We start from the raw sequence: 58704 nt of genomic DNA, 5'->3' as shown, positions 1-58704 counted from the left end.
TAAACACAAATTTACAATTCACCTCTTTTTTCTTTTTGAATTAAAAAAGAAAAAAGGAAAAAGAAAAAAGAAAAGAAGAAAAGAAAAGAAATGTAAGACCCCTTGGTTGTGACGTGGAGCTTACGCAATTAAAAGATAATTCCAAACAAACGGAAAACAAAATACGTTTAATTTTCTCTTATCCGAATAGAGTATTTAATTTATTATTGTTTTTGTTTTAAATAAAAAGCAATTAATTTTTAATTAAATGTGTCAAAAAGTCAGAACAAAGCAAAGTCCAAAAGTGGAGTATGAGAAAGAAAAAAGGTCTCTGTGGAGAAGGAAAACAAACTCATAGTCATACGGTTTCTTCTTCACCTAAAAACAAATTCCTCCATTTTTATCGATAACCAAAAAACCTCCATTGATATCACACAACTCCTGCTCTGCTTCTTCTTCTTCTTCTTCTTCCTTCTTCCCTCACTTTTCCCATTATTCCTCCCTTTCTTCTGTCCTCTTCTTTTTACAACTAATTGTATTCCAACCGTTTTTTATTGTTCCACTCAGAACATCTGAATGAGGATTGTGAAGGAGGCTGAGGAGGCTGTTTCAGCCTCTCGTAATCATCTGGTTTTTGCTTACTATGTCACTGGCCATGGCTTTGGCCACGCTACTCGTGTTATTGAGGTCACTTTTCTTCATCCGTTGATCACATTTTTAATCATCGTTTTCTTTTTTCTTATCTTGTTGAATTCTGATTGAATATGGTTTTTTTTTTTTTTATTATAGAAATTATAGTTTTTACTTTTCAGCATGGAACTTTTGGCCCTCGAGTTTTCAATTTTAGCTGAATCAGTGATCAATTTTTTTTGTTTATTTTCCATGTTTCCGTTGAATTTCGATTTTGGGGTTTTGGGTTTTACTTGTGTTAGGGAATGGTGGTATGGGTCTTTAGAATTTCCCCATTTTTGTGTTTGACACAATTGGTTTGTTTTCTTTTTCTTTTTTCTTCGGCGATCATATTCTGATTTTCGAAAACGTTTGATGTAATGTTTATGTGAAAAGGTTGTTCGGCATCTTATACTTGCTGGGCACGATGTTCATGTGGTCAGCGGTGCTCCTGAGTTCGTTTTCACTTCTGCAATTCAATCTCCTCGGCTATTCATACGAAAGGTAGTCTGATTTCCAATGCCAGTCCAACAGAGATTTTCAGTTTTATTCTTCCTCTTGATGTTTGATTAATTTTTGTGTTTTACATTTGCGATTGTATATTTTATTTCATTTTATGAATGACACCAATTTTAAGTTTATGCAGTTTTGAATGGACCGTGCCATTGCTTCTAACCGTCAGTACCATTAAAATTGCATATGCAAACCATACCAATCCTATGCAAAAATGTTTTTGAGATGCTTATAGAAGTCTCATTACTGATCAGGTATTGTTGGATTGTGGAGCCGTTCAAGCAGATGCACTGACAGTGGATCGCTTGGCATCACTGGAGAAGGTGAATGGAGAAATATTTCATTTTCTTCTCGCCAGTAATTTGTTTCCATTATTTTTCCCTGATTCCATAAGAAAATAAAGTTACATTGGCTACCAGCTACTTCACTTACTTTTGAAACGTTTCTACTGGATCCTTTTCTTTTCCCTTCTAACTGTGTTGACAATGTCTTCTTTGTTTTCTGACATATTAGTATCATGAGACAGCTGTGGTGCCTCGTGCTTCTATTTTGGCAACTGAAGTAGAGTGGCTCAACTCAATCAAAGCTGATTTAGTGGTAACTGCTTCTTGTAGTACGTATACTAAATAGTGAAATGTAAATTACCTAGTATCATTAAGATGATATGTTATAATTATTAAACCACCAATTCACCCAAAAGCTTAAGCTGGTTGTTGAAGGCAAATTTAATTATATACCACCAACACTCCCCCTCACTTGTGGGCTTGAAATATTTGAAAAGGCTCAACAAATGGAAATCAATTTTAATTGGGGAGGAAATGACAATGCAAGGCTTGAACATAGGACCTCCCTGGATCACCTGCTCTGATACCATATTAAACCACTAATTCACCCAAAAGCTTAAGCTGGTAGTTGAAAGCAAATTTAATTATATACCACCAACAATAATCTTTTGATTGGTTGATTTTCATCTATCTAGTATCAGACATTAAACGACCTTGGCAGGTTGTTCTTTTGCTTTAAACCACATATTTAATATAAAGAAGGTTTGACTGATTTAGTTCTGCTCCCATGGTAATCAGGTTTCAGATGTTGTACCAGTTGCTTGCCGTGCTGCAGCTGATGCTGGAATTCGCTCTGTTTGTGTCACGAACTTTAGGTATTTGTCTATTTCTTTTTATCAGAACTTCAAGCATCTCTTAAATTTAAATGCTCTTTTCACTTGGTAAGAATTTAAAGGTTTGGAAGTATCTTGAATTGCTTCAAAGCTTTCTTGTTTAGCTAATGATTGTATTAGTTGGTATTTGCAGCTGGGATTTTATCTATGCAGAGTATGTGATGGCCGCAGGGCATTATCACCGTTCTATAGTCTGGCAGGTGAATCAATCTCTTTCTGCATTAATATATACTGTAATATTGGTAATATTGTGAAAGAAAAGAAAGAAATAAAAAAGCCTATCCAATGAGGTCTAGATCATGATGATTATAGTTATATTAAAAGAAATGGCCTTGTTTTAACATTACCTTGTTAAATTCGTAGGGTCTAAATCACTCATTGAATGAACTTGCGCTCATCTTAAGAATTGTATTGATTAGAGATGTCTAAAATCATTTGTTTTTGGGATGTGATGTATTTTTCTCATTGGGAGTTTCACGGGGACAATATGTTCACAAAATGAGTTTAAGTCAAGAACGGGTTTTCCAGCCACCTGAGAGGATGTAATTTTCATAATTGCGGACTACTCTGTTCGTTGATGTGTTCTCATGTTATGGTGCATGAATCTAAACTAAAAAAAAAAATTCAAAATAAAATTTCAATGACAATCTTCTTTCGCCCACAGTCTCTGTATTAGGATAATCGAGATAATAATGTTTTATAATTTAACGTTCTGTAATCTCCTTGCACAGCCCGATTGGTCATTTCTTGTATTAACTCGTTATGTCTCTTTTTCAGATTGCAGAAGATTATTCACACTGCGAGTTCCTGATCCGCCTCCCAGGATACTGTCCAAGTACTAGTGTCCTTTCAATTTGTCTCATTTTCTTAATGATATTACAACCCAAATCATAAATTCTAGTTATGGGAGCTTGTTTATTTTAAATGTATAATTGTATAACAAACCTTTCTTTTGCAGTGCCCGCTTTTCGTGATGTTGTTGATGTACCTCTAGTTGTTAGAAGGCTTCACAAACAGCGCAAGGAGGTACTGTCTCGTGAAGTTTTGTTAAATCTCTTGATCATTTTAAGTCATTAACGGTTTCTTAATCATTATTCTAGGTGAGGAAGGAGCTTGAGATTGGAGAAGATACAAAGTTGGTTATTCTCAATTTCGGTGGGCAGGTCTGTGAAATTTATTTGTTTTCCACCTTTTATTTGATCGGTTCTGGTATATTTCTTATTGACTTCTAAATTATCCACAACGTTTACTTATTGAAGAAATTCAGTATCAATTTTTCATTGGTTTCTTTTCTGAATTGAGATGCCTGCAAAGACACTATAAATAGTTTACGCTGGTATGCTATATAAAATTTCAAATGTAGCCATATAAAATTTTCAATTGTTTCAGGATTTCGTTAAGATTCTAAACCTGAAACTCAGAAAAATCTCAACGATAGCACAAAACAGAGGCAGCACTCTTTGAAAATATATTGGAAGGAGAGACAAAGCGCACACACCGATTTACGTGAAAACCCAAGTACCGGAAGAAAAACCATGATTGTTTGTTGTTATTTTCTAATGAATAATACAACAGGTACAAGAGAGAATAAATAGAATATACAAGAGAATAAAAAAGGAAAAGATTTACGAATAAGGAAAAATATTTCCATAATCTTTCCATAAATATTCTAATAAATATTCTAAGATTCTAACACTCCCCCTCAAACACTTTGAGAAGGCTGGAAACTACTTTTAACACAATCAATACCTAAAAACCGAATCCCCAAAAATATTCTCTATTTATACTCCCTTCACAGTGGACCCTCTGGTGTTTTTCTCTTCTTGGCATTGGGTATTCCCCACTTTACCTCTTCTTTTATAGGGGGGTCTCACAGATTTCTTTTACGATTATCATTACATACTCTTATTAACTTTTCCGTTATTTTTGTCTCTCCCACTGGCAGCCTGCAGGCTGGAAGTTGAAGGAGGAATACCTGCCTCCTGGCTGGCTGTGTTTGGTACCTTTTGAACATCTTATTTATATCATTTGTATTAGATAATGAGGTGACTATATGATCACAAACACTTTTACTGTTGCATTTTGACTATTGCTTCAGGTTTGTGGTGCTTCTGAAACAGAGGAGCTTCCACCAAATTTCATCAAGCTTGCAAAAGATGCATATACACCTGACCTAATAGCTGCTTCTGATTGTATGCTTGGTGAGTTATAAATATTGTCATTTATTTGTCCCTGGGTTTAATCAGGTTAATAAGGGTAGATTAATATTCTTCCTGTTCTTTTAGGCAAAATTGGATATGGAACTGTCAGTGAAGCATTGGCATACAAATTACCTTTCGTCTTTGTTCGCCGTGATTATTTTAACGAAGAACCATTCCTGAGAAATATGCTCGAGGTGAATCAAGTTGTCTTCTAATATATTTTCCCTGCTGTAACCTTGTTGATAATTTAACTATTTCATCGTCTCATAAACAACAGTATTATCAAAGTGGAGTTGAGATGATAAGAAGGGACCTACTCACAGGTCATTGGAAACCATATCTCGAACGTGCAATTAGTTTGAAACCTTGCTATGAGGGTGGCACAAATGGTGGTGAGGTATAATCTTCTACACACTGTATCACCATTTTGTAGCAGTTCTTTAGGATTCTATTTGGTTTGTTTAATGTTTTTTTTTTCCATGGATAAAGATGATGCACTTCTCCTTTTACATCTATGTGGTTTGATTGTTCAATTTTCTGATTCTCTTTTTAAAAGTTTAGGTTGCAGCTCATATCTTGCAGGAGACAGCCAGTGGAAAAAACTACGCATCAGATAAGGTCAAAATTTCTCGTTTCATATCACTCATAATGATGATTATTTCCATAATGCAGTTAAATTTGTTGTTTGTATGTAGTTGGTGAATTAGACATCTTGTGTTTTTATTCTCATTTTCCCCTGTCAAACTATAGTTTAGTGGAGCTAGAAGATTGAGAGATGCTATAGTTCTTGGCTATCAACTCCAAAGGGCCCCAGGACGTGATCTATGCATACCAGATTGGTTTGCCAATGCTGAAAGCGAACTTGGTCTTCCTAACAAATCACCAACCTTACCTGTAGAGGGGAGAGGCGCTCATATGGAATCGTGAGAACTTTTTGCAGTTGAAAAGTAGTTTATCTTGAAAACTAGTAGCTTCTTGTTCTTGAATCTAATTTCTGTTGCTATGTTCATGACTTGTAATAGATATATGGAACACTTTGATGTGCTTCATGGAGATGTACAAGGTCTTCCTGATACGATGAGTTTCTTAAAGAGCCTTGCTGAATTGAACTCAGTATATGATTCGGGAATGGCTGAGAAACGCCAAATGCGGGAGCAAAAGGCTGCTGCTGGTCTTTTTAATTGGGAGGTTGCTATTTTGTTGTATTCATTGTTATTGTTACTTTATTATTATTATTATCTCTTCTTTTTTTATTTTTTGTGAGAATAAAATGGGAATACTTGTATGACATCTGTGCGTACAGGAAGAGATTTTTGTGACAAGAGCTCCAGGAAGATTGGATGTAATGGGAGGCATTGCTGACTACTCAGGAAGTCTTGTTCTTCAGGTAAAGTCGCACTTTTATATTTTGATGCCTTAAAAAATACAGAAGGCTCAAACTTCATTTTTGTGTAGTTTTTTTCTCAAATTCAACCGTCCAAAGAATATGTGATTTTATTGTAGTTTCAAATTTCCTATTAAAAGAAAACTGGGTGAATCCTGAACTGTCCCTATCTTTTGCAGTCCACCCAACTGTACAACTATGGTTTGTCATGTCATAAACACTTCTTCATTCCCACTCTTTTTTTTTTTGATAAGAGACAAGTATATTCATATAACAAAACAGAACAACCTAAGGGCGAGGGATGAGAGGGCCCTCCCCGGAAGAAGCTAAGGAACTAAGACATAATGGCCTTCCAATTGTTGAAAATCATAGAAAGGCTATAATTACAAAAGTGTTTGGTGTAATTCGTACTCCACCAAGAGGCTGTGTGTTGAACCACAGTCCAAAAAGAATCAAAAGAATTAAATCTATCGTCAAAGATTCTGCTATTCCTTTCTTTCCAAATGCTCCACAAAAGGGAACGCGTCGCGCATTTCCATAAGATGTTTCCTTTAGGGCTGTAACCTCTAAAGTTAAGACCTTCAATCATCCATCTATCAATCTTGCTAGGAAGGCAAATCTCCAAATCGAAAATACCAAACAGAGTGTACCAAGCTTTTCTTGTGAAGGGACAATGTAGAAATAAATGATCCAACGTTTCCTCATCTTTAGCGCATAGGCAACACATCGAGGGGCTAAGCAAAGTGTTCTGAATTTTTTTTTGTAGTTTCTCATGGGTGTTGAGGCTTCATTCCCACTCTTAAATATTTGTTTAAGGCTTTTTCTGTTTGTGTGGTTAGGGTATGTTTCAAAAAGATGCGTGTAGTCAAAGATGCACTCAAGTATTCTTGCTTTTTATTAAAAAATCGACTCACCCAAAAGCTTAAGCCGGTGGTTGAAGGCAAATTTAAATATATATCACTAACACTCCCCTTCACTTGTGGGCTTGAAATATTTGAAAGGCCCAACAAGTAGAAATCAATTTTAATTGGAGAGGAAACAACAATGCCAGGGCTTGAACACAAACCTCCCTGTACCACCTGCTCTGATACCATATTAAATTACCAATTCACCCAAAAGCTCAAGCTGGTGATCAAAGGCAAATTTAAATATATATCCAATTTAATAAAATTAGTATACGTTATTAGATATATTTTTTTTAATCTAGACTAATGTCTAGCTACTGAAATTTAACTTAAAAGAGGGCTATAAACATTTCAAGTTCTTTTTTTTCCTGACAAAACATGTTTATTATTGTAGTGAATTTCAATCACCAGTTCATTCGCTGTGAACTGTAGTAGTGATTCTAACATTTTCTTTCCGCTATCCTCTGTTGTAGTTACCTATAAGAGAAGCATGCCATGTAGCTCTGCAAAGAAACCATCCTACTAAACATCGCCTCTGGAAACACGCTCAGGCTCGCCAAAATGCCAAAGGAGAAGGATCCAAACCTGTTCTTCAAATTGTAAGTTGTAAACGTAATTACATGAATTTGTATTAGTATAGAAACTTCTTTTCTTTTCCTCACTAATCATTATTTTGTACTTGATTAGGTGTCGTATGGATCGGAGTTGAGTAACCGTGCCCCGACGTTTGACATGGACTTATCAGACTTCATGGACGGGGAGGGGCCTATGTCATACGAGAAGGCAAGGAAATATTTTGCTCAAGATCCTGCACAGAAGTGGGCAGCATATATTGCAGGCACCATATTGGTTTTAATGAGGGAGTTGGGTGTTCGTTTTGAAGATAGCATCAGCTTGTTGGTATGCAAAACAAACTGTTTCAACTTTTCACACAAAATATTTTCTAAAAGAAAACATGACAGGCGGGATAGTAATATGGTAGCTTATTATGCAAATAGTCTCCTTGTTTTGGTCGATAAGAATTGTTGTAGACAAGTTTTCTTTCAACTTTGGCGATCCCCCCATCATTCAGGATGTAATTTCCAATTGTTTTTGGTCATTGATTCTATTTAACGTGGGGCAGGTTTCTTCCACAGTACCAGAAGGGAAGGGTGTATCTTCATCAGCCTCAGTGGAGGTTGCTTCAATGTCTGCCATAGCTGCTGCTCATGGTAATATTTCAAAAACCATTCATTTTAATGAAACAATCATATAGCAACAAAAGAAACAAAATTAAACGGGAAAATATTGCAGGATTAAGCATCAGTCCAAGAGACCTGGCGCTGCTTTGTCAAAAGGTATGATTTTTTTTTTTACCGAGGTTGATGTTCAATTGTATTGCCTATTCATGAATCTTTATCATCTTCATAGTTAGTAGATAAAATATCATATATATATATATATTATATAGATGTTGTGTTATGTTTTTATTCAGTAATGAGAAGTGTTGAAAACAATGTAAATTAATTAGGTGGAGAATCACATAGTTGGAGCACCGTGTGGAGTGATGGACCAGATGACATCGGCGTGTGGGGAAGCTGATAAACTGCTAGCAATGGTTTGCCAGGTAAGGTATAATAATAATATCCGATCCAATCACTCAAGAAAAGCATCATCTTCTTTAAAAGAAAAAAGGTGGCTCAAGAATGATCAGCTTTTCTTATTTCAATTTGGGAGCATTTTTATGCCAACTGCACTACACTTGAGGCAGGCCAGATCACAATGACCCACTTCTTGAGGAAAAACCCTTTTACCATAAAAAAATGCGTCCCTGAACAGATAGGATTTTTCTCTTGTGAGGGAGAGAGAGTGTCGGGATAACCCCAAGGCCCTCTTTCATATATTTCATCATAAACAACCGCTCTCGTTGTCGGAGATGAGTGTACTTACGCATAAAAAGCCTTTTGAACAGTTCTGCATTAATACGAGGCAAAATCTCACAAACTATCTCGATAGTTTTACGAAGTAGTGACAAATTGGAATTGGATGTTGATTTTGCTTTGCAGCCAGCAGAGGTGATCGGGCTAGTTGATATACCAGGTCACATTCGATTTTGGGGAATTGATTCAGGAATTCGACACAGGTAATCTTTTCTTTTTGTTATCAATAATATTGTCTCTTTTTCCCTACTATTTTGTTTTTGTTTTCTTTTAAAAAGTTTTCTATATATATATATAGGTTTATGTCTTTCAAAATTTTATCTTTTCTCTCTTATCATCAACTTTTATTTTTGATAAAATCAAAATTTCTTGTCCATAATATTTTTAATATATTCTCTCCATCATTCCGTTTTGGCTCTAACTTTCCTTCCTTTCCTTACTCTAAATTTGTCTCTCATCTTTTCTCTCCATTCTTCTCCCCCTATTTTATTACTTTCTAAAATTTCTCTCTCTACCTCTCTTCCATATCTTCCTCTTACCAACCTTTTCCTACAAGTTTTCTTTCTTTGTCTAATAGACATCTTTTAAACTTTTTAACCTCTTTCACAACAACTTTTTCACTTCAAGTTTCTCCTCCCTATTTTAGTTTTCACCATGACCACTTTTTAGCTTCTAAGTTAATTTGTCTTTCTAAAGTTTAACTCTACCTCTATTGGCTATTGTATATATCTCTCTCCAATATGTATCTCTCGTAATAAGCAAATATTGGAGGGTGTGGATGTAAGAAAGAGAAACAAACAAATGTAATTCAAACAATTTGTCTTTGGTTAAATTGAAAGATCAGTCCTTTACTTTTAATTGTTAGGTCTATGAACTTTTAAAATGTTTAATTTTTTACATTTTAAAATATCAAATAGATTCATAAAATTTTCATTATGTATCTAATTGATATTTGACATATTCATCATTTTTTTATAATTGACATGGATTTATTCAACAGTGATTTTTGTGTCAATTTTCAAATTTATCTACTAATTTTTTAAAATTAAGACATGTTTAATGAATAAAAGATTTAGGAGTTATTAAGCACTTTTTAAATCGGGGAGAACTTATCAAACAAGTTTGAAATTTCATAAACCTCGAAATAGATACTCGTCCTCTTTAATTTCTGGCTCCTTATGAGTTGATACAAACTTGATAGTCTGAGAATGATATTTAATTAACTTCGATTTTTCTTTCCTAACTATTCACCACCTTCTCCAAATCTCTCTTAAAAGATTTTCTATTTTCGCCCCTTCTCAACGTTATTTTTTCTCATGAACTCACAATTTTCTTAATCCCCTCGCTTGATATTCCACAAATTTAAAATGTATCGAAACCAAACCTATAGCCGGCTGGAAGTTTGTAGCAAAAATCCCTCTTCTAAAGAAAGCCTAGCGTAATGGGGGTCTCTTGGCACCTGCATTAGCAGTCATTTTTCTTCTTTTATCTTAAAAAATGCACAACTAAACAGCCATATGACCAACAACCACCAAAACAGAAACAAAGAAACCAGAAAATCAGAAACAACAACCCAAACCACCAGAAATTCAGAAATTTTCTGGTTTCTTGGTTTCTGTTTTGGTGGTTGTTGGTCATATGGCTGTTTAGTTATGCACTTTTTTTTTTCAAAATACAGAAGACAAAGAATCCAAACAGGAAAACTTCATCAAACAGTCAGTAATCTCAATTGTTGTGTTGGTTCTGCAGCGTTGGTGGGGCAGATTATGGGTCAGTTAGAATCGGAGCCTTCATGGGACGGAGAATGATAAAGTCAAGAGCATCAGAGTTGTTATCAAACTCCTCATCACTGGCCAATGGCATAAGCCATGACGACTTGGAAGATGACGGCATTGAGCTACTGGAATCCGAATCCTCCTTATATTATCTATGTAATCTCCCCCCTCACCGCTATGAAGCCATATACGCAAAGCAGCTACCAGAGACAATAACAGGGGAGGCTTTTATGGAGAAATATTCAGATCACAATGACGCTGTAACGGTGATTGATCCAAAGAGAGTTTATGGAGTCAGAGCCTGTGCTCGTCATCCTATCTATGAGAATTTCCGTGTCAAGGTTTGAATTTGCATTGACATTTACATTTGCAAGGATATACAAATATATCTAGTTGAATTGATTTTGTTGTTGAATACTTTGGTTTAAAGGCCTTCAAAGCGCTGCTCACTTCAGCTACTTCTGATGACCAACTTACATCACTTGGAGAATTGTTATATCAGGTAGGGTACGATTTGGTTCTGTTTAGTTTGCCCTTCCTTTGGTTGTTTAGGTAAGTCATAATAAAAATGGCGAGTTTGTTATGGATGGAGCACAGTGCCATTATAGTTACAGTGCATGTGGGCTGGGGTCGGATGGCACAGACCGGCTAGTCCAGTTGGTTCAAGACATGCAACACTCCAAGTTATCCAAATCCGAAGATGGGACTTTGTATGGAGCAAAGATCACTGGTGGAGGCTCCGGTGGAACCGTCTGTGTTATGGGTCGAAACTCCTTGGGCAGCAGCCACCAAATCATAGAGGTCATCTCTAAATTCTTCTTCCTTTTCTCTCACTTCTCTTTCAAGTTGGTTTTTTTTTTTTTTCATTTCAAAATGCATTTTTGAAAATGATTTTCCAAACTCTTCACATATGGGGAATAACAAAAACCAACCTTTGGTAGGCCTCTATTTGATTTTGAAGGACCAAATCCACCCCCTCTTCTCCGTTTACCAACAATACTAATCTCAATTAATGTGTATATTGAAATAGTTATGGTTATATAATTTATGAAGTTTTAATGATCCAGATTCAACAAAGATACAAAGGAGCAACAGGGTTCTTGCCATACGTTTTTTACGGTTCTTCTCCTGGTGCTGGTAGATTTGGATACCTCAAAATTCGTAGACGCTTATCATCCCTCAAACCGAAAGAGCAATAGGAAGATCATGCACTTGCGAACCCCAATATCGGGTACAGTTATTAAATGTATAAAGCCTCTTAGGATATACTTTTTTTAATTAATAAACTATTACCTCACAAATAGGAGGTGATGATGAAGGTAGAGATGTCCTTGAGTTATTGACTAACTTGCATAAGCTATTATAATTGTTTGAACTTGCATAAGCTCTTCAAAAATCATATATGATTAAATTCATGAAATTAAATTCAAATTATTTCTTTATTTACGTTATATTCAATTTATTAGTTAAAGGATAACTTCTTTATTTATGATATTAATTAATGTATAACTTTATTGTGGAAGTAATTTGGATGTAGTTTATTAATTAAATATAAAATAAGATCTTTTCTAATATGGAATTATTTAATAATTAAATATAAATGTATTTCATTATTTTCATCACCACGTTAAGAATTTGAGAAGTTTCATCCGGTGTCAGCAACAACAACGTCATCCTTCAATTTCGGTACTTTTTTCCATCAATTCCGATGTAATTTGTTTTGGTTAGTTGAAGTAAGATGTCCAAATTTTTCACTTCGATAATTTTTTTATATAATAACACATAATGATATAAGTAAGACACTCGAATTCTTTCCTTTAGTTTTTTTTTTTTTTTTTTTGTTTATCATATAGTAATATAAAGATGTTAGTCATATCAACATTTATATTTTAAATATACGCTAAACAACAGGTAGGAAACTACATAATTCCAACAGAATTCATATTTAAAATATATGTTTATATAGTAAATATTATTAAAACAATAGTAAACTATACATTCTCAATGTATCTATACATGGAGAATATCATATGTACACATTTTCATTATATATATATATATATATATATATTAAATGAACAATATATACTTTAATATATCTGTAAAATATAATACTTTTCTTATGTGATTTAGTGTATATACCACATCTTATTTACAACATTAATATTTAGTGACATATAGTTCTAATTTTTTTTGGCAGGATGATTAGAATTGCATTCTATTTCGATGATTTTTTCAACAAATCTAACAATTACATTAGTTTGTGTGTCCGAAATAATAGTTGATGAACGTATGTGCTATAAAGAATTGTATGTCTTTAGATTCAAGTTAGGTAGTTTTATTGATATGAATAATTAATATTGATATATACCTTTGCCTAGGTTCTATAGAATGTCTTAAGATTGGCTATAAGGAATGGTAACGATGTTAAATGAGTTTACCATATAACAACATGGAACGTTGAACAACATATTGTTCATATTGTTCATTTTGTTGGTCTTTTAGCGATTTATTTGGGTTCTTCGTGCTCAAGTTCATTTCAAACTGAATTTCATTCAAGCGAGGGCTGTTTTTTTAAAAATGTTATGTCTAACATAGATTCCAACTTTGCACTAAAAATTCACGACATGTTTTCAATCAAATCTTTGTTGAAATAGATCGTTCAAGTCATTGCTATTAGCGACAATTTTCAATACGTTATAGTGAAATCAAACAAGTAAGTGTTGATTTTGCAGTGCGTGATTGAAGATTGCAAATGGTCATTGCGAGCTTCTTGTTGTTTGCATGTGGATAGGACATTATGGGTTCTCACTAGATTCGATTCTGAACATACATGTTCAATAGATGTTCCACTACCAGATCAACAGGTTATCTTTATCAAGGACTTGATAAAGAAAAAAAATAAGTTTAGCTGGTTCTGAATTGTCCACTCCCAAAGATATAGTTCATTACGTTTGTGCTGAACATGACTTAAGCATATCTTACCAAAAAGCATGGCATGCACGTGATCAGACTGCGTTGGATGAGATTAGAAGTTCTACGATGGAATCCTACAAGATGATGGTGAAATTTGCTTACATGTTGCAACTTAACAACCCAAGTATATTGGTAATATACGTCAGTATATATGTAATTTATTTTCATTAAAAATCCATACCATTAGCAAATTAAATTAAGCTAAAATGTTGTTTATAATAATTATTGTAATTAGCCCGTTTTATGACTTAATTTATTATTGCAAAGGGTTTGTATGGAGTCATTAGAGTTGAAAAAAATGGTGTAATTTCATCAATCGGGTAAGAGAAAAGTTTAAAATTGGAGAAAAATGGAGGACATACCCGAAAAGAAGGCTTCAGACCTGAAAACCTGGCCACCAACCCACTTTGCAACCCACCTGATGCCCTAACCCTGGCCCACCTCGCATCCGCCCAGCCCTCATCGAGTGTGCTTGGCTCTCTTTGCATGCATCCCAAGCCCACACACGCCTCGTTCGAGTTCCCTTACGCCTGCATGCTTAACTTCGACCCGGATCCAATCTGGTCTATGTCTGCCATTCACGCGTATGGCTTGCTTCATGCGTTCGCCAGACCCGGGTTTCACCTGATTGACTCCCACCAATGCCTGATGGTCTGGCTTGGTGGTTTTGGGTCGATTCAAGCCCAAATGTTGGGTCTTGGGTCGGTTCAAGGGTATTTGGGTCAGTTTAGTGTTTTTTTGGTGTTTTTCCAGCCAGTTTGAGTTTTTCGGGAGCTCTATTGTAGTTCACCAAATTATTAATGTAATAATTTAGTCCTTAGCTTAATTTAGGAGTCAAAGCCAATCCATTTGATGGTGTTTAATTAACTATGCATGTGATGTATGTTTTTAATTATTCTCTTAAATTGTATGTACGTAAAGCATGTCATATAGATTTAAAATCACACCATAGGTTAACATGTTTTTGCATTGAAAGTATGTTATAATTGTTATAATGTATAATATGAGTGTTGATTAATTAATTAAATTAATTTTAATTATATGTGATTTAATGAAATTAATTATCTATTGATTTGTTTAACTTAATTAAATATAATTTAATTAAAAGTTAAATAAATTAAGATATATATTAATTAATTTCTTTATATAATGATTATATATTGTTTGTTTGTTATAGTTTTTCATAGATCTTTTATAAGAGTTATAAAATGAATTAGACTTATAAAGTCTATAACAAAGATAACTTGCATGCTCACCTAGGTTAAACATATCTACCTCTTTTGTAGAATTAGATCGATGTCTTGTAAAAGTGGTTATAAGAGGGTCACCTGAATAGATCTTGTCAACAAGTCAAATAAAATGTTTAAGGTTAGAGGTTATTAAGTTGATGGTTTACGGAACACCTCCTACCTGGAGATTGTAATCAGTTCTTGAGCTTAGTTAACCTAGCTTTATGAGCATGTGTGAGAGATGTGAGGTAATAAAACTGATTTATGACCTAGACATCGTAGGTTAAAATTCGATATAATGGTTATGCTCGGATATTTTACCTATACTTAGGATTTGTTTAAGTTAGCCGAAATAAAATCCTAAAGTAGTTAAATACCTTTAAAACCATTACAGAACACTTCAACTAGAGAGAAGTAGTGCAATTTTAACTCTATTGTCCCTAAAAGTTCACACTGTGAGGACCATGCAGGGTTTGGACTGTACATAGGAGCAGACTCCCTTTGGAGAGTGTTTACATGGATCAATATCAAGGCGAATAGGGGAAGTAGTTCATAGTAAGTGAGTGAGGAATATGTGACAACACATCCCACGGTCTCTTCCATTGCGTCACACTGTGAGATTCCTATAATGCGCCTGCTTGTCTGCCCTAGAGCAATGTTCCCTTTGGAGGGTTGTGTTATATGATTTGGAACATCGTGCACTCTAAATGTTCATACGGTCCCATTGATTAGTTTTCACGTTGACTCTCCACTTTCGGGAGAATAATGATTCTAATGTTAGTATATTCTTGACCGAAATAACGACACCTAAATGCTATTGGAATATGAGATATTCATAAATTAGCATCTGGTCAAGATTGTCTTAGTTCAAAGGAGGAATAATCGACTACTCTTCGATGGTGGTTATTCTAAACCTTTGGAATATCGTTGTAAAACTTTATAATGATGAATACATTATTAGTATTTGCTAAACTAGATTGGCTTCTTTAGTGATTATAGTTTCTAAATGATTATTTTTATCTTTTCAGCATGAATACCTTTATAGTTCAACTTTTAACTTTCGTAAAACTTAATGGCAAAAATTCTACGGCATGGAAATCTCAATTGTATACAATACTTGTAATTGATTATTTAAGATTTTTCTTAACTGAGGAATATCCTTAAACCCCGCTCAAATTTTAACTGAACTATTCGGGAGGCATATAATCTATGGATCAAAGGTAACGAAAAGGTTAATGTCTACATTCTTGCCAGCATGTCTGTTGTTTTCACAAAGAAACATGAACCCTTAGCCACGACTAAAGAGATTATGGATTCATTAAGGAAAATGTTTGGGCAACCGTCATACTCCGTAAGACATGAAGCAATTGAACGTAATTACACCAAGCGAATAAAGGAAGGGACCTCTGTTAGCGAACATGTCCATGATGATGCACTTTAATATCGTTGAAGTAAATGGCGATCCCATTGATGAGGCACATCAAGTGAGCTTTATTTTACAATCTCTTCCAAAGAGTTTTGTACCATTTTAGACAAATACGTCTCTGAATAAAATAGAGTTCACTCTAACAACTCTTTTGAATGAGCTCCAACGATTCCAAAACCTTACCATGGGTAAAGGAAAGAAGTGGAAGCAAATGTTGCTACCAGTTACCACAGAGAAAGAGTTAGTGGGAGGATCGTCCTCTAAGACAAGAGTTGGACCTTCACAAATGAAGAAGAAGGAAAAGGGGAAGACTCCCAAGAATAGTAAGGGAAATAATGTTGTTAAACGTAAATGCTACCACTGCAACCATAACGGACATTGGCTGAGAAATTGTCCAAAGTACCTTGTTGAGAAGAAAGCTGAGAAGGAAGCACAAGGTAAATATGATTTACTAAATGTTGAAATGTGCTTAGTGGAATATGATACTTCAACCTGAATACAATATTCATAAGTCACTAATCATATTTACTTTTAAAGAAACTGGTTCTTATAAAGCTTTCAGAAGACGAAATCATCCTCAAAGTTTGGAACGAATGAGGTCGTCTTGATAGAAGTAGTGGGAGATTTGATGTTGTTTTAATAGATATATCATACTTAAAGATGTTTTGTATGCTTCTTAGTGAGTTGAGAAATTTAATATCTATTTCTCCTATTTTGGAACAAATGTGTTGAATATATTTTGAAATTATGAAATGTTCATCTTTCTAGATAATATATTGAGTTTTGTTCTACTTATAAACAACTCATATAAGTTAAGACTAACTAAAGCAAAAACTTGTCTTTAATACTCAATTATTTAGTATAAGAGACAATTAGTTTCTTCTAACACCTATTTATGGCACTTAAAACTTGGTCACATAAATCTCAATAGAATTGGGAGATTAGTTAAGAGTGTACTTCTAAATTAGTTAGAAGATAACTCTCTACCTCCATGTGAATCTTGTCTTGAAGGAAAAATTACCAAGAGAAGTTTTAGTGGAAAAGGTCTAAAGAGCTAAAATATCTTTAGAGCTTGAACATTCGAACCTCTGTGGACCAATGAATGTCAAAGCTCGAGGAGGGTACAAATATTTCATAAGTTTCATTGATGATTATTTAAGGTATGATCATGTTTACCTAATGCATCATAAGTCTGATTCTCTTGAAAAATTCAAAAAATATAAGACTGAAGTTGAGAATGAATTAGGTAAAACAATAAAAATATTTTGATTAGATCGAGAAGGAGAGTACATGAACTTGCTATTCCAAGACTATTTATTGGAACATGGAATCCAATAACAACTCTCTGCACCTAGTACACCTCAGTAGAATGGTGTATGAGAAAGAAGAAACTGAACCCTGTTGGACATGGTTCGCCCTATGATGAGCTTTACTCAAATGCCAGATTCCTTTTAGGGATATGCTTTAAAGACAACTATCTATATTTTGAATAATGTTCCCTCTAAAAGTGTTTCTGAAACACCTTATGAGCTTTGAAATAAGCGTAAAGGAAGTTTACGTCACTTTAGAATTGGGGATGCCTGACACATGTGTTGGTGCAAAATCTTAAGAAATTAGATCATCGTTCAAAATTATGCCTATTCATAGGTTATCCAAAGGAATCAAGAAATGGTTTCTTTTACGTTCTTCAAGATGATAAAATATCTGTGTTGACAAATGTGACATTCTTGAAGGAAGACCACATTAGGAATCTTCAACCACACAGTAAACAAGTATTAGATGAGATTTCTAAAACAACTACAGACATGCCTAGTTCATCAACTAAAGTAGTTGATAAAACTAAAGAATCTGGTTAGTCACATCCTTCTTAAGAGTTGAGATTACATCAAAGTAGTGGGAGGATTGTTCATCATCCTAAACATTACCTGATTTTTATTGAAAACCAAATCATGATACTTGATGATGGTTAAGAGGATCCATTGACTTGCAAAAAGGAGAAATTAATGATATGACGTCAAGAAATGGCTTGTTATGCAATGTGTTCTCAAAATCTAAATTGTTTGGATCTACAAGAACAGAACACTAGCCATGTCTCAAGATCTTATATATGTTGGAATTTATGTCCTAAAACTTGTAAATTGTAAATATAATCGATTGACCGTTATTAATAAAATGTTATTATTAAAATTATTGTTATTGATTATAATATTAGTTTTGTCTTGATAACTAAAATTCAATAAACTAACATCCTAAACTGTTTAATGAGTTTTGAGCAATGTGTAGAGACATATAATGATCAATGTTCAAGATCAGCTTAAAGGGTTTATAGTATAAGATATTTCATTTAGATATTAATTAGTTGGAGAATTAATTAATAATTTTATTCAATTAAATTAAATTTGATTTAATTAAATCTATAAGATATTGGTGAAATATTTTTTATGCTTCCTTAATTCACGTCTTAATCTCCTTAATTCACCTCTTGCTTTCTAACCCACCTCCATCTTAGCCACAAAATGCATGGAATTTTCTTAGGCCACTTGGATTTACTTTAAACTGTTTTACCTTAATTAGCCACGTAGCATGCTTTAACGCCTAAGTAAACTCCATGGCCTTCCTTGTGTGCTATTCTTAAACGCTTAGCCCTCTCAGTTGCCTGGCTAATGTTCATGGCTGCAAGCTTCCTTGTATACAAGCCTTCCTCGCATAGCCTTGGCTGCCTACTTCTTTGCTTGTTAACCTCTTAGTTCATCTCGCCTAGCACATGACTAACCCTCCACGGATAGCCAACAAACCTTGATAACCTCTTCATCAATCATCCTTAAACGCCATAACTTCTATTTTTGGAGGTTATTTCTCAATTGGCCACCCATCCTTATCTTTCTTGCTTAGGACCCATTTGTTACTTAGATATTTCCAACCAACTAAAACCCCAATTCTTAATGTTCCCAAGAATTCTTATTTTCTTTTTCTTTTACATCTCATTCTCTTAAGGCTTAACAAGTTTAAAAGTCTTAGAAATTTGGGGTTTTACACTAAATCTTCCAGTATTTTGCTTTTCCTTCCTTATTGCTAACGGTTGAACTTGTCCTTTTTCCCTTCAAACTTTTCTCCACCCATAAAGTTGCATCAACCATTTCTTCATAATCACATCGTGTAGCTATTCCCGTTACCAGTGTTCTTATTTTGGGTCTTAATCAATGCTCAAAACATTTGCACATTTTCTTCTCAGTTGCTACTAGTACTAACACATATTATGCCAACATAGTAAACTTATTTTCATATTTGCAACTGTAAGTTTGCTCTATTCTAATCCATGTGCAAAATTCATCTCATCTTTTCTCTTGGTATGTATTCGAAAAATAGTTACCGTTAAATATTTCCTTGAACTCCTCCCAACATACTTTCACTCGCCTATTTTCTTCCAAGATCCACGAGTCTTCTACTCCTTCTTGAAGTTAAAATACTGCCAAGTTTACCTTTCGCTCTTCTAGACATTACATGAACCAAAAATATTTTTCCAACGTTTTGATCCATTTTTTCAGCTTGTTCTGACTTTGTTGTTCCTGCAAACTTCCATCTTGGTTTGCTTCTTGCACATCTTCCTCTTCTTGGGCGTCATACTTTCTGTTGTTTCCTGCAAGGATAACTTAAACACACTTAACTTAACTTTTACCAAAAACATATTTACACATATTCCATAATACTCGTAACCCTCAGGTTTCCTAAACCATGCTTTGATACTTTCTTATCATCGTTTAGAGTTATTATCCTATCAATTAAATTTGAAACCTTTTTCCCCATCATTTAAATGAACTACACGATCATGTATCAAAGTCTAAACCACAGTTTAAATTGTAGTACATGATCGTTTAGAATAAGATTATATTATACGATCATTTATGTCTAAAACTTTTTCGCTATCGTTTAGAGTTTATTATCATATCGTTTAAATTTGATTTTTTTTTACCAATCGTTTAAAATGAACTTCACGATCCTGTATGAAGATCTAAATCATCGTTTAGACTGTAGTACACGATTGATTAGAAGAAGATTATATTAGACGATCATTTATGTCTTAATCTTTCTAGCCATCATTTAAACTTGAAGTCTTTTTTTCCATTGTTGAAAATGAGCTACACATATGATCGTATATCATGATCTAAACCATTGTTTAGACAATAGTACACGATCATTTAGAGAAAGATTATTGGCGCGTGTGTGATCAATTAATCATGTGTTCATTAGGGTATATTTTTGGTATCTCACATTATGAGCTTCTGAGATTTTTCCTTTTTCAAAATTGTTCCATACAGCGTTTATTTTATCGGTTTTTGTTATATTTTTTAAAAGAACCCCAAAGTCTATGAACAATTTTTATAATTTAACCTAAATATAACATTGAACCTATGCAAATAGTTGGATGAATGTTTGTGGAGGGTGAAAGTGTTAATTGCTACTCTCCATATCCAACTGATCTTTACCTAACATGAAATTTTGAAGGAAACCTTGTAGAGTTATTTTTCTTGTTGAGAAAAACATCATATAAAAGCTTTGTTAAATGAATATATATATATATACACATAAAAGCTTTGTTTGAGTGAAAGTACAAGAGATGGTTGGATATTGACAAAGTACTGAAAAACAGACCCTACTTGGTTCAACAATTGAATGGATAAGCTGATGTTATATGTTTGTCAAATTAATTTGAAAGATATCAAATACATTTTGGTCACTAAAATCATCCATGCTTCCATTTTGATGCATCAACTCTTTCTCACTACATGCCATGATTCTTTAACTACATAGTGTACCTTTACATTTTAGTCCTCTCGTTAAAAATCCAACCCTCTCTAACTTCAATTTTCGCTCACTTATTCCAACTAAGTTTATTTTAACATTAAAATGTAAAAAGTTACCATATGGGTATTTTTAAAAATAACAATATAAAATAAAATATTTATAAACTATAGCAAAATTTTGGATTCTATCACTGTATGTAGCATATCAATGACTATCAACGATAAAATTTGCTATAGGTTTAAATATTTTGTAAAATGTACGATTTTTAAAAATTACATATTTTGTATTTTATTTTATTTTTTGTTTTTTAATTTCAAATGATTAAATTGAGTTTCATACTTCTAAACAAAAAAAAAAAAAAAGAAAAAACGAATAATTAATTTAAAGTTAATTTGATTGAACACAATTCAATGATTATAATATTAATTTTTATTTTTATTAAAGAAAAATTGCAATTGATGCTCATTCTAAGAATAATAATTAATAATATAACAATATTTTTAAAAAGTTGCAAATATAGAAAAATTATCACTAATAAATTTGTATACCACTATTTGCAACATGATATATCGGTGATAGACTTATATCATTGATAGAATTTGACAAATTTTATTATATTTACAAAAAAATTTAAACTGTTATTATATACTTAATTATTCTGAATCTAATAGCTAAATTTGCAACTAACTCTATATTAAAACAACTTAACATGAAACGTTTCAAAATTAAGAAAAGAAACAATAATATTAAACTAATTATACTACCTCGTGTCTAGAATTCTAATCAATATCAACAAATCAAACTCACTCACCTCCTCTGTACAAAAAATTTATTTGAAACTCTTGTTTTTGAAATTCTTATAACTAAGTTCTATGTATTAAAGAAAAAAAAAAAAAAAACTCTTTAATTGGGTTGGGTTTTGATCAAAATTACAAACAAACTTTGAGAGAGAGAGAGAGGAGAGAACATGCCGTAGTGGGACCGACGGAACGTGGGTTCGAAAAAATAAATGGGTGTTCGCCACGTGTCCACGTTGTTATGTTAATATTATCGTTTGGTGATCCACCCTGGATTTAGTAGCTGTAATTGGCTGGATATATATGAATCCAATGTGGAAAATTGATGATGTGTTTTAAGGGGCATTTCCGTCAAATCACTAATCAAGCCAAGGAGTTGTTGAGAATTTGTCAACAGGAACATGAGGAGTGAGGGGACAGACTGAACCCAGGCCAACACCAACCTTTATTATTATTATCATTATTATCATTTCTAATTTCATTTTAATTACCCCCAACCTATTCCACTTTGGCTTACCCTTCCCTTATAATAATTTAAGCCCATTTCTCTAATTTCCATACCTATCATTATGTAGTAAAGAATATTATAATCTTCTTATATGTTAGGTATAGTGCCCAAATTATGAGCATACAACTTCAGTCTTCAAATCCTTCCTCTCAATGTTAATTTCTAAACACCATTATCTCCAAATTATAGTTTCAAATACCATATTTGTCTTTCATTTAAGAAAAGCAAAAGATATATAGAGATGGGAAGAGCTTACCACGAGAAGGAATAAATGAAATCAAATTCATGGTAGGGCAGTGGGCAGGCAGTATAAAAAAATTTCCATTGATAGGGTAAGAAATTAATAACACTAAGTTGTCAGATCTACCATCACAAATATCGAGCTTTCAACTGCATTTTAAATTACAGTAATACCCTTAGAGTATCCGTTATATGACTTTGAGCACTTCCCCACATGGGATTCCAGAAGAAATGTAATATAAAACTAAGGAACTTTGCACCTTTTTATAATTAAAAAGTGGTAAATGATTAATAAAAAATATATAGTAAATAATGTGATGGAAGTTCTTTTTTTAATGTGCAAATTTCGAGTGTAATTATGATTTATAAGAGCAAAATGATTAAAAAAGGAATTTGGGGAATCTCGACCATTATTGGTGAAGAAAGACAAGGCAAGGCTGTCTTTCAAGTCCCCAACTTCACCACTCTCTCTATTTTCTTTTTCTTTCCTTTCTATTATACACATACTCACATATATGATATATATATATCTTTCCTATTGCTATTCATTTCAACTTCACAATAAACACACTTTCTCTAAATTTTTCTCTCTTCACAAACCCTTTTCTCTTTTAACATCTCTCTCTATCTTTTGTTTGGTAGAGAGAATGAAAATGGGTTTCCAATTTGTAATGTTTTTAGCCTTATTTGCCACTTCTTGTATGGCTCAAGCTCCAGGTGCTGCTCCGGCTCAGCCACCTTCCACCCCGCCGTCCCTCCCCCGTCTACTCCTCCCCCGGCAGCATCCCCACCTCCCGCCACTCCTCCTCCAGCAACCCCACCACCGGCTACTCCTCCTCCAGCAACCCCACCACCGGCTACTCCTCCTCCAGCCACCCCACCACCTGCTTCGACCCCACCATCATCACCTCCTAGCCAGCCCCCAGCTTCACCTCCTACATCTCCACCACCATCATCACCTAGCTCGCCTCCAACAGCGCCACCAAAGGAGGGTCCAATCTCACCTCCGACTTCATCTCCTCCATCACCACCACCAGAAGGGAATGTCCCAACAAACAGCCCTGGACCAAGCCCACCGCCACCCCCACCGGAAGGAAATGGGGCGGCAAGCGTTAGCCGGGGAATGATGGTGGGTGGTGCCGTGGCCGGAGCTTTCTTGGCAATGGTATTTGCTTAGAGCGATTGAGTTCAAACGACACAAAGAGTGGAGTGCGATCCATTTTGGTGTTGGTTTTAATTATTGAAATGGAAAAATTTGATATTTGATATTTATGTTAATTGTAGTGTTGTTAATTTCTCCTTGATTATAACTTCTTCCCAATATTTGTGTATGGTATTCTCTTTGGAGTTCTGATTATTAATGTTTTTCTTCGGTGATTCATTATTTTTATGTGTGGGATACGTGGTTATTGTAGATGGATATCATTGTGTACATCCAATCATGAATAAACATAGATTTCCATTCTTTTCTATTTTCCTTCTTTTTATTTTCTTTTTACTCTAAAAAAAAAGTGAGACTCCAATCTTGAATGACTTAATCAATTAAGTTCTGATGAACTTACTCTTTTTTCCTTTCTCTTTTTTAAAACATAAAAATATGGTAAAGAAAGTTTTTTGGTGGTTAGATTCAAGAGAAAAATAACTTAAAATAGGAGAAAGAATTTTTACCTTCATATAGGAGAAAAAAACAAAAGAAAGTTGTGATACATATTACTAAAACATCCTAAAGATTGGAGAGGACACTACTGTGGAATTTAGACTATACGGTGTTCATATTGTATACTGTTTTTACATATATAGGACACATTTGAAGTATAAAAGAAAAATACTTATGGATATCTAGGTAGCACCATTGTTCAAAACATACCTTAAAATGTGATATTGTTTTTATTTGATTTTTCACATATTTTAATTTTTTGTAGTGTGAGTGAGAAAGTGGGATGGATAGGTCCTTCCATATTACTCCACTAGAAATAATGTTATTGGAGCCGATCATAGATGAAATGAAAAGTAAAATATTCTATGATAGAATATTCTTATAATTATGTGATGGGATATATATTTCTTATAAATATGTGATAGGATATTTCTTATAATTATGTCCTAGGATATTTCTTATAATTATATATATATATATAGTCTTTTTTTAGTAAAAGTTTTACTTTCATTTTAATTCTGAAATTTTGTGTTCAATAGTTAAACTTGAGGATGATATTATTGGGATTTATACTAGTGTAAACAAATTAATTATTAAATAAATAAAGTGTTGTTTATTTTTTATAAATAAAGTTTTATTTATTTATTTTAGATAATTCAAATCTAATTAACTAAGATTCAAGCAGTACAGATTTAGCATAGACTCAAGAGGGATTGAGCCTCCTTCAACTTTAAGTTTTTTTATATAATATATATATATGAAAAATTGCTTTTATAGCTTTTTAAGAATATGATATAGCAAATATAGCATATTGTTTTAGAATTGTGCAAATATGACGCTTTTTAAAATAATCTTCATCTTAAATTTATTACTTTTTACAGACTATCGTTCAATAACTTATTTCTTATCATTTTTTAATGTCCTAAATCATCTTTTTTTTCATTCTCTCACTTTTTAAGGCTCTAATCATCATTTCTTATATGGAAAAAAATGATTTATTCTTCCTATCTTAATCTTGATTTTAGGATATATCAATAGTGCATTGATTGCAATATGAAATATAATGGTTGTTGGTCGGAGCAATTTAACTTCGTTTGTGATTTTTCTCTACTTTCTTTGATTTGTATTTTGAGTTGAATCTGATTTCATTTACATTTGTTTTGTTTTTGTTTTACTTTTATCAGTTTTGTATATCGGTGTTATGATGTACTTATACTATATATAAATAGTTGGTTGATATACTTACTACGTGATTTTCATTTTTTAAAATTTTATGCAGTTCATTATAGTATTGTTAAGTATATGAATGATATAACTCAATGTATCATTATCAAGTATATCAACAATATATTATTAAAGCATATCAACATATCGATAAAGTGAATCATTATCAAGCATATAAATCAAGTTTACAAGTGTATATCAATAGTGTATCAAGTGTATAAGTAGGACTTCAAGCATATATCAAGTGTATAAGTGAAAAATATTAAATGTATCTGCAGTATATCGGGTGTATCAAACATATCACGTTGTTTGTGGGTGGAGAGATATACTTACAACGGTGCCAAAAACTTGGAATTGGTTGTTGAGGGTCGGATTACATGAAAGATGCTCATTATATTTCTAATATTCGTATAAGCACCGAACCTGTGTTGAGTACAAGTTTTTCTATTGCTTTTCCAAGTATAAGCGAAAAGATAGGTTTCTTGGATAATCCAGGGTCGAACACAGGAAATTGATATCAAATATTAGTTATAAGACTTACTTCTTCATTTAGGCGGTATGAAGCTCTACAATGTGAGGTAAATGTGTGTCTAAATGGTAGTGTTTTTGTTTTGTTTTTATTCATACTTAAGTTGTTTATGCATGATTAATTCTATGTGGTAAGTCATTAAGCATGATCATAGCATGCGAGATGCTCTCCATGTCTCTCTTCATCGCATAATTACTAAGTCCTTGTTGAGTACGAGTTTTTCTATTGTTTGCCCAAGTGTAAACAAATCAATAAGTTTTCAAATGAACCAAGGTCAAACACATGGAATTGATATCAAATCTTTTAGTTCTAGGGTCTACTTATCAACTATGCGTTATGATAAATAACGTATAAAAGAATGCAAGAATAAACTATAACTACTTAGCTATTTACTCCTAAAGGCTTCTGCAAAGGGGATTATATGAGGGTGAGATGATCAAAATGTCAACTAACTTGCATAAAAGAAAGAGTGAAGAAAGGTTTATACATTATAAGGTGATTAATAATATGAGAGTCTTGACGTGACATGTCTTACTTACACTACAAGAAATATGAGTTATGATAGCATAACAAAAACGCTATGGTTGATTTTCGATAGCATTTTCGAAGTGTTGTCATAGCCGATGTTTTTACAACGCTGTGCAAAATGCTATAATATGTCTCTATTGATAGCACATATATGATGTTATAAATGCTTTTTATAACGTGAAAAAAAAAAACGCCATTGAAAATTGGATAGTGTTTTTTATATTGCGTTGGAAAAATCATTATCAAAATGTTTCAATAGCGTTTTCAATAACATTGAAAAATGCTATAAAAGATATTTATATAGCGTTTTTTATTGTGTTCGAAAAGCGTTATTAAAACGTTTCAATAGCCCTTTTTTTATTGTGTTGGAAAAGTGTTATCAAAACGTTTCAATAGCTATTTTAATAACATTGAAAAAGGGCTATCAAAATGTTTCAATAGCGTTTTTAATAACATTGAAAAAATGTTATAAAAGACTTTTTGTAGCGATTTTATTGCGTTCGAAAAAACGTTATCAAAACCATTCAATAGTTATTTTAATAACATATGCTATAAACTATTTTTTTAGCGTTTTATGAATGTTGTCGTAGAAAAAAGTACTTGAATTTTAATAGCTGTTTCTGTAAAGCTATAAATAACAATATAAAAAATTGATTTATTATAGCTATAGTTTACTATAATGGAAACGTTTGATGATATCGAAAAAGTATCATAAAAAAATGTTATAACAATAAAAAGACTAGATGTGTTATTGAAGGTCTCTTATTTTTATTAACATTATTCATTGTAATGAAAAAAAAGTTATAAATACCTATTTTTACTCACAAACTTTATTGTTGATTGACCATTTATAGCATTTTTTTGTAATAATACAGACATAACTATAATTGATCTAATAACACCTATCCAATATTATTATTGTAAAATCAAATTATAATCATATAGATATTTATAGATAAAGCCTTAATTTGTCATATTAAGAGGGTATAATTCACACTCATCCAAATCCATCATCATAACTACAACCAAAATATTCAAATTTATAACATACAAAAAGAAGAAGAAGAAAGCATTATATACATTCAAATGTTTGAAATAATCATCAACACTAAGTTCCAACAAAGTCCTCAACTACTAGAACAAGTAAATTCTTAATTCAAATAAAATGACTTCATATATATAATCCCAAAATTTTGATAGGATAAAAAAATGTGTTTAAATTGTAGTAATACCAAAATTATCTCACATATATGTGTTGCTCCCAATGTTTTCTCCATATATCAATCATCTAACCAAAAATAAAAAGAAATATCAATATCTAACTCTAACAATAAATTACTTAAAGAACTAAATAAATACCTACTTCACAAAGTAAATAAAATTTCTTACATAGTTTGGCTTCATCCATCAGCCATGCTATAGTAGTGCCCACAACATTGTCAATAACAATAATGTCAGAGGTACGTCTCCATAAGAAGAAATTTGGTATTTTCACTGTATCAACCCACACCCGAACTACATTAGGGCCAAGAGGAACATGGGAAACAAGAATTGATGGATCATTGGAAGACCATCTACCTTCAACAATGATTTCTCCTGAAACAACCCAATCTAGTAGCAAACACTTATGGCGAGTGTTGGTAGTAACACTCTTTTTGAAGAATAATATGGTTAGAAAAATCTCAAACAATAATAATTTAAAATAATAAAGGAACAATAAAGTTACAAACGAATTTACCGTTGAAAAATTTATGATTGGAGTAGGAGTAGGAATATCTTTCGATGATCATGATACTCTAACAAGATTATTCGAATTTTTTTCACTTGTTTTTTCCTATATAAACAACAATGTCAAAATGTACTATAAAACATAGTTTAAGAACTTTTAAGAGTTAGGATAAATTTATCTTGTTCTTCATTAAGGAAGCTACCATACTTTTCAGCTCACCTACATCTAACATTAGGTTGTTACATTTTCTTTTAGAGATGCAATGGTTTTATCTTTTTGAATTGATGTAGACACCTTCGATCGAGTCACACCAAATCCTAATCCTCTTACATAGCTTTGATCGAGACCGAAAACACTACTAATTGCATCTTCAATTATACTACTCGAAGAAGACATTCCCACACGATTTTCTTGTTCAATACTCTCATAATGTACACCATTCTTAGAAATGAATGCTTCATTTAAAGAAAATGTTACATTATTTGATTGTTCAATGAGACAAGAAATAGATATAAGATTCCTTTTAATCTTAGGAACTATGTACAAGTTTTCTAAAAATAGAAATCTATTTCTGAAAGACAACTTAACATCTCCCACTATACAAGTTGAAATGGCATCTCTCTCTTTCTAACCTTGATGTCATTTCATCCTCCTCGAGCTACTTAAAGGAACTAGTTTCCTGTAAAGAAGAACAAACATGACTAGTGGCTCCTAAATCAAGTATCTAAGCATTTTGATTATTTTCTACTAAACATGTTTCTAAGACAAGTAAATCATACTTACCTTCTTTTTTATTCTTCTTAAACATAATCTAAAGGGAGTCCATGATTTCACGTGCAGTGATCATGCTTTCGTGTTTCTTGCTTACTATGTCAGACATATAGGACAAGAGATAGATGTGGGCCTTGTCATTGGTCTTGTCATTGGCCTTTGTCCAACGATTCTATGCATCCCTGACATTCTGAGACGCACTTCCATAAGACGAAGCATAAATCATCATTAACTAGAATCATATTTAGGTTTGATTTTCACGTCGCATAATTTTTAACAGTTAACGTCGCATAAGCCGTTGAATAAATGAAGAAGACTATGCTGAAATATCAAAAAATAGACCATATTAGTTATCTTTGTCTTAACCCATTATATAAAATAATCCAATCAATTCAGCAAAAATAAGCAACCAAAGAAACTTAATCAAACAAATGCCTTAGCTTTTGCTACAATGCTTTAGAAGTTTAGAGCAACAGCCACCGAAGGATGATCAACTACTCCTCTTCTGAATTGAGATAATCTCAGCTAATAACTAATACTAGAATAACTCATATTCCTATAGTTTTTAGTTATTGTTGTTCGGTCAAGGATTCATTAACTAACTTAATTCATCCCCTAAGTGTGACCCTACCATTTTCAGATCCCAGAAGTATGCTTTAACAGCCTACCGAAAAGAAAGACAATTGTTGAAGATTAACCTAAGAAACCCTATCCATTTATGAAGTTTGCATTGTTCTGACTTCTATAACTAGGCTCTCCGAAGGAATGGTCGTCGTTCTAGGACGACACGCAGGCGGATCATAGAAACTCATGGTGCAACCTCATGAAGGAGATCGTAGGATATGTTGACATGTGTCCTTCTTCCACTTACTATGAACATTTCTCCTCTCTTCACCATGTTATTGACCCATATAAACACTTTTCAAAGGGAGGCTGCTCCCAGAACGACACGAAGCCGAGTATGGATCTCACATGTGAACTCTAGCATTAGCACTGGCAATCTTAGAAGAATAGAAGTTTTCCATTGAAAAGTTGCCTATAAAAGTACTTCATCCCCAAACAAAGAAGGAATGCCTGAACGGGCCAAAAACTGCCTGAACGGGCCACAAGAGGTTTGTACATACCACAAAGAGAGCATGTAGCTGGAGTGGAGACGAAGGCTATTCCCTTGTGTCCTCTACCTTGTAACACTCTTTCATTACCTTGTCTTATATTTTTGTATTATTTGTAGTTTGTATTCTGTATATTGTGCATTGGCCTACAACATGCATTCTTTGTATTTGTCATACATACATAACTTTTCAATTCAACATTCATTTGCTTTCCACCAATCAACATGTTATTCGTAGCTTAGGTAGATGATAAGTTCTTGAGAAGAAGAGTTGCTTATAAGTCTTATCGCCTTAGTTGAGCTTTTTGCATCGCTTGGCCAGTTTTAGTTGACAACTACCCAAAAGGAAAAGTAGCTAGAACCTAATTAACGCTTGCAAGGAGGAGTTTCATCTCCCCTCGCAAGATTATTTCCAAAATTTGTATCCCAATAGGAGAACAAGTGTGGACAGTGGGTACCAAGAGGTAGCAATCCTTAAACATGAAATATTATGTGGTTCATAAGTAGTTCCCTCTAGATATAACTCACCAATTCGTATTTAGACATATGGATCTCTGAAAGTAACCATGTGTAGCATATAATGACTTCGAGAGAAGCATGCCTTAATCAGAAGTATGGTTAGTGGGTTATATTGCATCAAGGTCATCTCATCACCTATCTGCATGGTAATATGTAGACATTCTTGCCTTCATTTCTCTGTTACAAGTTAGATCGCATTACCATGCCATTTTCTTATCCCCTTTTTATAGACTCTCGCCGCTTAGTTTAACAATTCTTACATTCCATGATTCTTACAATTTCTTATCCTCTTTTTATACCCTTAGCGTGGAGAATGATTCGGGATCCTTGGTGAAAGGAATGTTTGGTAACTAATGTGTGGTTATGCGAGATGAAGCATTTGTACGAAATGTTATATGAAAAGATGAATTTATGTGATTTGATATATTTGGTGAAATGATGTTTACAAAAGGTATTTCGCAAAAAGGTTTTCTTAAAACCTCACTAAGTCTTATATACTTACGTTTTTAAATTCTATTTTCAAGAAATCAGGCGTTAAGGCCAAGTAGAGAAGAAGTGAAGGGTTTGCTAGGCAAGAAAAGCTGCCATGCATTTTACTTTCTAAGCTTAAGAGTTGTACTTTTGTAATTTGTATTAAGTGTTGTAGAACACATTGTTTTTTAAAAGTTAATAAAAATTTTAGATTGGTTTACTTCTCTTGTGTTAAGTTGTTTTATCGCCTAAAGTATGACTATAGTTTAAGTTACAAAAAGAAGTCAGACGATTAAGCAAAGTGTATGGACCTCAAGACTGAGTGTTTTAGCGTTTAACATGTCAAGATACTCAAGTCACGCCACGTCTCACAAGACAAGCTAGTACGTCTACGGGGCGGGGTGTGACAAACATGATGGATTGAAAAGGTATAAACATGCAATATATTCAAGAATATAAGCCTTAGACCACTACACAATATGAACATATACATTGCAAAGAAGTATACAAATGGAAAGTAAAGAAATTAACATTACAAGTTAGGGGAAATAGGTGATGAAATCTTCTTTACTCAGACTCTAAGCTTTCACTTAAAGACTGACCGGAGAAAAAAGAAGATAAACTTTTACAAACGGAGGAAAGGCTCCTTTCTGCCGCTCTCTAGAGTTTGACTCATTTAAGCTCTTCTTTGTCTTGGTAGGGAAGGGGTCATTTTAATTTATAGGCAACTTTCGGCAGGAAACATCTATTCTTCTGAAGATGTCAGCGTTGAATGCAACCTTTGTCAAGTCACATCAACTCCAACTACCACTCTTGTCTTCTAATGAACCTTTATCGGGTGATGACGTAGATCCTCATCTAGAGATTGTACTTTTCAAACGGGTTCTTCTCGCGTAGCCTTTATGCGAGTTTCTCTCTGATTCACTAGATTTTTCTTTTGTTTCTATTCATGCGTTAAGACACTGAAAACAAGTTAAAACAACATGGAGACTTATGTAGAATGTATTTCCAAATACTTATGAATTTACAACAGAAGCTATCACTAGAAGAAAACAACCCAACAATGATAGTTATATATCTCAAAAAATGAATGGAAGAAAAAAAAACTGTCACGAAATAGAAAATTTCGCGTTTTTGGCGGGAAAAGACGGAATTTTTCGGAAAACACTTTTCGCGACAGTTATTAAATGTCATAGAATGTTAGGGTTAAATTTTTTTTTTTTTCCTTTTCTTTTCTTTTTCCTTTTTCTTTCTTTTCCCTATTTCCTTCTTCCTCCCCGTGCGTCCTTCCCCTTCTCCCCAGCCGCAACCGCCGCGCCTCTTCTATTAAAACTTATTTTATTAAAAGAAACTTATTAAAAATTTTAAAATTTTCACCTTTTATCTTCTTCCCTTTCCCCACATTTTCCCTCGCTCACAAACCCTTCCCCTCCCTCCCCCCCTTTTTTCGGCAGAACAAACCCCCACCCTCAATCTTCTTTTCTTCTCCATAGAACACCACAAGCTCCCTCCCACGTTCTTCTCGCATCGGACGCCGGTGAATGGCCACCCGCGTTTCTTTGTCGCTTTCTGCCCCATTGTTTCATTTTCTTCTGGCACCGAACATCGGTGAGGCCCCATCGTTCTGTTTTCTTTAGTCATTGAATGCCAGTGTGTAGCGCCCACCTCCAGGTGACGGATTTTCAGCAGCCACCGTCGCCCTCTTCCAATTTTGTTTTCGGCAACCCTCTCTATTCTATGTTGCTGTTTCCAATGGGGTTGTATTATCTTCTGGAGTATACATCTTAGATTTGTTGTAGATGTAGCCATGGTTGCTTCCTCCTTCGTTGCTTATTCTTAACTTCATGTAACTTATAGCCATCTAATTCGTTTCTTCTTCCTATTTTTTCTCCTCTTCTAATGGCATCTTTCATTCTCTACATCCAACTTGCGCAACCGTGATATATTCTCCAAGGTAAGTATCTCTTTAATGGACGTCAAAAGACTGCATCTTGAAAAATGATTTCATCCAAGATATATTCATATGGGCTTTTTTATTCCTTTGAAAGAATGCCATTCATATATTACACATCATTATACCTGAGTTTACAAGGTTGTTATAGTACTTTCGCGTTTGGTTTTGGTATTTCTGTTATGAATAGAGTTTTGTTTGCCCTTGGTCCTTTTATTTTTTCAATAAACGTTCGGTTGCTTAAATAAAATGGTTCTCTGGACATAAGTGAATTGTGAGTTTACTGAATTTGGTAAATTTAGAAGCATTCCTCTGTGCATCCTCTAGTAGATTTTGGATTTTCCTCTTCCACTGTAATGGAATTGGACCGAGAAAAGTTAATGTGTTCCAGTTATTTTACGGTGCTGGCACTTACATGTTTGGAATTGATGATGAACGAATAATTGATGCTACAAGGGCTGGAAGCATTGCTCATCTGATCAACCACTCTTTCGAAGTATGTATTACTTTAACAATTGATTTACTTTTTATTTTTTCCTTTTATGTTAATGTTCTTTATCCTCATGAGATGACTCATTAAATTATGTGTCAATAGAATTATCTTATATCATAGTGCTCTATGGAGATGAATGCAAGTTAGCTAAATTTTTCCTTAGATGCTTGAAAGTTAGAAGAGAAATTTAACTCCGGTTTTTCTCTCATGGACTAAGCTATCTTATTCTTACACAGTAACTGTTGCTCCTCACAGAAGTGTTCAAGGATAAATAAAGGTTCATATTAGAAGTGGACGTCCATTAGTTTTGGTATGTATGTAAATTATTTTAAATCTAAGTATCTGATTTCCTAATAGTTGAAAACCTTAGTTTATTGACAAGAAATCAAATGGTTACTTCTGAAGTTGGTTGATTGTATTTGGTTATGTCTACTAATGAGAATGACTTTACCTTAAGGGGATAGACTTTAGTTTTGGTATCTCCAATTGAGAATTTAGCCATTGTGCTTACTCTTTATGGAGTATCTAAAGACAAGAAATCGACACTCCAATGCTATGAAAATTTTCCTATAAGGTAACATTTATAGTCTCATGTTCATTTGGTATGTTATTTTATTTGCTTACTTTGTAATACTATTCTATTTTAGAGCTATTTAGTCAATTGATTGTAAATTCTGACTACAGCTGATGATATGTGGGGAAGATATTCATAGTTCATCTTTATTGGCGATGATTGCATAATACAAACTGTTTAACTCTAAGGATTACAAATTGTCGTACATGTATTGTCGTAGGCTGTTTTGTTCTAAGGACTAGGAACAACCCAAGAAGTTGTTCAATTTGCAGTGGCCATTTGGTTGGACGTTCTTCTTCTCCTTGATCTCTTTCTCCTCTTCTTAGGAACTTCATTTTCATTATCAGATTTGAAGAGGGACCACCATGAGTGGGGTAGTAAAATGAATAGAGAATGGGAGAGTGAGCTGGGTATGTTTTTGGTATGTGTATTCTAGAGAGAAAGAGTAGCAGTATGTTTTTGTTTGCTGTGTTTGCCTAATATAGTCCTCATGGTCTTCTCTTTTCATTTCATGGAATCAAGTGTTGAAGTTCTTGTTTGTGTTCTGTATTTTGTTGAGACGTTGATTTAGTTATTCATTGACTGTACGTATGTGTTATGGATTCTTTGTAGGTTCAACTGGAGTCGACAAGTTCATGAGTTTTGTTTCAAATATCATTTCCAGAAACGAACATTCTCGGTTGGTCCAGTCAAATATATTCGAATGCTATTTAAGATATTTTTTGATTAAGGGTTAGTATTTCGTACATGTGGATTACTGAAACTTGTATTAAGATGTACAAATATTATAAATCGTATTATAGTGTATATATATTAAAGTGTTGGCTATTTTCTTGTACATTGGTGTGAAACTTGTATAATTTCAAATTTGTCATTCTCAGCTACATTATTGTCATTCTAATGGTTCGTGTAATGGTGGAGCTGCATGGAGAACATGATAAAACTATAGGAAATTGAGAAATGTGATAGTTAATAGTTGTTGTAAATTGGAGAACGATGACAGTTATTTAACAAAATAAATTGTCACGATTGCTCTATATGTGACAGGAATAACATGTCGTCATAAGATAAACAATGACAATTTTTTTTAAAAAAAAAACTGTCACGATTGCATTATATTTGACTGGAAAAAAATGTCGTCAATGGCAAAACAATGACATTTAATGTTATCGAAAAACTGTCACGATTGCACAATCGTTGACTGGAAAAAAATGTCGTCAATAACTAAACAATGACATTTTTACAAAAAAAAACTGTCGCGAAAAACATATTCATGACAATTAATACATGTCACAATAATAGAATTCGTGACAATTATTTAACTGTCGTTAATAAAGAAATGATGATAGTTATTGAATGTCATAAAATAGATTATGACAGTTATTGAATGTCGTTGAATGTTGATTAACGACATTTATTTCATGTCATAAAATAACATATTGCGACAGTTTTCAAAAACTGTCGTCGAAGGCCTTTCCATGACTCCCGCTTCTATGACTGAAAATAATTGTCGCGAAATCCGTTCACGACAGTAAATAACTGTCGTCGTAGACCACTTTTGTACTAGTGTATGCGTTTTGATACATTTACTATGCATTTTGGTCCCATTATTATATTTAAAAGGCTATAACCACTTGTATTTCTACAAAATATCGCACCCCCAAATTTAGAATAATGTTTATCCTCAAGCATCACTTTGTATCACTACTTGTCCCAAGCACAATTCCTCCTTCAAGACTCACCTACCTCCTTGCATTTTTTAACTTCTCAAAATGTGATCTAGTTTTATTGGTTATTTAGGGTTTACTCTCATCGCGTACTTCTCACTATAAAAATATTTCTAGGTTCAAAACATGACAAGTTTAATACTCAAAATACCCTTGTTCATTCCCCATAAAAATCTTATTTTCAGATTTTAGAAATGGCTAAAGTTTCCATGGAGTTTTGAATATTGTATTAAATCTAAACGATCTCGGTATACAATCTTGTACCAAATCTAACGATAGTGTATTGAAAACAGAAAAGGACACACTACTTAGTAAATAACTGATATTGTATACGATAAAGATGTGGCTAAAGAGGAGAGATGTATTGAAAAGATAATAAGGACCCGATGTGTATTGAAAAAAGAATAAGAAAAAATTATATTGTATTTATTGTAAAGATGAGAGAGAGCGAAAAATAAATAAATTTTGAAAAAGGAGATGGAGAAATTCTATTTTTCAGTTTTTTATTTTTATTTCGTAAATGCACAAGTTTGATTTATAATAATTTTACTATTTTTCTTGCTTTTGTACTTTTTTTATCTCTTTTCATTTGTTTTAAATACATATTTTAAGATTTATGCCTTTATATAATTTTTAAATTCACGGTATTTTTTTTCAAGAGAATGGATTTATTTTCTTAATCACTACATATTTTAAGGAAAAGTATTTCAAATGGATTGCTCAAAATAGTTAAAAAATACGGTAAAAATGTGATAAATATTCTAATAGATTGTTTAAATGTTAATTTATATAAATGTAATAAAACTCCTTTGCTCCTTCTTTCATAAATTCTATATTTTAACGGTTGAAATTTATGTTCTAAAACTCATACATGGTGAATATAGTTCATTAACCGTTGTTATAAAGTGTTTTTTTTTTTTTTTTTGCAATAATTGTTATTAGTTATATTATTAGTTTTGTCTTAATGACCAAATCCAATAAACTAACCTCCTGAGTTGTTTAATGAGTCTTGAATAGTATGTAGAGATATACAAGGATCAATGTTGAGATCAGCTTAAAGAGTCTATAGTATAGAGATAAGGTTTGATATCTTATCATGGTAACACTATGAATACAACTCACTTTGTATTTGATACAAACGCAATTATCCAATGTGTTCGAGTAGTTGACATGCGAGTGAAGGTATCATTATATAGGACCGAACCGTGAAATAGTAACCACTATATGTAACTCATTTAACTAGTTAGATTTCTATTTTATTAGGATGACCTAGGTAACTTAGTTTTAATCCTAAGTGTGTTATGAACTCCTATTAGCAAGGGATTGTCGTTTGATTTGTATGGATGAGAGTGGTCAGATCGTCGACTTAATAAGCTTATCATTTTGGGAACAAGCTCAAGTGAGGAGTTGGGAACACAATTACACAATATGGAATTCATTCCTTCCCTATTTTAGGGTAAGTAGATGAATGTTCCTTTAAATAGTGTCTCTAGGACTTGAACAAATGACCCTACCCTCTCTATGGCACGAAAGGGGTTTCTGTTTATTGGTAGGATCATAAACAAGTTGTTCATTAGAGGAGCACTAGTATTTAAGGATTAAAGGTAACCTAGGAGTAAAACGATAATTTGATCCAAATGGTGTTACGAACACTCGTGAAAGACTAACTTACTGTTATTAGTCTATATTCATGGACATATAAATATATCTACAGTAAGAAGAATTCAGTTGCGAGTATTTAGTGGAGTGTGCACACAGTTAACGAATATTGATTAATGTGGATTATGAGTTTAACCAATTAATCTTGTATCGTTGTAGCATCTGATCTGTAGGTCCATTAGGTCATTTTCCTAGCTCATAAAAGGTAATGCGATTTATTTATATGAGTTATATTTGAAATATTTAAATTTACTTTAGGAATTAGTACAATGTATAATGATACATTATAAATATAAAGTTTATCAAATTTTATTATATAGATTTAATTTTGTATATGATTCAAAATTAATTTATTAGAGATAAAATATTTGAATGAGTTCAAATACTAATTTAATATGAATTAGATTCATATTAAATTTATTGGTTTTGAGAGAAAATTATATTTGAATATGATTCAAATTTAGTTTAAGTTAAATATAAGATATTTAATTTAGTTATTAATTAATTGGAAAATTAATTAATAGTTTAGTTTAATTTAATTTAATTTAATTTGATATAATTAAATTAATAAAAAACTATAAGATATTTGAGAGATATTCACTAAATAAGATTTAAATAAAATATTAATAAAATATTATTTAATTAAATATTAACTAATTGATTTGAAAATATTTTTTAAATTTATAGAATATGATGATTCTCTCTAACCCCTTTTCTATGTCAGAAGGAAAAAGAGTTATAAATATCTAAAGAAATTTTTTTTTTTAAATAAATTAATCAAAAAGAAAAAACATTAATGCTTTTGCTCTTTGCAAAAAGAAAATAGAAAATTCTATTTACAACCTATACCAAATTCTATCACTTATAGTCATTGATATGCTATACTGATAGAATCCAAAATTTTGCTACAAATACCCAAATAGTTGAGTTATAATCTAACTCATCAAATACTTAAAAGTTAAAAAGTAAAAAAAATCCTGACCATCAAATGGTAAAGCAGTCATTGGGTAAGAAACACCAAAGAATTTTCCATTACTAGAAGTTATCTGAAAGCCAACAGTGTGGGAAAAAACAAGTAAAAAGATAAGAGGAAAAGAAATCAGAATTCAAAAAGTCCCAAAATATTAATTCCCTTCGTCTTCTCGTACTTGTTCCCACCAGAAAGTGATACACTGTCAAGAGAAGACTCGAAAGACTTCCAAGTCTTGGAGACCAACAACACCAACAACACAAAGAGAAGCCATAATCAATCCTCCAACGAAACCACTCTCATCAGGTTCTTCTCCTTTTGTTCTTCTTTTCTATCCTCTTCTCTCAAACCCTCTCTCCCTCTCTCTGCTTTTTAGGGTTTCTCTCTCTTCCATGCCACCATGAAGTCTTCTTCTTCTTCCACCGCCTCCCGCCCACCGGATTCTTCCTTCCGAACCATTCGACCCTCCAACTTACATTACCTGCCGCGTTCTCCCAATGCCTCTGACTTTCCTTCTAAGTTTTCCGCCCAACAAAATTGCCCAAACCGCGCCAATTTCGCTATTGACCTTGTCTTGGAGCATCGCACCCTTTCCAAGTGTTCTGTTGAGCTTTTAATCGCTAAATGTATCTCGAAGCCGGATAATTATATTATCCCTCAGGTTGGTTCTGTTGCTGCCTTTTTGTTTTTCAAGCAGTGGGTTTCTGCGCTCGAGTATATGGTTGCCCTCTGGGAATTGCGCCTCACTGGCTTTCATGATTTCACTCCTATTCTCAAACCTAGGATCAATTTGCCCTCTGATGTTGACGAACTCCACGAACGTCTTCAGAACCTCTTTGCTGAACGTATCAAGCTTCTCATGGATGGCGACAAGGTCCGACATTGGCAAAACAAATACGATCTTGTTATGGTCCAGATTAATCGGATTTCTGATACACTTCGGAGGCCTCTTCGTATAGACGCTGCTTTTAAACTCAATGAAAAGAAGAAGGGGCTTCTTGTTGAGAAGGAATCAATTGTGAGGAAGATGGAAGAATTTAACTCTGCCATGCGTTACATTCTGGATCATGTGGAAGGAAAGAAACTGGAAACGTCAGATAGCCATGGCATGGGGATTTTTACATTTGATGGGACAATTAACTGGAACCGGATTCATAGCTTGATTTTGAGAGAATGCCGCAGACTTGAGGATGGTTTGCCCATGTATTCTTGCCGCCAGGAAATCCTTCGACAAATTCAGTATCAACAGGTCCCTCTTTCTTCTTCAGCTCTCGACTTTATTTTCGCCTTGAAATTTTCATTCTATCTACTTGTTTGATCGTGGTTAGTTGTTGGAGGTAGAAACCTATAGTTTATCAAGCCTGTTTAACATTGCACACGCATATGCAAACGTTATTTCTGAAAGAAAAGATGCCACCTTTGGGATTGTGATTAATACATAGGTTCTTTAAAAAAATATGTTAATCGTGCAAAAGTCACAATAACAAGCCTTTTGCATCAATGTAGACAAACAGTTTGGAAAAATAGTTTTATTCTCTACATGAAATAATTTAAGAAACGACACAGCTCATCCTCCACTGGAGATGCACTTTCTCTCGATGCATTTCCAGTATATTGATTTAATTTTTCCAGTCAGCTAATGAACTTGTCTCTTGATGTTATGAACTCTTTGAAATGTTCTTACGTTGTCCAACTTTCATAAACAAGGGGTTGGCACTGGCAGGCAAATGTTTGGAACTTCCTGGATTACAATAATCTTTTCAAATTTGTTTTCTACATGAATTCGGAGTGATGAAGTTTGTCTAATTGTTCTTTCATTCACATTTCATATAAGTTTGCTTTTCAATTAACTTCTAAGTCTTATTTAATCTATTCACGACTTTAATAACTTAGTTGTGTATAATTTTTTATGTAGGTAATGGTATTGATTGGAGAGACTGGTTCAGGAAAGAGCACACAGTTGGTTCAATTTCTGGCTGATTCAGGACTTTCGGGTTCTAAGTCAATTGTGTGTACACAGCCTCGCAAGATATCTGCTGTCTCGCTTGCTCATCGGGTGAGCGAAGAAAGCCGTGGGTGTTATAATGATGATGATTATATGAGCTGTTATCCATCCTTTTCATCTGCTCAACAATTCAAATCTAAGATAATATACATGACGGACCACTGTTTACTGCAGCACTACATGAATGATAAGAAGCTTTCTGGTGTTTCTTACATTATAATTGATGAGGCTCACGAAAGAAGCTTGAGTACTGATCTCCTTTTGGCGTTACTCAAGAGTTTACTCATGGTGAGAATTGACTTGCATCTTATTATTATGTCTGCAACAGCCAATGCAGACCAACTATCAAAGTACTTTTTTAGGTGTGGCATCTTTCGTGTTCCGGGAAGGAGCTTTCCTGTTGATATTAAATATGTTCCTTCTTCCAATGAAGGCATTTCTGGTTCTTGCATTGTCCCTTCATATGTTAATGATGTTGTACGAATGGCCTATGAGATTCACTGGCAAGAAAAAGAAGGGGCTATTCTTGCATTTTTGACTTCTCAGATGGAAGTAGAATGGGCATGTGAAAATTTTCATGCTCCTGGTACAGTTCCCCTGGCATTTCACGGTAAGCTGTCCTTTGATGAGCAATTTCGTGTGTTCCAGGACCATCCTGGAAAGAGAAAGGTTATTTTTGCCACAAATCTTGCAGAGACATCATTGACGATTCCTGGTGTCAAGTATGTTATAGATCCTGGTTGGGTCAAAGATAGCAAATTTGAACCTGGAAGTGGTATGAATATTCTTAAGGTCTGCAGAACCAGCCAGAGTTCTGCAAATCAAAGAGCTGGTCGTGCTGGTAGAACAGAACCTGGAAGGTGTTATAGACTGTACACAGAGTCGGAGTTTGAGCTAATGTCTCCAAATCATGAACCTGAGATTCGTAAGGTTCATCTGGGTATTGCAATATTAAGAATTCTTGCCTTGGGTGTAAAGAATGTGGATGATTTTGACTTTGTGGATGCTCCCAGTGCTGAAGCTGTTGACATGGCCATCAGAAATCTCGTCCAGTTGGGTGCTATTACACTGAATAATAAGGTTTACGAATTAACAAATGAAGGTCGTAATTTAGTAAAGTTGGGCATTGAGCCACGACTTGGCAAGTTGATTCTTAGTTGCTTTGATTGTCGTGTTCGTAGAGAGGGTGTTGTACTTTCTGTTTTAATGACAAATGCTAGTAGTATATTTTGCCGAGTTGGTAGAGTTGAAGATAAATTAAAATCTGATTGCCAGAAAGTTCAATTTTGCCACCCTGATGGTGACCTTTTCACGCTGCTCTCGGTTTATAAACAATACGAAGCCTTGCCTAAGGAGAGGAAAAACAGATGGTGTTGGGAGAACAGCATTAATGCCAAAACTATGAGAAGATGCCAAGATGCTATCTTGGAATTGGAACGTTGTCTCAAACAAGAACTTCACATTATTATTCCCAGTTATTGGCTTTGGAGTCCGCTAAAGCCTTCAGATCATGACAGAAATATCAAGAAATGCATACTTGGTTCTCTTGCTGAGAATGTGGCCATGTTCACTGGTTATGATCGACTGGGTTATGAAGTGGCAATGACTGGACAGCATGTTCAGCTACATCCGTCATGTTCTTTGCTAATATTTAGTGAAAGGCCCAAATGGGTGGTGTTCGGTGAAATTTTGTCAATATTCAATGAATATTTGGTCTGTGTAACTGCTTTTGACGCAGATGATTTATTGACCCTTTCCCCTCCTCCTTTGTTTAACATATCTAATATGGAGAAACATAGGCTTGAAGGACGAGTTCTTAGTGGTTTTGGCAAAACTGTACTTAAAAGAGTTTGTGGGAAAAGCAACAGTAATCTTCTTTCTCTTACTGCACATGTTCGAAAAGTTTTCAGTGATAACTGCATAGGCATTGAAGTGAATATCAATCAGAATGAGGTTATGTTGTTTTCGAGAACAGAGAACATGGATGAGGTGTGTCATTTTGTAAATGATGTTTTGGAGTATGAAAGGAAGTATTTGTTGAATGAATGCATGGAGAAATGCTTGTATCATGGAAATGGTGGCTCAACTCCAGTTGCTTTGTTGGGTGCTGGTGCTAAAATAAGACATCTTGAGCTTGAGAAGAGATATTTGACAGTTTATGCATTATGTTTGAATGTGGACAGCATTGATGATAAGGAGTTTTTTACGTCTCTTGAAAATTTTGTATCTGGTACAATTTGTGGTATTCAAAAAGTTCCAAATTCTGGACATGATGTTGATAACAAAGAAAGAGGATATAGAATAACATTTCTTACTCCCGATGCAGCTGAAAAAGCTTCCAAGATTGATTGTGATTCCTTTTGTGGATCCTTGATGAAGATAATTCCTTCACGGTTGACTGCTGGATGTGATAATAAGATGTTCACTTTCCCTCCTGTAAAAGCTAAAGTATTCTGGCCTCGTAGGTTGAGCAAAGGATTTGCTGTTGTTAAATGTAACATTAATGATGTGGGTTTCGTTCTTAATGATTTCTCTAGCCTACTGATTGGAGGTAGGTTCTTACGTTGTGAACCTAGCATAAAGTACAATGACTGTGTTACTATTAGTGGAATCGACAAAGAGCTTTCTGAAGCTGATATTTTAAATGTTCTGAGAACTACAACAGATAGGAAAATTTTGGATCTTTTTCTGGTTCGGGAAAATGCTGTTGACAACCCTCCAGTTAATTCTTGTGAAGAGTCCCTGCTGAAAGAAATTTCTCCTTTTATGCCTAAATTGAACCCTCATGTCAAATGTTGTCGTGTTCAAGTTTTTCCACCTCAACCAAAGGATTTTTACATGAAAGCTGTGATAACTTTTGATGGAAGATTGCACTTGGAGGCAGCAAAAGCTTTGGAGTTCTTGGAAGGGAAAGCGCTGCCTGTATGTCTTCCATGGCAGAAAATAAAGTGCCAGCAGCTATTTCATAGCACTTTATCCTGCACCATTGACATATATAGAGTGATAAAACATCAACTGGATTCCTTGCTTGAAAGCTTCAGGAGGATAGATGGTATTTTCTTTATTGGATCTTCATCTTTTTTCAATGTTTGATCATGTATTTTTCCGTCTCTTTTCTCAATGCATGTGCTATTCTTTATTTCTTAACAACTTTTGAAATGTTGGGTCAATTTTCTGTTATATCTTATTCTAGCACCGTATTTTTTGCATTTTATTAAATATTTACATGGGGTCCTTTAATATTTGATGCTCGTAGAAGTTTTTGGTAATCTACATCAAAGTTGGCATATCATTTTGTTGGTCTATCTTGAACACAGATGAGGTTTACACGTTGCAAATTTGTAAATTCTACCCCTGCTTTTATTTTCTGCATTTATCACAAGTATGTGCCAGTGGCAATCCTTCTTGAAGGTTGGAGACTACATAAATATGATGATAGCTTGGTTTAGTCAGATTCTGATGATCTTGATTGTTCACGTGAACCAGGTGTAGAATGCACTCTTTCTCAAAACGTCAATGGTTCTTACCGAGTGAAGCTATCTGCCAATGCCACAAAAACAGTTGCTGAGCTGAGACGACCAGTGGAAGAGCTTCTGAGAGGGAAGATTATAGACGATGCTAGCCTGACTCCAGCTGTTTTGCAGCACCTGACCTCTAGAGATGGTTTTGATTTAATAAATCTTCTACAGCGGGAAAATGGAGTGTACATTCTCTTTGACAGGCAGAGGCTTAGTCTGCGGATTTTTGGTGCTTCTGAGAAGATGGCTGCAGCTGAGCGGAAGTTGATTCAATCCCTCCAGTTAATTCACGAAAGCAAACAACTCGAGATTCACCTTCGAGGCAAATCTTGGCCTCCCAACCTCTTGAAGGCAGTGGTTGAGAAGTTTGGCCCAGATCTCAACGCCCTTAAACAAAAGTTTCCAGGGGCTGGATTTACATTAAATACTCGGCGTCATATCTTATATGTCCAGGGTAGTAAGGATTTGAAGCAGGAAGTTGAAACTGTCATTTTTGAGCTTGCAACGATAAGTGGTGGTTCAGGCGAGAGGCCTGATGATGCAGATTGTTGTCCAATCTGCTTATGTGACATTGAAGACGATAGGTTTGAGCTTGAAGTCTGTGGACACCATTTTTGCCGTCAATGCCTTGTGGAGCAGTTTGAATCCGCCATAAAAAATCAGGGACGATTCCCAATATGTTGCGCTAAACAGAAATGTGGGACTCCTATTGTACTTGCAGATATGAGAACTCTGTTGTCAAGCGAGAAGTTGGAGGAATTGTTCCGAGCTTCATTGGGAGCTTTTATTGCTTCTAGTGATGGTGCCTATAGGTTTTGCCCGTCTCCTGACTGCCCCTCAGTTTACCGAGTGGCCAGGCCCGATATGCCCGGGGAACCATTTGTGTGTGGAGCATGCTACTCAGAAACTTGTAATAGGTGCCATTTGGAGTATCATCCTTTCCTATCTTGTGAACAGTATCGGGTGTTTAAGGAAGACCCAGATTCGTCACTGAAAGAGTGGCGGAAAGGTAAAGAGAATGTGAAGAACTGCCCTGTGTGCGGTTACACTATTGAGAAGACTGAAGGGTGCAACCACGTTGAATGCAGGTGTGGTAGGCATATTTGTTGGGTTTGCTTGGAGTATTTTGGTAGCAGTGATGAATGCTACGCCCATTTGGGGAGCGTTCATATGACCATCGTTTGAGCCTTTTTACTTTTGTGAATGTGAATTAGTATTTGTATAATATATATTATTAGGTTCATTAGGGGTAAATAATATTACATAGTACTAAGTCAAACCCAAATAGGTAGTTCATCATCTATGTAGATATCATTAATTAAATATGTTACAGTCAGGCATTTACCCTGCCTTTCCAACTAATATAAAATGTGTAAATTATTATATAGTTTTCTAATATTGGTTGGGTTATTTTTGTTCGTCCATAATTTATGTTTATTCCTCTTTCTGTGTATATTTGCAAAACATTCATTTTAATCTCCTGTATAAAAGTATACATGTGACCATTTGTTAAATGGAAAGTGCAAAATCAAACTAATATTTCCAAAATCATACATTCCAAGACGGCTAAATTTTGGAGGAAAATTCTACATTCAATGTGTAAACTAATATCTATCTGTCCCGTGTGGATCATGAATGATATTTGCTCCTTCTATTCTGTTAGGTACGATTCCTAAATTTTACTATACTTCTCTTTATTTTCTATTATACCTTGCTTTTATTACTGTATATAAAATATATACTTTTTGTTCCATATTAGTGATAACTATGCATATAAGTAGTAATTTATATGTATGTGTGGCAAAAGAGAGGAGAGTTTAACCATTATATGATGTTATTTAATTTAGGAGTTTATTAATTTTCTCTGTGTTGAAACATATAACCTCTAATATAAGCTATCTTTTAACGAAGTCAATTACAAATAGTTGAAGGAAATTTTACTTTTCATGGTTTCGATCTATTTTTCCTTTAAATTCTCTTAATTCATACCTTAAACATGAACAAACACTACTACTACTATTATGAGGATGAAAGTTGTGATTGGAATATTTTCATATTTGTGACGTATATACCCTTAAAAAAATGTAGTTAGTATGTACAAAGTTGAGTTGTCAAGTGGAAGCATTGGGAGGTTAATTTTTTTTTATTATTATGAAATATGTATTAAAATATTTTTATTCTTACTGTTTTCACAAAAGTTTACTAATACTTTTGTTAGTGGTAGTTTTTGGTTCGATTTTTAATATACTCTTATTTAAGAAAGTAAAAGAGTAAAATTGGGTAAAAGAAGTAGGGGGTAAAAAGGTAATAATGTATGGTTCATGAAGGATTACATGTATAGCCCAAAAGAAAGCCAACTCCAACAACACTCAAACAAATAGCCAAAGCCCAAACCCATTTCATTCCTCCATTTCCACCATTCTTATCACTTTCTTCTTCCTCTTCTTCCTCTTCTTCCTCTTCTTGTTTCTGCAACTTGAAAACCCTGAGCTCCAGCAATTTGAGGGATTGTCGATAACAGAACACCATTCTGGCCTCGTCTTCAAAAGCCCTACTAATACAATCCCTTTCCTCCATCAATTTTGCCGCCTTCCTCTCCGCCTCTCTTGCCCTCGTTTGCGACAGTCTCAGAGCCTTCAACAGCTCCATTTTTTCCTCCATCCCACTCTTGAATACCTTCTGCGGCGGCGGAAGATCGCAATTCCTAATTAGCTCAACCCCGCCTCTGTTGACCATGTCTCTCGAATCTAGGGCTTTCTGATTGTTGCTCGTCCCTGCCTTCATGATTTTGCGGGTGGCCGGTCGAGTGCGATCGAATTTTGGAACGAAAGGGATTGTGGATGGGTATGGGAAAGATCGATACAGAAAGATTGAAATTGACTGAACTTATTTATTGGCAAACAATTCTTTGCTTGCTTCTTCAGACAAACTTCCGGTTTATTTTTGCTTCAAGGCACTCATTCAAATTCCTTTCAATATTGTTACTCCTTTTTTATATTGCATCGCACAACTTTTCTTTAATCACATTATAATATGGCTTAGTGATCGTTGTGTAGGTTTGATTGCTACCAAACTCGACTTAGCAGTAATGTATATATATATTTTTTTTCTTTTAAGGTCACGGATTTGTTTTTTTATACAATCATTGTACTTAAAAAATTATTGCAATACGTATACCTTCAAATTTTCATTATATTCTAAAGCATTTTTAAAATGCTCATTTACATTTTAAAATTATGAACCAAAATATATTATCTAAAATAGTTTATTTTATTGTGGAGTATTTAAAATGATAAAAAGGATCATTGTTATACCCATATTATCAAAAGATGGTTGAAACTTGAAGGTTAAAAGTTGTCTTTTTCTTTCTTTTAAAAGGTTAAAAGATGGGTATTTTTTTAACCTACAATTTATTTGCAAGAAACTAGCCAAAACCACATGCCTCCTACCTAAAAATGGAGGAGAAAACATTTGAAATACAACAAGAGGACTTAATCACTTCTTCAAAGGAAGAAGAAGAGAAAGCTACAAAAAAGGAAAAAATAAAAAAACCATCAAATCCCCCTCCATCAACATGTCACCTGCCAAACGGTGGGAGATTTCATTTGTCGAGCAAGCGCACCAACCAAAATAATCCACCCCGACAATCTTTCCAAGTTCAATCAGTCAATACCAAAGATTTACAATTAATGACATTAATAAGATTCACACACTTAGATTCCACCTGCACTCATGGGAAAGCCCTCGACCCAAAAAAGTCCAAAAGGACAGACAAACCTCTAATTGTACCAAAAGCCTTAAGCACAACGATGGGCCACTTAGCACAAACCTTCTCGCAACCAGCATGTCACACCCCATTCCGAAGCAACTTCTCACTAGGTTCGAGACGATAGTGTGAAGCTGACATGCATCTTCCTCTAATGACACATGTTGATCCTGCTTAACCCGCTCTTTGAACTAACTTTAAACAGAAACATATAACTTGTGGAATTAATAAAAACACAGTATATTCTAAGACATTCAACATCCGTCTCAACTCATTGACAAACTAGTTTATCAAGTTTGACATAAAGATGTCAAATTTGGAAAAGACGACAACACCAAAACTACTACAAACAATTCCAGCTCACTTGGTTATGTACTAGCCTATTACAGACCACAACTTTCTTAGTTCTTCACTATCTTAATTAGAGACCAAATACATGAATGAAAATGAGTTATACACAAAATAATAGTTCAAATTTTTAGCAAAGTAGGCGAAATGTAGTCAAGCACCGGAACCACGATCTCTACTGAAAAGGAAAAAACATTTTGAAAGAGTGAGCTATAGAGCCCTGTGAGTTACAACTTTTAGAAACAAAACATGCACGATTTGAAATAGATAAACTTAGCAAAGTATTTTGGATTTCTCAAACTCATTTCTTAAACTTTAACAACCCAAAAGATAAATGACATTTGACACTTTCTTAGAATGAGGAAAACTAAATTCTTATTAAAATAATATCAAATATATGTTGGTAAAAATATAAAATTGATAAAATTTAAAAATAGTGTGAAAACATGACCCACGGGTTCTAACAATTTTAAAGAAAATAAAGATAAAAACATAAGGTAAAAATTTGAATAAAATATCTAAAAATCAAATTACTGAAAAACTAATGAAGAAAAGGCAAAAGCAGAATAGGTCCCCATATGTCATGTCACGAGCTCTTTCTATTGCTTGCAAGCTTTTCAAATCCTTTACATTTTTCTGAATATTAAACATAGAAAAGGGTGAGTGTCACACCCCATCTCAGAGGATTTCCTCACTAGGCTCGAGATGTGACGAGAAGTCGACCTCGTTCTTCTTCTAATAATGTCAGTCAACCCTGCTTAACATGTAACTTTTATTTATCTTTAAACAATTAAACTTATACATAAACTGCAGAAAGAATAGTCTATCTTGAATATAATAATTTAAATTCTTGCAAAACATTCTCAGATTTACCCAACCAGTGGACAACCTGCTCAATAGGCTTATATAGACAAACTGATGAGCAAAGTCCCAACCAAACAACACTATTACAAAACTCAAATCAAACTATCATACTATTCTATTACATATAACGATAACTAATTCCTCTCTTAGCTTAATTACAATTTATCACGCATGCATGGAATGAATTGTACAAAATATAATTAAACTTCTAGCAGAGTATGCAGATGCTTTAACAGGCACCAAAATCACGATCTCTACCTGTAAGAGAATTAAACATTGAAAGGATGAGCTAGAAAGCCCTGTGAGTGACTAGTTTTAAAACAAAGCATGATAATGAAAACTTCGAACAAAGGATACATAAACTTAGCAAAGCAAATTTTCTTTTCAAATTTAGCTTTTAACTTTCTCTTTTCTTTCTTCATTGCTATACCTTAACCTCTTCGTATCTATGAGACGAAACTCTAGGCATGGAAGTCTTATCCCTTGATTCAATACTTGAGAGACGAACCTTTAGACGCCTATAGCACCCTATCTCGCTATAGCTATCATGAAATAAAAAATCTAGGCGTTCATAGAGGTCTTCATCTCTTACCTAGTCTATATGATGGAAACTTTAGGCATCTACTAGATACCCTCATCACATGATCTTTGTGCATAGTACAATCCCACCTGTAGGGTTGCTATCAGATCAAGACATCTTGGTATAGACTTAAGCATATTTAGAAACCTCATACTAAAACTTTAACTTACTTAAGTTAGCATGCTGGTGAAAATCTCTTGTATTAAGCAAGTCTGAAATCTAGCTTTGTTTTAAATATAATAATCAACTTTCTCAAACATTTAGAGAAAACATAGCATTCAAACACATTCTTATAAATATCATGTTTAAGAAACATTTCTCAAATTGAATGTTTTAGAACTTTAACTCAATCATGCTTTCTCATAACACATTTCTAAACTTGAAACTCGTGCTTTGTAAATAATTTCATAAATCTAGCATATTTAAATGCTTAAACTCAAAACATGCTTTAAAACATAAATTCTCAAATCAAACTTAGAATTTATTCTACATTCATTTTAGTCACAAACAACTTTTAACTAGATTCTTGAACTATAAATTTGTCCTATTTCTTCTGTCCTGAAAATAACAAGAAAATTCAAGTTAAAAACTTGGTTTTAACCATGATAGATTCTCTTTCACTTCTTCATTTTCCTTCTTTCTTCTTAAAGAAATTCTTTTCAACTCACCTTGGACTCTTTTGAAGTCTCAATAACCTTGGCTTACTTAGAACCACTTCTAGCAAGCTTGCCCTAGCTCAAACGAACTCCTAATCAAATTTAAAGTCTAGTTCAACAACCAAATAAAACTTACAAAGTTGCTCTAAATCTTCTTAAACAAAAAAAAGGAATCTTTAACTTATTTGAATCTAAACCTCAAGCTCTAACTCTTATTTCACAGCTCAAACTCGACAAAACCCTTCCTTTCATATGCCCTTTTGACAAAGAACTTCAAACCAAGCTTGACCTAAATCTCGTTGTCGTGGCTTCCAAACTTCCAAGAACACCAAACTCTCGATCTCCACACTTCTCTCCACTCTTCTCTCTTGAGCTACGATGGTGAGAAATAAGAGAAATGAGGGTTGTGGTCTTTAAAATACTATTTGCGTCCGAAAAATGCTAACCTCGCGTGATAGAAATTTTTGGAGATCTATCACGCATTTTCTTTTTAAGTGATCTCGATTGAGGTTGGTCCAAGATCAACCAAGATCTTAACTTTTCTCGATTGGACATGCCTGAGAATCGTAGAATTTCTTTCTTCTGCTTCCAGTCTCAACTGAATACGACTTTGAGATGACCCGAGATCCATCCCTAAAAACCTTATGTCTTTCATCTCAGGCTATCATAGCCTTGAGATGGATTGAGATTTGCTCTCTGCCTTTTCTGTTTTTCGATCTCTGTCTCCCATAGCCCTAAAATGCACTGGGATTTTCTCTCTAGCTTTTCTCTTGGCCAAACAAGGTTTGAGATTCTTACTTCTATCTCGAGATTTTCTTAAGCAAGACGCCTTGCCTCTCAACTTTTTAGCAAGCAAATGAGATAGAAGATACGAATATTACTAGGAGTATATAAAAATATACCCAATAAGGGACTCGTTACTGGTTCCGCTAGGTGACCTTTTAATGTCCCCTTAGGAGGTGCCATAAAGTAATAATAATGTCTTGTGTCTAATGGAGCCCACATGTACGAGTGATCTCGTGGCAACACTACTTGTGAATTATTTTTATACATTCTCTTTGCATATTGCATTCGACATTGACTACGTGAATTGGTTTCGCGCCTCTCATCCGCTTAGTTATAATTTTGTTGAACTATCATTTAAGGGTCTATTTATGTGACTTATAACACGAGAGGACAATGTTATATGATAAAAAATGCTAACTTTTCCTTAAGGTACATTTTCTTACCATGCATTGATATTTCTTCTAATTCTGCGTTGAGTACAACTTTTTCTCTCGCTTGTCCAAATGTAAGTGAACCGAGAGGTTTCCTAGGTAAGCTAGGATTGAGCACAAAGAATTTCTATCAAACTTAATTATAAAGCCTACTTTTTTCCATTACATGTGTAGGCAAAAAAACGGTGAAAAATAATGATTTAATAACAAATTTATGGAATGAACGTCGTAATTAAGAAAATTAAAGAAAATGATTTTAAGAAAAATATTGCATCTAATGACAAATATATATGAACGAAAAAACAAATTAGTGCAAACACAAGATCACAACTTAAATTATTGATATGAACGTTTAATTTGGGAAGCTTCTTTAATTCGATGTGCAATATGAAAAAAAAACATGGATGCTAAATTTATTGAGCGAATACCATAAGTAAGATTATTTAATAAAATAAACTTATGAAATTTGTGTATTGAATCTACATTATATATTTAAAAAACAAAACCATATCATAACACTACTATTATAACTCATAACACCATCTATCAAGATTATCGTAAGGGAAACTATATCACAAAAACATTTAGAAAAAAATAGCACATGACACATATTTTTTACATTTTGTAAATATGACAAAATTAGTGATATCAGATTATCAGACGGTAATCATAGGACTATCGAACCATAATAATAGGTTATCAACTTTTAAATTTTCTACTTTTGTAATTTAGAAAATATATTGACATAATGACATGACTCCTATTATCATAAATTTTTTTGTTATTTTTGCAAAAACACTTTATTATCATCAAGGGTGAATCTATTAAGGGGTCATGGGGGCACGTGCCCCCCTTACATTATCAGATTTTGTATTTTAATATTAATCATGAAGTGTTAGATTACAATATATATCGAATTTAGCTTTATTTTGCCTGATTTCTGCTTCTGCTGTAGTGGTTGTGCTCTTCTAGCACAACTCTTTGGCTGTGAGTTCACTTGCTACAATTATTTTTATGAAATAATTTTTATTCTAAATATCAATAATTTTTTTTTTCCTCAAATATCAAATTTCTTCATAAATTGTCAGAAAATAGTTATTATTCCAAACATCAATAATTTTCTTTCTTCAAATTTCTCAAATATCAATAATTTCCTTTTTCAAATATCAAATTTCTTCCTTAATTTCAATAATTTCCTAAAAGAAAGATATTTTTTAAAAAGAGAAAAAAAATCATCTAAGATAAAACTCTAACTTAATTTTTAGCTCTTATTTGTTATCTAACCAAAGTTTTAAAAAAATGAACAAAGTCGTGATTCAAACTTCCACTCTCTCACCAACATTTCGCACAAAAGGTATTAATATTTCGTTTTTCTTTTTTAATGATAATTTTAAATTCACATATTTGCATTACACAAAATTATGTGAAAATTGTCGATATTTCTTTATTGTTACAAATGAAATGAATATTATAAAAGCATAAGTGAAACGTTATGATATTTTTTATTGTGTTTATTATATAATACCGTGTGGTCTGGTCTGTTGATCATTGATTACAACACTGACCCTACCATAAATCAAAATCACAATGGCCACGGTGGAAATGAAACCATTTGAAGAAAAAACAAAAACAAATGAAAAGTGATGATGGGACACGTGTTTAATGAAAGAAAAGAGACTTTATAAGTAGATTCCTTATTTTGTTTAAAATCATTTACTTTCTATTCTCTTTCTTCAACTGAATTTCCCATTTCCTTTTCGTTCTTTTCCAATCATCACACCAGCAAGCAAGCAAGCCTTGAGTGATTACCTTCATCACCCACGCTTCAAACTCTTCTTCCCCAACTCTAAATAACACACTATCACCACGGTACGCATTTTTCTGTTCTTACTTTTCCTTCCAATTTTTTATTTACTGATTTTTGGATCACAAACCTTGCGATTCAAAGGCCATTTCTCATTTTCGATCGATTCAAATCTATGGGCTGTAACCTTACTCTCTCTCTCTCTTTCGAATTCTGAATCGAGGTTTATGGGCTTCAATTCATCTTCACATATGTTTAATTAGTTTTTCTTCAATTTCTTGTTTGATCTAGGTTTAAGGATATGTTATTTTAGATAGATTGCTGGAAAATTAAACGCAACGTTAATCATGCTTACGCTGTTTAAGTTTGTGGTTCTATGCAATGGTGATGACCATTTCAAGTTTCTACTACCAATCTTCCCTTTTTATAGCAAGACAAAACATGGAAATGATCGGCCTTGAAATTTGTTTTGTAGTGCTTTAAAAATAGGTAAAGAGTAAAAGATAGACAAATTTGATAAAAATAAAATATAGCAAAATTTTAGATTGATAAAGTAAAAGGCCAATATATATAAATATGTATATTTGACACAGGTTCTTACTCTTTTCTAAAGCCTTTCGTTACATTTGAAAAATGATTTATTCATTCAACCTCATCGTACGTTATTGCTTTTTCAAAGGTCCTGTGCTCAAAAAAGATACTCACATCTTTCTAGATCTTTTCTTTGAGAATATATCGTTGGTTTGCAAGTTGTTTGTCGATATTAAAAGAAAAAGAACAGTGAATTAGGAGAACTAGAGATTTTTATGAAATTTTATTGTATAAAAGATAACTGCAAATTTCATAACTGATTTGGTTTTTCATTAGTTGGAGTTCCAAAATACTTCACCAGAACTTCTCTTTTGCTATAGAGAAAAGCATGGGTACAACCTTGTACCCATCTTATGTGATCTTTATCTCTCCACCCACAAAAATAATTATCAAATACCTTTTTTTAGGATTTTTGTTTTTATTTTTACTTTTGTGACCATTGCCCTTTGCTATATTACCATTTTCTATCTAACTAAGCCTGGGTGTTAATTTTTTTTTTATATTAATGTGAAAATATGTCTAACGTTTTGAAAGGTAGAGTATAAATTTAAAATACTTTTACAGTCTCTTTATTGTATATCTAAATTTGTAAAAAAATATAATAGTAATTTTTTTTTTTTTTTTTTTTTAACTTAGAGGTGGTTTCATGATATATCATCATTATTTGTTAGGAGTTTTTTATTCTAAAAAACTATAATTTACATGAATGTTAATTTAAATTACTTGAACTTTTTTTTTTTTTTTTTAAAGTTAGAGCTAGCAAAACTTATAGGAAGATTGATAAGTTATAGTAGGTCATGAATATCTACAAAATTATATTTAAATATATAATATATTGGAGAAATATATATTTGGTGGAAAAAATAAGTTTTTGAGTTTGTTGGAAAGTTATTTAATTCGACTTTTCTAACATTTATTTTCAAACTTTGAAGGTCTGATCACATGGGCAAAACATTGTTTAGGCAATGATTGCTGGGCGTAAAAGTAGTATCTAAATCAGAGCAAGCCAGGAACGCAAGATTCTTGTTATGGTCTTCGACTAACGATGGTGTAATCTTTAATATATATTGATAAACCAACCTCATCTCGGCTCGTGAGAACTGAATCCAATGAGCTTCAAATCTAACTGAATAACAAACAGAGGAGAGTTGGCTCAAAATCAGGGATTTTTTTCAACAAATCCATCGTCGCAATTCAATACAGGTTCACACCCAAACTTTGTCGATCTTTCTTTGATCCATTGGTGGTGATGGGTTTCCAAGGAGATGAAGAGTCCTCCGCTCCTCGGGTTTCATCAAAATCCCAATTCAGATTTAACTCTCCCCTGGTTCAGGTTTTCTTAATTGGACTGGTTTGCTTTTGCTGCCCTGGTATGTTCAATGCCCTTAGTGGTATGGGAGGTGGAGGCCAAATGAATACAGCAGTTGCTGATAACGCTTCCACCGCCCTCTACACCACTTTTGCAATATTCGGCATCATCGGCGGCGGCGTATACAACATCCTTGGCCCTCGTCTCACCCTCTTCGCCGGCTGCATCACTTACGTTCTCTACGCTGGCTCCTTCCTCTATTACAATCACTTCAAGGACCAAACCTTCGCTATCATTGCAGGAGCAATTCTTGGTGTGGGTGCTGGCTTCCTATGGGCTGGTGAAGGCGCCATCATGACTTCCTATCCCCCCCCTGATCGAAAGGGCACTTACATTTCCATCTTTTGGAGTATTTTCAACATGGGTGGTGTTGTTGGTGGTCTTATTCCCTTTATACTAAACTACCATCGCACCACTGCTTCTTCCGTCAACGATGGAACCTACATTGGATTCATGTGCTTCATGTCCATTGGGGCTCTCATCTCTCTTGCCATTTTGCCCCCCAGTCGTGTGGTTCGTGATGATGGTTCACGATGCACCAATATCACGTACTCTAGCGTATCAGTTGAGTTTGTAGAGATTCTCAAATTGTTCCTTAATTGGAAGATGTTGTTGATTGTTCCTGCTGCTTGGTCTAGCAACTTTTTCTATACCTACCAATTCAATAATGTGAATGGGGTGTTGTTTAATTTGAGGACAAGAGGGTTCAACAATGTTTTCTACTGGGGAGCACAGATGGTGGGGTCGGTTGGAATTGGATACATATTGGATTTCAGTTTTAAGAGTAGGAGGACTAGAGGTTTGTTTGGAATTAGTTTGGTGGCGCTATTGGGTACTGGAATATGGGCAGGTGGCCTGGCTAACCAGCTTAGATACTCTCGCCACAACGTGCTAGACAAGTTGGATTTCAAGGATTCAGGTTCAGATTTTGTTGGGCCTTTCTTCTTGTACTTCTGTTTTGGGCTGTTGGATGCCATGTTCCAGAGTATGGTGTATTGGGTTATTGGAGCCTTGGCAGATGATTCAGAGACTTTGAGCAGGTATGGTCATTGATGTATATGTTATGTGTAATATTTGAGTGAGATTATATTATATTTGTATAATGATTGGGAGACGAAACACAGGTATAGTGGATTTTATAAAGGAGTGCAGAGTGCAGGAGCTGCAGTTGCATGGCAAATTGACACACACCATGTTTCCTTCATGTCTCAGTTGGTTGTGAATTGGTCACTCACATCGCTGAGTTATCCTTTGCTGGGGTTTCTGGTGTTCTTCGCTGTGAAGGAAGACAAGAAGCCTACTGATGAAACTTGTAAGGAGGCTAATTCTTGTATTAGCTAATTTAATTGATACAAAAATTTAAGTTCTATAATTGCGTTTGTTTATGTTTTTTTTTTCTGCCACATCTTTCTTGATGTAATGTTTACAACATGTTTACCGAAAATAGAATATTGTACAGCAGAGACACTTCTATTTACCTTTCTTGAGAAATGCTCCTAGATACCTTCCAAGTTTATGATGCAAGCCTAAATGTTATTAGGATTAAACTCGGTAACTCGATTGTATTTGAAAGTGTATTCTTTCAAAGTCCACAAAGTTCTCTAAAGTGCAGCCACCAAGTCGCTCCCTCAACAGACCAAGAAGCGTTAGTATATTCAACTTCCATCATCCACTTTTCAATGGAGTTCACGTTTGGGAGAGACTAATGAGAGCTTGCAAAGCATGGACAGAGAAAGAGATGTAAGATTATTATAAGTATCAAAATTACGTACACAGTTGCTTGAGATTTCGATACATGCAAAATTTGAATGATCTTTATTAAACCATCTCGCATTTTTTAAATATTCTAGATTGACCATATGTTGATAACAGCATTTTCTAGCTCCCAATTTAACATAAAATTTGATCTCAGATAACCCCAACAGTCGCTAGAAGATATTTCCCCACTCAAAGATGGTTAGGAAAAGTTAAGACATATATATATACAGCCCATATGTTTTTAGAGAATTTATTTAATTCCCACACGATATGACGTTATAAGGTACATTCTTTGAAACTCTTGCAAAAAGAACATAGAAAGTTAATTTGGATTTGTTTCGAGAGTAAATTACAAACTAGTGGAATTAATTAAGTAGGGTGCAATTGGGTTGGGTTGGGTTGGTTTTTCTTTAAAACCTCCCCGACTTGAAATGTACAGTTTATTTTACTAACAGAGAGCTCGACCCAACCCAATGGGGTTGGGACGGTTTTATTTTCTTACTTCTTCCTTCCTTTTTTTCTTTTCTTTGTGATGCTAATTGCTAAATTCAAGAAAGATAGGTATTATGATGCTTGTGATTCTAAATTTGTGTGATTTTAAATATGCATAAATGTATATTTTGTGGTGATTCTATGCACAGCAGATTCTAAAGTCTAAATAAATCATAACTAACAGAAATATGCATAAATTCTGTATTCTAAATGATTCTAAATATAGGTGGATTCCAACTTGAATTCACATAACATTTTTGTGATAACATAAATTTCTAAATTCTAAATGCACACTTGATCATGAACGAACATGGTTCTTAAACTTGTATAGCAAATCACAATAAAAAGTATTCTCAATTGACATAAATCATATAAAACATTCTCTTTAGCCTATAATTGAATCTACATTACGCCTTGTTCGTATTGTCACGCCTCGTCCAAAATGTCACACCACGTGACCAAATGGAGTGTGTGCCGCCTAAACATTAAACACATAGCTCTCGCGAGATGACATGTCAAATGCCTAATAAGGGAAACAACTCTTTTCCTTGTCTCTTTGCAAAGTTCTTTCATTGAGCCTTAGAGACCTTCACCACTTTTGCAATGGAAAACAACTCAAGAAAAATACAATAGCACTGCGGAATAACTTAACTTCTTCTCCTTATTCTTAACGCTTACAGAATTCAAACAAGATACAAATTACAACTTTGCTTTTCATAAAATAAAACCAAGTATGATCTTCTCATATCCTTCTTCTTCACACCAAGGTGTTGTTTTTCGCGCCAAGGTGTATAAGACTCTGATCTCGTCCTTTTCCTTTTTGTCATCTTCAATGCATATCAAGGAAATTCTCCAAAATCTTCCTTTCCTTTCTTTGTCGCTTCAATTGCTTCTTTGATCGGGGTACTTAGAGATGTGAAGTCATCATTCTCTTCTTTACCTTGTTCGCCCAACAACCTCAATTTATAAGATAATATTGAGAGCTTCCTTTCCTTGCCTCAATTCTTTGACTCTTTTGCTCTTGCCTTACTGTTGAACTGAGTTTTGAGTGATAAGGAGCAGCATTCTTACTAACCAACTCCTTAAACGCATGATGAGATGTCATGGCTAGCACGTCATGTAAGACTGTAGAGTAACTCTGCCTCCCCTTCTTAACTAAGCTACAATGTCTCAGAACTAGCCTTCGCATGACCTCAACGACTGACAACCTGGGGAGGAAAAAACTTAAAACATAAGTCAAATAAACTTAGTGAGTAATGGTTTTGAGATTTTTTTTTGGGAAAACACATAGAATCACAAATAATAAGGTCAAATGCATCACA

General features: G+C 33.8%; 5 protein-coding genes and 1 long non-coding RNA gene across 7 annotated transcripts; 4 read left to right on the top strand and 2 right to left on the bottom strand.

Moving 5' to 3' along the window:
• Positions 1-277: 277 nt before the first annotated feature.
• LOC101218758 (L-arabinokinase) lies at positions 278-11973 on the top strand. The gene is made up of 27 exons (XM_004137134.3): positions 278-666; positions 1045-1152; positions 1416-1484; positions 1675-1758; positions 2244-2320; positions 2472-2538; positions 3116-3173; positions 3297-3364; positions 3439-3501; positions 4284-4337; positions 4437-4539; positions 4624-4733; positions 4817-4936; positions 5101-5157; positions 5290-5462; positions 5562-5727; positions 5843-5926; positions 7302-7427; positions 7516-7728; positions 7952-8039; positions 8122-8165; positions 8339-8434; positions 8874-8950; positions 10497-10863; positions 10953-11024; positions 11120-11323; positions 11590-11973. The coding sequence occupies exons 1-27, from the start codon at positions 556-558 to the stop codon at positions 11719-11721; spliced, it is 2991 nt and encodes a 996-aa protein (XP_004137182.1). The 5' UTR covers positions 278-555; the 3' UTR covers positions 11722-11973.
• An 11129-nt stretch (positions 11974-23102) lies between these two features.
• LOC116403333 (DNA topoisomerase 3-alpha-like) lies at positions 23103-28564 on the bottom strand. The gene is made up of 3 exons (XM_031884122.1): positions 28463-28564; positions 27829-28090; positions 23103-23673 (listed from the first exon to the last, which is right to left on the bottom strand). The coding sequence occupies exons 1-3, from the start codon at positions 28562-28564 to the stop codon at positions 23126-23128; spliced, it is 912 nt and encodes a 303-aa protein (XP_031739982.1). The 3' UTR covers positions 23103-23125.
• Positions 28565-33238: 4674 nt separating this feature from the next.
• Positions 33239-34909, top strand: LOC116403211. The gene is made up of 3 exons (XR_004215863.1): positions 33239-33487; positions 33721-34058; positions 34169-34909. It is a non-coding gene; the product is annotated as an uncharacterized LOC116403211 (long non-coding RNA).
• Positions 34910-38551: 3642 nt separating this feature from the next.
• Positions 38552-45364, top strand: LOC101205561 (ATP-dependent RNA helicase DEAH12, chloroplastic). Of its 2 annotated transcripts, XM_031884058.1 has the most exons (4): positions 38938-39075; positions 39198-39663; positions 40330-43471; positions 43906-45364. In XM_031884058.1, the coding sequence occupies exons 2-4, from the start codon at positions 39274-39276 to the stop codon at positions 45120-45122; spliced, it is 4749 nt and encodes a 1582-aa protein (XP_031739918.1). In that variant the 5' UTR covers positions 38938-39075; positions 39198-39273; the 3' UTR covers positions 45123-45364. The 2 variants fall into 2 exon arrangements, with proteins under 2 accessions (XP_004137287.1, XP_031739918.1); XM_004137239.3 differs by having other exon boundaries at positions 38552-39663.
• An 892-nt stretch (positions 45365-46256) lies between these two features.
• Positions 46257-46721, bottom strand: LOC105435202. The gene has a single exon (XM_031884121.1). The coding sequence runs from the start codon at positions 46719-46721 to the stop codon at positions 46257-46259; it is 465 nt and encodes a 154-aa protein (XP_031739981.1).
• Positions 46722-53088: 6367 nt separating this feature from the next.
• On the top strand, positions 53089-56656 carry LOC101205791 (UNC93-like protein 1). Its single transcript, XM_011655058.2, has 3 exons — positions 53089-53237; positions 54696-56172; positions 56257-56656. Exons 2-3 carry the CDS (start codon positions 55013-55015, stop codon positions 56471-56473), a joined length of 1377 nt encoding a protein of 458 aa, XP_011653360.1. The 5' UTR covers positions 53089-53237; positions 54696-55012; the 3' UTR covers positions 56474-56656.
• Positions 56657-58704: the final 2048 nt, after the last annotated feature.

Source organism: Cucumis sativus, chromosome 4 (assembly GCF_000004075.3).
Source record: "Cucumis sativus cultivar 9930 chromosome 4, Cucumber_9930_V3, whole genome shotgun sequence".
Classification (NCBI taxonomy): domain Eukaryota; kingdom Viridiplantae; phylum Streptophyta; class Magnoliopsida; order Cucurbitales; family Cucurbitaceae; genus Cucumis; species Cucumis sativus.
The sequence above is the reverse complement of the archived record's forward strand: the minus strand, read 5'-3'. Positions and strand labels throughout refer to the sequence as shown.

Bases quoted from the DNA above. Each gene is read 5' to 3' on its own strand.
- LOC101218758 (XM_004137134.3), top strand. From the start codon at position 556: ATGAGGATTGTGAAGGAGGCTGAGGAGGCTGTTTCAGCCTCTCGTAAT. The intron at 667-1,044 runs GTCACTTTTCTT...TTATGTGAAAAG, and splicing joins ACGCTACTCGTGTTATTGAG to GTTGTTCGGCATCTTATACT. The intron at 8,040-8,121 runs GTAATATTTCAA...AAAATATTGCAG, and splicing joins TGCCATAGCTGCTGCTCATG to GATTAAGCATCAGTCCAAGA.
- LOC116403333 (XM_031884122.1), bottom strand. From the start codon at position 28,564: ATGTCTTCTTCGAGTAGTATAATTGAAGATGCAATTAGTAGTGTTTTC. The intron at 28,091-28,462 runs GTGTCTACATCA...TTCTTCAAAAAG, and splicing joins TTGGTGTGACTCGATCGAAG to AGTGTTACTACCAACACTCG. The intron at 23,674-27,828 runs GTAAGAAATTTT...AATCGCTCTAAG, and splicing joins GATGGATGAAGCCAAACTAT to CAAATACCATTGCCAAGAAA.
- LOC101205561 (XM_004137239.3), top strand. From the start codon at position 38,815: ATGAAGTCTTCTTCTTCTTCCACCGCCTCCCGCCCACCGGATTCTTCC. The intron at 39,664-40,329 runs GTCCCTCTTTCT...TTTTTTATGTAG, and splicing joins GACAAATTCAGTATCAACAG to GTAATGGTATTGATTGGAGA. The intron at 43,472-43,905 runs GTATTTTCTTTA...CACGTGAACCAG, and splicing joins AAGCTTCAGGAGGATAGATG to GTGTAGAATGCACTCTTTCT.
- LOC105435202 (XM_031884121.1), bottom strand. From the start codon at position 46,721: ATGAAGGCAGGGACGAGCAACAATCAGAAAGCCCTAGATTCGAGAGAC.
- LOC101205791 (XM_011655058.2), top strand. From the start codon at position 55,013: ATGGGTTTCCAAGGAGATGAAGAGTCCTCCGCTCCTCGGGTTTCATCA. The intron at 56,173-56,256 runs GTATGGTCATTG...GACGAAACACAG, and splicing joins GATTCAGAGACTTTGAGCAG to GTATAGTGGATTTTATAAAG.